General features: G+C 33.1%; 1 protein-coding gene and 1 non-coding gene across 2 annotated transcripts; both read left to right on the top strand.

Moving 5' to 3' along the window:
* Positions 1 to 19,308: 19,308 nt before the first annotated feature.
* On the top strand, positions 19,309 to 19,415 carry LOC120125186. The gene has a single exon (XR_005516342.1). It is a non-coding gene; the product is annotated as a small nucleolar RNA R71 (small nucleolar RNA).
* Positions 19,416 to 22,657: 3,242 nt separating this feature from the next.
* Positions 22,658 to 27,123, top strand: LOC120125178 (probable serine/threonine-protein kinase At1g54610). The gene is made up of 7 exons (XM_039143672.1): positions 22,658 to 23,168; positions 23,254 to 23,538; positions 24,817 to 25,134; positions 25,331 to 25,555; positions 25,817 to 25,914; positions 26,000 to 26,123; positions 26,703 to 27,123. The coding sequence occupies exons 1-7, from the start codon at positions 22,803 to 22,805 to the stop codon at positions 27,045 to 27,047; spliced, it is 1,761 nt and encodes a 586-aa protein (XP_038999603.1). The 5' UTR covers positions 22,658 to 22,802; the 3' UTR covers positions 27,048 to 27,123.
* The last annotated feature ends 41,670 nt before the right edge of the window (positions 27,124 to 68,793 follow it).

Here is a 68,793-nt window from a genome sequence, read left to right as displayed (position 1 = left end):
AAAAATATAATATTTTAATGGACAGGGAACTCGTCATGCCGTTGTGACGAGTTCTAACAGGTATAAATTTGAAGTTTTGAACCGTTGGGGGTTACCGTTGTTGAACGTGTAATTTTTTTTTAAATTCAATGGAACTCGTCACGCTGGTGTGTCGAGTTCCAACGGGTAAAATTTTTTCATCTATTAAAATAGTGTACATCATCTTCAATGTCTTACATAATACACTCATTTCATCTCTTACACAGCACACTCCTTTTATCTTCAATGTATAACACAACACACTCCTTTCATCTAACCAAATACATTTCAAACAATGAGCAACAATTTTTTCACAGTTGTACATTATAATGGCGAAATTCTACAAACTGATGTTGGTGTTGTGTTTAAGTCACATATGCCCATCAATATGATGTTCCCTGTAGATGTATTTCATCGCCAACTAAAGCAAAAAATTGAGAGAAAATTTGGAGCATCTGTTTCATGTTTAAGTTATCGACACCTGATCTCCTCAAATCCAATCACATATGGAAAAGTCCAGCTTGATGATGATGACAATGTCGCTAGTATGGTTGGACTTCATCAATCATCCTATAATAATATGGTGGATATTTACGTAAAAACCACGATTGTAACTGATAGTCCAACATCATCAGTACCAACTTGAGGAACAGAAGAAGCATGAGTCTCTGAACCACATGCAAGTGATGCTGATGATAACCATGTTTGATGGTTCGGTGAAAGCTTTCTGAATTTAGCGAGGATGATGAAGATATTGTTCCGTTGCAAGACGATGACGAAACACCATTAATTGATGATTCTGATGTTTTTGAGGCTACTTTAGAGGGACAAGATTTGGTTGTTGAGGCTGATGTATGAGAGGCAACTCTTTCACAATGTCAATGATTACATAATGCTCTAAATGTTTGGGTAAAAACACACCCTTAACCTGAAATGCGTCACCATGATTTGCCTTGGTATCATCATCTAGTTGCAATGCATGATATTAACTACGATGCTATGCGGAATCCTGAAATATATGATATGTTGCCCACTAGGGTTCTTCAGACGAACGTTCATCTGAGTTGGCCATTGGGTCTCAGTTTAAAACAAAAAAAAGAGGCACAACTAGCAATCAGAGTATTGCATCAAAGTTCATCTTCAATTATATGTCATGGAGTTGGATCAAAAGACTTATTTTGTAAGGTGTATACACCATGATATTGGTTATAAATGGACGATATGAGTATCATACCTACAACGGAAGATGTTGTGGGAAGTCACAAAGTTCAATGCACAACATGCATGTACAATGACCTCCTTGACACAAGACCACAAACATTTAGATTCGAATGTCATATGCTCTTATGTCAAGCTGTTGGTGGAAAAAATCCAAGAGTACTTGTTTATGTGTTAGTGGCATCCATTCTGAATACATCTGATTATATTATGACTTATTACAAGGCATGGATGGCTAAACAGAAAACAATGACCTTGTTGTATGGTGATTGGGATCATTCTTATAATGAACTATCATGTCTGCTGCAAGCAATGAATTTTTTCATCTATAGAACCATTGTTAGGTACTATACTCTTCATATAGTCACACTTCAGGGAGACATTATCCATGGAAAGAGAATTTTTAGTGGCTTTTTTCTGGGCGTTTAAGCCAGCTATTGAAGGGTTTAGATTTTGCAAATAAATGATTTTCACATCGGCGTGACGAGTTCCATGTAATATTTTTTTCAATATTTTTTAAAAAATTGAAAAAATAAAATATTGAAAATGAGGTGTGAGTTATCCTTAAATTTTATAAACCATACTAAATATCAATGACAAATTTTAAACCTTCTAAGGGTGAACGCATATATATTATTGATATGAATTTTTTATACAATTAAATGTCGAGTACAAAAACTTAAATAAACAATTTTATTACTTATATTTACGCAATTCTTGCTGATGTCGAGGAGTGGTAGAATAGTAATGACGTAGTGCTCGTCAATTTCGTCATCGTCGTCCACCTTCGTCATTTTCGCATTCTTCCTATTATGGTGTACTCAATATTACTCCACCACTTTGATTTACATCTTTGTGTGAAAACGATAGAGCATTCAACATATTTGCCATCATTGATGTCATCGACTCAAATTTCACAACGAAATCGCCACAAGATTGACCGTATTGAACAAGATGATCCCATGGACCTCTTTGTTCCGATTTTGAGGAAAATTATTATGAATGTGGCACTTGATCCCACGAACTTCCTACCCACACCGCTCGACTCTCCATCGATAGTTGATTGGAGCATATCCACCATAACTTTCTTGAGATGGATAATAATTGACGAAAGCATAAGATGAAGATGTTGATGAAGATGATGATATTTTTTTGCAAATTTCGCCTTCATTTCCTCCCACTCGGATCGAACCTCTGGCATTGTCAAGTATGGTTTCCCATTTACTTCATAATTTTTGGAGGTAGGGAGAAATTGTGAAATCAAAATCTTCAGGTTGTACCTTGGAACGATTAGGCAAATGTAAATGTCTATTTTTTTCATTTTTGTATGAATATAGCATGCTTCCTCGACCAATCTTCCTTATGCTTCCCACGCGCATCTATTTTATGAAAATCGTCCATGTTATATATGGACATTTCCATCAGTTACTGAAACCCAAATTGTCGCAAAACTCTATCGGAGGCATGGATCTTAACAATTGCAAAGTGGAGCAATGGTGTTAAGGCACACCATGTCTCCGCTCCTTGAAAGAAAAATGGCGGTAGACACCGTTGGATCTCTTATTCACAATAAAACATCCAATTAAACCGTCAAAAGTATTGTGTTAGTATAATTAAACAATTAATATTACAACTTTCAAAGTTAATGCACAAATTATTAATATTTATTGCATGTCTACCGGTAATATCAATTCTCATCCAGATATTTACTTTGGTTGCACCCGACTACTTTGTATCGGTTATTTGGTGTTACCATCTAAAAAAATACATTATTTATTGTCATTTTCAAAATATTTTAAATAAATATTATAAAATATCAAAACTTTAAATATATGAATTTAACTTGCAGCGAGAGGAAACTCTATAGGAGCAGATGTAATAGGCGTAAAAAACGGGAGACGATACCATGCCCATGATTGGAGCAAAACTAAACAACCCGCTAATCCGCTTTTTGTCCTCTAACCATTATGGTTGCCTTGCAAAGTTCACGATAAAAAAGCCAAAATTGCATTATCCCAACTATATTAGCGACATACAGTGAAATCTTCCAATACCAGAAGATATTAGGTGTGCACCAAATTGCTCGATTTATCTGGTAGCAAGATCCCTCCAATCAACGTCATAAGACATGCTTGAGCTGCATATATCACCTCTTGCTCCGTTGATTGTTCGTTTACTCTAAATTCTCTTTCCAACCACGTCATCCATATCTGCATCCTATCAATGACATCGGTTGGAGCCTCTTTTCTCAATAAATTAGAAATAACTACATCTCACGCATAATTGTTGCAAAGCACCAATGGCATATCATTAATCATAACTCCAAGTTGATACGCGACATCATCCAATTTTGTAGTCGCTTCACCACAAATAAAATGAAAAGTATGCGTTTTAGGCCTTAAACGCTCAATTAATATTGATATCAGTGCTGACATCATCTTAAAACCATGAAGAAACATTGTTTCATATAATCTGGATTACTGAAGATATATCAGAATTCGTTGATGTGACTCTTCATTCATTATTCCTTAATGACGAATGCCTCGTTCTTCTCGCTACAATTTGAAAATAAATTGTTTAATACAATTATATAAATAATTATTATTAAAACTATAATTTTTTCAAAACTAAAATTAAATAAAAAAAATTAAATTTACCGTATTAAACTCGGTTGACGAAATATGAACATTATCAAGACGTAACATTTCTTCTCTTGAGGCTATTTCAACACAAAATCTTCAACAAAAAAGTTTTTACTCTCAATAGGATGTTTGATTTCAAGTGAAAAATCAATCCAACCCAAACCTCTAATTATACTACTCTATCCAACGGCTATAAACGTCTAGTTTTTTCAAATTGAAAATAGCCGTTGGATCGTTACACCGACGTGACGAGTTCTATTGAATTTTTTTAAAAAAATTCTCGTTCAATAACGGTCCCCTAACGGTTTAAAAATTCAAATTTATACCCCGTTGGAACTCATCACCGCAGTGTGACGAGTTCCATTTACATTAAAATATTATATTTTTTTACAATGTTTTTTAAAATTTCCAAACCAAAATTTATTTTTTATTAGGACTCGTCATGCGGGCATGGGGAGTCATTTAACATAGATTAAATATATTTGGGTTATGGGACCCACGGCCCACTAAAAAAATATATTCCATGGAACTCGTCACGCTGGCATGACGAATTCCATGTTCACTGTAGCATTCGCCGTAGATCCCAAAATAAAATCAGTATGCCCTATTGGGCTAAATAAAGGGCCCTATTGGATTATATGCCCAATTCTGCCTCATTTTGTTCTACACATTTAAATTATATTATACTTTTATTATAAAATAAAAAATATATTATTTTGTATTTTATTCTTAAAGTATATATATTTGATGTAACAACCCCAACTCATATCCGACCCGAATAAAAGTTCGATGTGTCACGTTGACATTTCAAATCATTTACTTATATAAAATAGAGGAGAAATTCAGAGTTAATTTAAATAAACTGAATAATTTACATATATTAAATCAAAAAGTTTACAAAAACTGATGCATATACAATTTAAACTTTTTGGAACATGCCAAAGCTATTTACTAAAACAAAAGAACCTACTATTAAATTTCTTCTGATATGATCTCTGATGACGTTATGTTGTCTTTGCTGCCTATCCTTGCTTTTCAGACTTTTTGGATCCTACGTGTGAAACACTCATACACTAAGTCACAGACTTAGTGAGGCATGTATGCATTAATGAACTAATGAAACATGCAGTTAGATACTTTCATAACACACTTTTACATACTCTCATATCAGATAGTCACATACTTTCATCTCTTACCTGAATTATCATATCTCATACAACCAGAACACATATGATCATGCATTTAACTAATAAAAACATATCACCTCGTAAAATATTAATTCTTTTTATATCTTTTATTAGCTCATGGTACATTATTGAGCACTAAAAATATGTGAGTGCATTGAGGTTATGCACAAATGCTATCACCACAGCTCGTATAATTTGCATTGAGTGTCATATAAAATTTCTCAAAGGACCGCGTAGAAATGTCCTGAATGACCGCATAGAAATGTCCCGAATGACCGCAAAGAAATATTCCGAATAACCGCATAGAAATGTCTCGAAGGACTACATATATGTTCCAAATGACCAAATATATGTCCCGAATGACCACATATATGTTCCAAAGGACCACATATATGTCTCGAAGGACCGCGTAGAAACCTCGACTCTTGGCTTGCCAACTATACCCCTAGCTCTCATATCACATACTATGGGCTTACCATTTTTAACAGTTCACATCACTTATATCACATGGGTATGAAATCTCATAACTTATTATCATGTAGCTTATGTAACATTCTTGTACAGTCTTATAACTCACTTTCATATAAAGCATATCACATAGGTTCATTTCACATAACATGTAATCACATACTTAGTATCACGTAGCTCATGTTACATTTTCATATAATCACATAGCTAATCTTATTTTCTTTTTAATCACATAAATCAATTATATCAGTTCACATAGTTTATCACATAGACCTGCATTCACCTAAATCATGTATAGAAATGCATTTAACATCTAAACATATACATATACTTATGTACATATAATCATCATATCAATAAAATACTTGTATTCATGTACTCATGCAATATAATATTGAAAATAAACTCATCACAAGTCTTAATTCCATAAAATAACCTATACATAATATCATGTACTCACCTTGGCCTCACTAATAAACACCAATCTATTATCTCTCTCTCGGTAATTCTTACTTTGTCGACTTGTCCAGACTTTGCTTTCGCTTGATATCTACACGAATATACAATCCATATAAATATCAGAATTAGAATTACTCCAAAAGATTATTACTAATGTAAACTAAACAAAGCACTAAATTCTAAATTTCAACTTGAGTAGTATCGGTACTGCAAGTATAGTACCGATACCTATATGTTTATAGTATCGATACCATCCCACGGTATCGATACTTATTCGTTATTTTGGTATCTTATTCTAAAAATAGTACCAATACTTCTAAATTGGTATCGATACCCATGGTACCGATACTACCACTTCGCTATCGATACCCCATAAATAATTTGTCAACTTTTGCCTTATGGTATCAATATTGTTCATGCAGTATCGATACCCTACACATAATTATCACCAATTATTGCTTTGTAGTATCGGTACTACTCATCCAGTACCGATACCACTAACCCAGAATATACTCTTACAACTAGAAAATTACCAACACATCACCTAAATTCCACTTTTAAAACTCCTTTCATGCCATTAAACTCAACTATATTCACTTAAACCATCTTTTCTCACTATAACACATCATCATCTTTAATATCTCACCATAACTCTTGAAACTAAGAATTTTACTAAACTTTCAACATGTTCTAAACTCATTTCTAATACTTTATACTTCTTATTCCAACTCATGACATGTCAAATTTATGTCCAAAATTCACTTACTAACTCTTTCTCACATTTTCACTTAAAAACTTCTTATATTCAATCCTTCATAACTTTCAATTATTTTAGTTTCTACATCCCTTTAAGTTTCCACGATCTATCTTAATGCTCCAACAATCAAAACCATTCATAACTTTCAAGAAATAACCAACTAAGACAAAACTCACCTTAGCTATGTATGAGCTTTGAGAGGAGGAAGAAGAATGAAGAGTAGTCTAGACTTCTCTTATATTTCCCTTCCTCTCTTCCACGTGTTATATAAAACAACAATAAAGGGGATTTTTAATTATTTTCTGATATAATGACCAATATGCCCTTCTAACTTCCTTTCTTTGCTACTCACTCCTACACAACAGTTTTCCAGATAAACCCCTGAATTTTTCAATTTTTCTAAATTAAACACGAAGTTTCAATCTTCCCCTAACATTTTTTGGATGTTACAAATCTTCCCCCTTAAGAAAGTTCGTCCTCGAATTTTCACTTCACAAATAAATGGATAAATTATCTATATATATCACCCTAACGTTCTTAGATTACTTTCACTACTTTAAACTTTTCATAGCTGCCATAAATAAACCCTTCTTCAATCTCCCCATAATTCAATCAATTACCTGACTCTCTATTTCTTCAATTCAATACTTACAGTTGACCTTTAGAAATCCGTATAACATTATTCAACATGTACATAATAGTGGTCTATTAACATTATTACTTCAATCATTATCAATTCAAGATCATATTTCAATTGATTGCTTTCATCATTCTCTAACTGCTTATAATATAAACAAAAACCTTTACTCTTGTAAAATCCTCATTCAAAATTTAATATATATAACCTTGATAGTCGCCATTACTTGCACAAAATCTTGTTCTATACTTCTACTTATTAATATCCATCTAAACTCCTTATATTTTTCAGAATAAATTTCTCATTCCTCAAACAATTTCAACACAACTTATTCACCCGAGAACCATGCCCTAATGGTTTAGTCCCTATCACCTCATTACTTATTGCTTCAAATCAAAATTTTCAATTCTCCCTCTAATTTGCTACTAGTGTATAACTATATTGATCCTAAATCTATCAAAACCACAACTACTTTACCACATTATTGAAAAGTACATGCAATTATTTCTGAATCCTCGAAATCTTTATCAATCCTTAAATTATAAACCCGTGTAGTTAAATGCATCTCATGTTGAGTAGATGATTGAGACTGATTTCTTCCTCTACCTTTACCTCTACTTCTCTGAGATACCATATCAGATCGCTTGATTTGTGCAATCCCATCAGTCATGAATGGACAATCTTGAATAAAATGCCAATTTTACCACATCTAAAATAGTCCCTCGAAGACCTTTCGACATACTCTAGTATGATTCTTCCCATAATGCGAACATTGTCTTGATTGACTTATATTTGATCTTTTAGCAGAATATGCAACTGACTCAGGCATATTATGAGGTTGAGAATCAGAATCTCTACTTCTCTTTGATGGTGCTGAACTCGATGAAGCACCAACTCTCTTAGACATTTGAACTTTCTGCTCTCCAAACCTATCATTCTGAGCTCTCTCTAGAGCTTTAGCACGATTGACCACATCTTGAAACGATGACAGATTCAAAGCTAATAATAACTCTTTTAATCTAGGGTGCAAGCCATCCACAAACCAGTCACATACATCCTTTTCAGTCGAAAAAAGCTCGGCAGCAAAATGACTTAACTTATTAAATTCACATCTATATTCATACACAATGTAGTTCCCTTACTTCAAGTTCATAAATCCTTGTTTCATTTGCCTAATAAACTGGTCACCAATATACTTGTGCTTGAATTCTTCTAAGAATAATGACTATGTCACTTGATCACTTCTCAATCTTATAGTGACATTTGTCCACCATACTCTAGCTTGACCACGCAACAGCGAAAATATTCCATCTAATTTATCCACTTCATTACAGTTGAGTCTATCTAGCATTATCTTAACATCGTTTAACCAAAGGTCTATAGAAATAGGACATTCCTCAGCTTCACCCTTGAACTCGGGTGCTCCTAACCCTTTCAATTACTTAGCTACATTCACTCTAGGAGTTGAGGGAGCAAAAAGTTGAAAACGCATCAAAATAGCGTTCAACGTCCTGAAAAACAACCCTTGATCTTGTACAGGTACTACTGGAGGTGTTCGCTTTTCACCCTGCCTGGCCAGGGCATGTGAATTGCTATTACCTTCAGGTCTATCATTTCTCCCTTCACTTCAGGAGATCTCGCGATCAGACATCTAAGACATAACCATATAACTCTATTAGAAGACAACATACTCATTACTCTATCAGATTAGAAGTTTTCACTTTTTATTGGCATATATATTTCTTAAAACACTTTTGACTTCGTTTTAAGCCTAGAATCGCTAAACCTTAGCTCTGATACGATTAAATATAACAACCCCAACTCATATATGACCCGAATATAAGTCTGATGTGTCAAGTTGACATTTCAAATCATTTACTTATATAAAATAAAGGAGAAATTTAGACTTAATTTAAATAAACTGAATAATTTACATACATTAAATCAAAAAGTTTACAAAAAACTAATTAGAGCATATACAATTTAAACTTTTAGGTACATGCCAATGCTATTTACTACAACAAAAGAATCTGCTGTTAAATTGCTTATGATATGATCTCTGATGACGTTATGATGTCTTTGATGCCTATCCTTTCTTTTTAGACTTCTTGAATCCTATGTGTGAAATACTCACACGCTAAGTCACAGACTTAGTGAGGTATGTATGCATAAATGAACTAATGAAACATGCAGTTAGATACTTTCATAACACACATTTACATACTTTCATATCAGATAGTCACATACTTTCATCTCTTACCTGAATCATCATATCTCATACAACCAAAACACATAAGATCATGCATTTAACAAATAATAACATATCACCTCATAAAATGTTAATTCTTTTTATATCTTTTATTATCCCATGGTACATTACTGAGAACTAAAGATATGTGAGTGCATTGAGGTTGTGCACAAATGTTGTCACCACAGCTCGTATAATTTAGACTGAGTACCATATAAAATATCCCAAAGGACCGCGTAGAAATGTCTTGAAGGACCACATATATGTCCCGAATAACCACATATAAATGTCCCGTAGGACATCATAGAAATATCTCAAATAACCACGTAGATTTGTCCCGTAGGACCACATATTTATTCCAAATGACCAAATATATATCCCAAAAGACCACATATATGTATCAAAGGACCGCGTAGAACCCTCGACTCTTGGCATGCCAACCATACCCCTAGCTCTCATATCACATACTATGGGCTTACCATTTTTAACAGTTCACATCACTTATATCACATAGGTATGAAATCTCATAACTTATTATCAAGTAGCTTATGTAACATTCTTGTAGAGTCTTATAACTCACTGTCATATAAAGCATATCACATAGGTTCATCTCACATAACATGTAATCACATACTTAGTATCACGTAGCTTATGTTACATTTCATATAGTCACATAGCTAATCTTATTTTCCTTTTAATCACATAAATCAATTATATCAGTTCACATAGTTTATCACACAGACCTGCATTCACCTAAATCATGTATAGAAATGTACTTAACATCTAAACATATGCATATACTCATGTACATATAATCATCATATCAATAACATACTTGTATTCATGTACTCATGTAATCTAATATAAAAAATAGACTTATCATAAGCCATAATTCCATAAAGTAACCTACATATAATATCATGTACTCACCTTGGCCTCACTAATCAACACTAATCTCTTATCTCCCTCTCGGTAATTCTTACTTTGTCTACTTGTCCGAACTTTGCTTTCGCTCAATATCTACATGAATATACAATCTATATAAATATCAGTATTCGAATTACTCTAAATGATTCTTACTAATGTAAACTAAAAAAAGCACTAAATTCTAAATTTCAACTTGAGTAGTATCGGTACTACAAGTACAATACCGATACCTCTCTGTTTATAGTATCGGTACCATCCTACGGTATCAATACCTATTCGTGATTTTGGAATCTCATTATTAAAATAGTACCAATACTTCTACATTGGTATCGATACCCATGGTACCGATACTACCACTTCGGTATCGATACCCCATGAAGAATTTGTCAACTTTTTCCTTATGGTATTGATATTGTTCATGCAGTATCGATACCTACACATAATTATCACCGATTATTGCTTTGTAATATCTGTATTGCTCATCCAGTACCGATAGCACTAACCCATAATATACTCCTACAACTTGAAAATTACCAACACTTCATCTAAATTCCACTTCTAAATCTCCTTTCATTCCATTAAACTCAACTATACTCACTTAAACCATCTTTTCTCACTATAACACATCATCATCTTTAATATCTCACCATAGCTCTTGAAACTAAGAATTTTACTAAACTTTCAACATGTTCTAAACTAATTTCTAATACTTTAGACTTCTTATTCCAACTTATGACAAGTCAAATTTATGTCCAAAATTCACTTACTAACTCTTTCTCACATTTTCACTTAAAAACTTCTTATATTCAATCCTTCATAACTTCCAATTCTTTTAGTTTCTACATCCCTTTAAGTTTCTATAATCTATCCTAATGCTCCAACAATCAAAATCATTCATAAATTTCAAGAAATAACCAACTAAGACAAAACTCACCTTAGCTATGGATGAGTGTTGAGATGAGGAAGAAGAATAAAGAGTTGTTTAGACTTCTCTTATATTTCCTTTCCTTTCTTCCACGTGTTAAATAAAATAACCATAAAGGGGATTTTTAATTATTTTCTGATATAATAACCAATATGCCCTTCCAACTTCCTTTATTTGCTACTCACTCCTATACAAAAATTTTCCAGATAAACCCCTAAATTGTTCAAATTTTCTAAATTAAACACGAAGTTTCAAAATCTTACAATTTAGTCACTAACCTGGTTTTTGGGATATTATATTTGAGATATATAAAAACATGGATATTGAAATTTGAGATAAAAAATGGGTAAAATTTAAGTAACTAGTACATGTATGACATCTAAACTCATTTATGAGAATATATTTTAAGAGTAATTTAAAATAAATTAATTTATTTGTAAATTTTTTGTCACCCTCGATAAACTGTATAAGAAATATATTTAATTTCAAATAAGATATTCAAAAGAAATTATTAAATACTCAACTACTCACGCAAAACATTTTTCATCATCATTTATAAATAAAAAAATCACTAATAATAGTGTCTACATACTATATTAATATGTCTAATATTGTTTTGTCAATACATAAAATAGTAAGACTATTCAACTTTTATTGTGACTGATAATCTCAAGTATAGGTCGGTAAGACCTTCAGTATGAGAATGCATTTTTGCTACCGATACCCATTTGGGTATCGATACTACGAGTAGAGTATCGATACTATCTACTTGAGATGGATAGATTTAACCCAGTAAAGGTCGGTAAGGACTAAGGATGACCCGTAATAGTATGACTTAGTCCGGGAGGGACATGAATGACGAAACATATCCAAAATACTCATAGGAGTATATTACATCGGGTGTAACCATATTAAGTATAATACATCAAAGTATCTTCAATCGAGGATGTATTACGGATAGTTGGGATCGAGGATCGTTACATGAGATATTCGATATGTGGTACAAAGAATATGTCAGATTCAGTATTACGAAGAATGTGGAACTTCAAGAACGTCATTGAACCGAGAATGGATAAGTCATTTCACCATATTAAAAGGTATTGGAAGAAGTACGATAAGAACGTTATGAGTGTTATTACTCATAAATGAACCCGAACTGGGTATCAAGCTAGCCAGTTCCACGGCTAATAAATAAACCTTGTCATAACATCCTAGGTGAGAGAATGAGCGGGATAGTTCGGGTGAATGAGGAATGACCTCACCTGACTTCAATAAGTTCAGTATCGAGTAGTTGAGCTACTTCGATCGCCTTAGTGTGGTATCAGTTAACATGGGTTAAGACGTTCTCTCTAGACCAAAGACTTATTTTAATAATGAGATAATAACATTAATTGTATGATAACCATAAGAGCCTTATGAGGTAAGATTCCATAAGACTTATGCCTTTGTTTGTCACTCTGGAAACGGTGAGGACACCTGAGTTACTTTAGCAATAAGTTGTTCGTCATGTATGCATAGAATATATAGATATATCCAATTTAGTGCAAGAAAACTTACTCACCAATTGAACATTGTGATAATACTATGTGACCCAGACATATTCCAAGTACTTTAGAGGAGTAGACTAGCTTGGCATGGTACCGACACTATGTGACCCGAACCTAGCCTAAGATACCAGTAAGGTGATGATGCTTTGTGATCCGTGAGATACTAATGTTGTGTGACCCACATTTTACCTAAGGTACCTTTAGTAAGAAAATATAGGCGTGAGTCTAGTGACACTATGTGACCCTCGAGCTACACCATGATGCTTACTTGTTGTTGTGTGATAGTAACAAGTTATCTTTGTAATATTGGGTACCATCGTTGTGTGTTGTATGGTGATGAATTACAGGATGATACTAAGGTTAGAGACCTGGTATAGGTCTATTCTTGAAGAGGCTCTTAGCGGAAACTAAGGGAAGCATGAGACTCACATTTGAGAGGTAGAATTGGAGAACCCTAAGTAGGTAACACTGATTGGGATTATGCATGTACCTACTACTTAGTACCACGTATCTAGCATGCTTTAGTTTATGAAATTCTTATAATGCTCTAGATTAGCGATTAAGTTGTTGGGCTTTGTAAGCTCAGTCTTCGAATGTTTTTAGTTGGCAGGTCAGCGGCTTGAGCAGTTCGTGGAGCACCGTCACCACAAGACTTCCAGCATCCCTGACAGAGTATTGTACTGTAGCTTTAGTGGGCATGTGTATTCATATAACCTTACTAATGTATTTGAGTTGTAAACTTAAAATGTATTATTTGGTTTTAAATTACGTGTCACGGAGCTCCGGTTTGTAAAATATTTTATAATCGTTATTTATGTTTTATTTATGATACCATTCAGTAAGTTTGAAAGGAAAATGGATAGGTTTTGAAAATCAGGGATTACCTCGGTAACCCAATGTAGCACTTTAGGCCCAATCGGGTTTAGGGTGTTACAGAATCTAATCAAGTATATATAGAATAATTGGTATATTCTTGTAAAAAATATGTCTTCTTCTTTGTTAATCTTATCAGTCATGATTAATTCATTATAAGTGTAATAAAGTATAAATGGATTTTTATTTCATATTACTTTCGATTCAAAATAATTTCGGATAATTTCAGTTCGAGCTAAATTTGATTAAAGTTGTTTTCAGTTTGAGTTGTTTTCGGTTTGGGTCAAATTGGATATGAGTCTATATTGGGTCAGCTAAATTTTGGATTTGGTATGGTTCAGGTCGGATATGGTTCGGGTTTCAGATCAAATTTGATCATCATATTCGAGTTAATATCGAGAATTGAGTTGGGTAAATCGGTTTAGATAATTGGTTTCGGGTAAGTTTACCAGGTCTACCAATCACCCAAACTTAAATTTAGTCAAAAACTAATAATTAGAGTGTTTGCCTCTTTGAAATGGACCACTTTATCCAAAGGTAATGATTACCATTAGATTAAGGTGAAAGACATTTTCTTCTTCTGAAATTTAGTATAAAATACACTTCATTTTATAATTTAAAAAGACTTAAATATATATTTGATATCTAAATTCAACATCATTTTCTACATTGGTATTTTAAAAAAATTACTCTCAAATTGGTATCCAAGCTTTAATTTTATTTATCACCGTGGTATTTTTATTAATGGTGTTAATTTTTTAATGTAATAACATAAGATTGTATCACATTTTAATAGTGTCATATGAGTGTATTTTTAATAAATAAGTTAAGTTACACATTTTATACTGAAATTATCATTTTTCTTATGTGTTAGTACCTAAACTTTTATTTTATTTATTTTTATCAAAATCATAAGTAACATTTACTTTTCATTTCATTTTAATACCTGTCTAGTTTGCTCATCTTATGTCTCTTTTCCTTGGTATGTTTTCAGGTAAAACAAAATTCCCATTTTGTTTCTTTTATAATTTCTTTCAATGCGTATGAATTTCAAATTTTGTTGGTAAGGTTTGGGGACTGATTTTGGTTTGGGAAAAAACTAAATTTTTATTCAAATTAAGATGAAATTCAGAAAACAACAAAAGTTGGACGACATATGGCATGATTTTGTCATTTTCCTTTTTGGATGGGTTTAAAACCCCAAAATCTGGAAGTTTCCATTTTTGAAAACCTGAAATCCTTATCTCTCAAACTTTTCTTTTTATTGAAACTTTTCTCGATAAAACTTTAAACGACATTTTACCGTCGATCTTTTCGACATCTCTTGTATTGCTGGAGTCTATCGGTGTCTATTTTATAGTCGTTGTCACCATTGTGTGGAGGGGTGATCAATAATAAGTTTTAGACGAGTTGATATCGAACTCTCCGCATTTCAACGTTGTGAACCGAGCTTGGTAAATGCCTCAAAACGCTTGAAATATTTTTTTTAGATTTTTTAGTAATTGTTTCAGCCACCAGAACCCCCACACGTGTCATGTCTACGCGCGAGACTTTTCCACCACATGGTGGGCTTCTAGAAGCGGGTCAACCCGACCTACTAACATGACCCAACCTGACCTGTTAATATATTCTAACGAACTAATCCAGTGATCCCATTCGAATCGAATCGAACCAGTTGACCATTAATTGAACTATTGAGCTTTAATCATTGACTTTGACCATTAATCGTCGTTGAATTTTTTTGAAAATGTCCATTTTGACATTTTTTGATATAATGAGTTCGATTTTGTGGTTTATTTTCCAAATTCTGACTTGAAAACCTTGAAATGAGCCCATTAATCCAAAAATACTTAGTATTTTTAGCATTTTTACTTGATCACTTGCGTATTGAATATAATATTGATTTGGGATTATACTTTTATGAAGGTACTCATGTTTTCCCTAATCGAGGTTTTTGATGTTTCCCATTCAATTGATCTTTACAGTCCATGTTCTTTGAGAGCTACTCGTAGGTTTTCATAAATTATTTAAACATAGTTTATTAATTATTATATTAGGATTTTGATACAGTTCTTTGGATTTGTAAATCTAGCACTGTTACTGATTGCGATAGGCAGACTCAGCAGTAGGCTACCGTATCCAACTACTAAGACCAATTCAGATGTGTTCTTGATGGTGTTACATTATTGTTTTGAACTATCTATCTAAAATGTTTTAGAATTTTGATATTATTAAATATTTTGACTACATGACATCTGATATACCGCATATATTGACTTCTGATATCTGATTTATCGTATACTTCTGACATAATTTATGGTTATTGTATTTCTGTATCTGATTTTGGAACATGGAATGTTTTCACATTTTAAAGAATTAAACTAGCATTTTCACTTAAACACATGCATATTTACTATCATTGGACATATTATTGGAGGGAGTATCTCAGGTCTAGTCTATGACTTGTAAGATCTTACAACAGGCTCCTCTGCTTTGTGCACATACCTTACCGTAGGCTCTTCGACTTTGTGCACAGGGTAAGTACTTACCGCAGGTCCTTATGCTATCAGTATAAGGTATTTACTGGGTGTATATGTGGGTGTATAGTTTAGGGGAACCTATACATTCTGGTGTTCGATGAGTAGTGTTCATTTTTTAAATAAATTTTAATCGAAGTATTTATATGAATGTTTTCATACTCCGCAAGGAGCACATTAGGCTTTTTAGTTCACTCATTAATTTTTAACTTTTCAGATAGTACCAAACAGTAAGCTGACAGAGTTGACATTATGAAGATTGACTATTCTCTGTTTTGTACCATTATATATTTATTTATGCTCATTTCTGTCATATTTTGGTGACACGTGTTTTTACTATTATATGTATGTATATGTATTACTATTATTCTATTATGAATCTATTTTTATATAGTTTTTTTTATTTCAGCATATATATCACCGTATGCATTACTGTTGAATATTTTCGTCATTTACCCTTATACATATTTTATTTACTGAAATGGATTTTTTCTATGTTTTGAATATGGAAAAGATTTATGTATACGACATGTGACCGTTAGATTCGGTCCTAACATCTAGGTCGGGTCTAGGGGGTTATAGGGCAGGGCGATACAGGTTATATAGTGTATAATTTCAAGTAGGGGCGGGGTCAGGTTTAAGGTGAAAAATACTGACCTAACCCGATTAGACCTAGTTAATTTATATTATATATACATATATTATATTTTAATATTTTTGGAATTTTTATTTTATATTATTAAAATATATTATTTAATTATTAAAAATATAAATTTTATTATAAAATATATTATTTTGACCATTTAAAATATAATAAATTATTATAAATAAATTATTATAAAATATACTATTTTTTTATTTTAAAATATTAATATATTTGTATCGGGTCAGGTTATTCGGGGATAGAGTTTTACTCTAAAAATCGGGGCGGATTTAGGGCGGGAAAAACCTAAAATTCATCGAGGCGGGGTGGGGTCGAGTATAAGATTTATATTTTTAAGTCGGTGTAGGGTTGCCAAAAAAGAGGCCCGCCCAACCTTGTGCCCATCCCTATCATTGTTCTCATACAAAAATATCAATAACGTTAATAGCATGACACTCAGCATTGTCATCTTCATATGGAACTTTATTCAAAATATTAAAAGTCTATCATTCTCAACATCGATCAAAGCTCGATTTGTAGCAATGAACGGACGATCAAGTATAATTGGGACATCATTGTCTGCTTCACAATCCAATATAATAAAATCAATGGGAAAATGAACTTGTCCACTCGAACTAGCATGTTATCAACTATGTCATTAGGATGTACAATAGAGCGATCGGTAAGTTGAAGTGTCACAGTGGTAGGTCTTGCTTCTCCACTTCCAAATTTCCTAAAAATGGACAAAGGCATAAGATTAATATTGGACAAAGGCATAAGATTAATACTAGCACCTAAATCACATAATGCTCTACCTACAAATTGATCACCAATAATGCAAGGAATACTAAAACTCCTTAGATCTTTGAGTTAAGGTGGCGAACAACTTGTAGCCATAACACTGCATCCTTCAGTAAGTGCAATGGTCTCAAATTCGCCAAGTCTTTTTCGAAAGCAGTTCTTTCATGAACTTAATGTAATTTAGGTTTTGCTCTAAAGCATCAATCAATGGAATTTTGATTGTCAATTGCTTTATCACATCAATAAATGTTTTAAACTATTGGTCCTCATTGTTCTTCTTAAATCGTTGAGGAAATGGTTGTGAAAGTCTTAGATTCTACTGATTTGGAATTTGGTGGTGGCACCACTAGTGGTAGTGTTATGGGCATTATTGCTAGTAATGTCCCAGAATCACTACACTATCTTGCATCCTTTGTTATGACATCTACTATGTGTGTCCTAATATCCACCTCTAACTCTTTTCCTTTAACTTGCTGCATAAACCTCTCCTCATCTTTCTTCTTGTTTTCTTTATTTGGGTTTCCAAGGTGGAGTCCACTATGTGTTGCGATGGTTTTACAATACTCATTGCATTGGGCTTTTCCATATGCTTTAGGAACTTCAATGTCATTAGGCAATGCTCCATGTGTTAAATTGCTCAAAGCATTAGTCAACTTCCCTATTTGATTCTTCAAGGCTCTCAATGATGATGACTGGCTTTGGATCACAACTTCATTTCTTGAAATGTACTCCTTCATCAGAGACTCAAGTGTTGTCGATGTGGAAGCTTGATTAGAAGACCATCTTTGATAATTTTATAGGTTGTGACATTGTTGTAACTATACTACCTTTTAATATGACTAATACTACGGTATTATATGTTACTATATATATTATTGTTGTGTCTAATAGTGTTGTTGCGTGCTCTCAAAGTTTGATTGCAATGCCATATTAGGATTGACTACATTCTGACTTCTCCATGACAAGTTGGGATAATTTCGGATATTTGGATTATAGTTGTTCCCATAAGCATTGACATTGTCATTCTTATTATAATTCCTTACAAAATACACAGATTCGGGTTTTTTGGACATTCTTCAAAATTATGGTTTTCACCACAATAAACAAAAGAATATATAGAAGTAGCTTTTACCTCACACATACCTTAAGGATTTTGTATATTTTTTTATCATTCCAGTCAATGCTATAACTTATGCGGTTATTGTGTTGATAGCATCGTTGGCCACTATCGCAGTATTGCGTCTACCTGACATAATCCTTGTATTGGAATATTGGTTATCATTGTTGGATATTTTCTCCAAGATGTCATAGGCTTTGTTGTATGTCTTATCAAACAATACTCAATTGGTAGAAATATCTACAACTATCCTCGTTTGCATATTAAGTCTATCATAAAAATCTCCATTTATGTCAAATGTTAGAAACCATGCATCGAGTATTTACGCAACAAATCCTTGAAATGCTCCTAAGATTCATAAAAGTTCTAATCCCCTATTTGTTTGAATGATGAAAGGTTATTCCTCAATTTAACATTCATGTTGGGAGGGTTGAAATATAGCAAAAGCTTTTGAGCAAGTTCATTCCACGATGTTACAGCATCAGGTGTAGTGAATACTTGGCTTTGTCACAAAGAGAGTAAGGAAACAATTTCAGTTTCAGGGCTTCCTCTAGCACTCCTTGCTGTATAAAAAATCACACACTTTTATAAATGCTCTTAGTTGTGCTCTAAGATCCTCGATAAATGACCCAATATACTACCCTCATCGATTGTAACATCTAGAACATCATAAGCTTCATATCAAAGTGGGCATCATGGATTGCAGGTCGCACAATACTATGTTCAAATCATCTAAGGTTGGCACAACATGCTCTCGAATTTGGCCTATTGTGGTCATCGATGTTGTAGAATTCATTGGAATCTAAATATTATTGACTTGCATGTGTTGTTTAACACTTCGTGATTCTTGGTACCAATAGCATGCTCCATTGATGATTGTTGCAATCCTTGTTTTCTTTAATCTAATTTAGTATCTTTTTCATAGATTTGTTACCACAATATTTTTCACATTTTTTTTAAAATATTTGTTATAATTAATTCTATATTGTAATCATTTGTTCTATGTAGATTTGACATCCGACACACTTGTTGTGTTCACTAACTAGTTGAATACGTTATGTGCACTTATGTTCATTACTGATACAATATTCGTAGCATCAGAAGACAATGACAAGTATAAAAAAATTCATCATAACTCGTTCTCATTTCTCTGAAATCCTAATCAGTTGTAACAAAACCCGACAAAACTTAATACTCAGCTTTCACCTTTTAATACACTAAACATCTAGAAACAATCTCAATAATATTATTTTTTATACTTGACCATCAATATGACTCACAAAGATCTCGGTACTTCTTAACACTACTGAGATACATAACAAAACAATTATTATTTCCTTGCTAAGAATAACATATTGTAAATCAAAATTATCATACTCACAAAAATATTATGAAAAAATAAAATAAAATTAAAATTAAGATCAAAATTACCATAAATGTTATCATTAATATGCTGAAATTTCTTACTTGAGAAATGATCATACACTTGTATATATCTTTAATTGATACGATAAGGTTGGTGTAACTTGTAATTTCACAATCAAACCACTATCACATGATACACATAATCTAACAAACAATGTTTGTAACTTAACAACAATATTTCTACTTAATATATCTACAACCACATTAGATTTTTCGGGCAGTACTGAATAAAACAATCATAATCTTTTAGCAACTCAAACTATATTCTTTACCATGAGTGAAGCTCATTTTGAGTAAAGAGATGCTTCAAAATCTTGTGATCAGTGTCAGTAATACACCTCTAACCATACAAATACCACCTTATCATCACACATTAATACAAAACCAAGACTTGTGTATGACACACCATTATAGACCACAAAATTATTATCGAATTCAGGCTGAATCAACATCAGAGTTCTCATCAAATCATCCTTGAGATTATATACACTCTTTTACTTTTCCTCGGACCAAACAAAAGTAATATTTTTGCAATAACTTCATCAAATGTGCAGTAATGATTAAAAACCTCTCGATGAGTATGCGATAATAACTAATTAATCTAAGGAAATTAAGAACTTTTTTCACATTTTTTTGGAACCTTCCAATTTAATATAGTCTCTATTTTATTTGGATTGACTCAAATACCTTCAACTAAAATAATAGCCTTAGAAAGATCAATTCATTTAACCAAAACTTGTGTTTATTTTCTACTTAACATACAATTTCTTCTCTCAAAATCTGGATGACAATACGAGGATGCACATGATATTTCTCCAAATTAGAATACAACAAGATTTCATCGATGAATATAACCTCAAATTGGTCCAAATAAAGGTGAAACACCTAATTAATCAAATTCATAAATAAAAGTCAAACTAAAATGCATGACAAGGAACTCATAATGACTATATCTCGTTCTAAATATTTTCTTAAGAATATAAACTCCTTCAACCTTTAATTTATAGTAACCTGACCTCAGAATGATTTTAGAAAATACCTTATCACCTTAGAATTGTAAAAGTGATCATTATCGATCGACTTAATACACTTTTAGGTGTCTAAATTATATCTCAAATTAATTTTTGGTGTCTAAAGAATTTTTCGTTAAAAATATGTGCCTAAGTTTTTTCCGATTACACGTTTAGGTCCTACAGTTAAGTGACACGTGTCACATCTAGATTTAAAAAAATATTTTTAAATAATATATTATTTTTTTAAAATATAAATATAAATGTGACACATGTCATTTAATCATTTTTTAGCGTAGCCACCTAAAAGTGTAAAGGATAAAACATTAGACACAATTTTAACAAAAAATCTTTAAACACCAAAAGTCAATTTGAGATATAGTTTAGGCTAGAAACGGATGCACTAAGACCCCTAGGGGGTCAAATACATCCCTATTATTTAAGAAAAAAATGTGAAATTTAGTTTAATATGTTAAGGGAAAAAGGGGGAAAATTTGCATACCCATAATTTTTAAGAAATGAATATTAAAATTTTCGATCCTTATTCTTAAATTTATAGATCCGCCACCGGTTTAGACACCTAAAATTGTATTAAGCGTATCGGATATAATGATCAAGATTTTCTTTTAATTAAAAAAGTTAAAAGCTGTCATATTTTTTATTTGTAAATATCATTTAAAAATATATGAAAAATTGTTATTATTATTATTGTTGTTGTGAAAAAGAATAATAAAATAATTCAACATGAAAAGGCAAAATCCATTTTACCAACAGATTATATAATTAAAATACTAAAACATAAAATTCATTATAAAATTAATAAAACTCATTATTCAAATAAGAAAAAAATCAACAACTTTTCATACTCTTTTTCTTAATGTAATCATTCACAATTTGAACCCAAAACAAAAAGGGCTTTATTTCTTCACTTTTTGCCTTCAATTTTTTTTTTCTCTGGAGCTTATTTTGACATTTAAAACATGTGACGTCATCCTTTTTGCTTCCCCTGGCAATTCCGTAGTTATTGCTAATGTCAACACCCTATTTCAGAATCCACTATTATTTATCTTGTAAATTAATTTAAAGTCGTAACTCATTTCAAACTAGCCTGTCGCCTCACCATCTCTCAGGTTAAGCTAAGCTTCGCTTACCCTTTGCCGTCTTCAGCCAGTCTTCTCTTTCTTCTCCACTTTCCCCCACCTCTAAAACTCACCTGAAAGTTCAGTCGAGAACAGCTGTTATTTTTCATCATTTCTCGAAACGGTGGCTTTTAACTGTGGGGGGCCTTTTGTTCAGCTGAAAAACAGCTAGTGGGTTTCCTTTTATCGGAGTACATTATCCTCCATGCATTTGTTTTGAGTGAATGGGTTGCGTCCTCGGTAAGCAATCACAGTCGTCTTCGTCGGATATCCGGCATAGTAGAAACACTCAAGCACCACCACGTAATTTACGTCGCCGACGGAGCTCTGACGAGTCATCATTGGTTGTGTCAGTCAACGATTCCGTTGACGGGGTCGTGGCTGTCAAAGAGAAGAGGGGAGAAAGGCAACAGCAGCGCAAAGCTGGACATACCGGTGATTTCCAGGTTATGGTTCCGTCGCCGGATAAACGTCGGATGATACCGGAAACGGACACGAACGGGTGGCCTTCGTGGTTGATGGCCGTCGCCGGTGAAGCCATCAGTGATTTGACTCCGAGACGTGCCAACACCTTCCAGAAGCTGGACAAGGTATCATCAAATTAGTCAAAAATCTTTACCTTTTTTTATGAATGTTTTTCGTTTTAACAATTTGGGTTTTTTTTTGGGTTTAAAGATTGGGCAAGGGACTTATAGCAATGTGTACAAAGCGAGGGATCTACTAACAGGCAAAATAGTGGCATTGAAGAAGGTTAGGTTTGACAATTTGGAGCCAGAGAGTGTAGAGTTCATGGCTAGGGAGATTCTTGTTTTAAGAAAGCTTGACCATCCCAATGTGATCAAGCTTGAAGGTTTAGTTACTTCAAGAATGTCTTGTAGTCTTTACTTGGTTTTTGAATACATGGAGCATGATCTCGCTGGCCTAGCTGCCTGCCAAGAAATCAACTTCACTGAGCCTCAGGTGACGGTTCTTTCTTCAATTTTATTCTTAGTTTCTTCTTTTTACTGCTAATATTGATTTTTGTTGGATGTGTTATTTTGTAGGGTTTGAACTTTTTGTTTTTTGGGCGGTTTGGGTTCACTTCTCTCTCTTTTGTTTTTCTTGCTTTCCTAACTGAGGTTTTGGGAATATATGATTCTTGCACTTCTTTTTGTTTTTGTTGTTGTGGGCATTTGATGTTACTCTTATGTATTTCTTCAGCTAGTTGTGTCCCGTACCTACTGGTTTTTAATCCAAATTTTGAGTCTTTTGAGTTTATTTTGTATCTTTGTTTTTGTACTATTTTTGGGTATGCAAATTCATGGAAATTTCTTGCTTCATATCAATTTCTGGTGTTGAAGTTCATGTTGTCGTATCTTTATTTGGACAAGTTTCTAGATGGAATGAACTATGTCAAGAAAAGAAAATGGGCAACTTTTTATATGAGTTGAAGAAAAGTTAAATCTAGGCTCATTATTTATGTATTTATTTATTTTTGTAGAATTGTTGATTAGCATAGGACTGTAGGTCTATCTATCTTCTGGTTAACTTCCGGGAACAGAACAAGGTGGCTAAGGAATAAAGTTATAAACATATGATTCTACTGGTTTGCTTATATCATCCTCCTTTGGCTGCAAAGATGAAATGATATTTGTTTATCATTTGATTATATGGATGAATATCTAGGTGTTATTTGGGTGCAAACCACCGGTTCCATTGCCCATCTGTTTAACGGTCTAAGTGAAGACTATTCCTGTTGAGCTGGGTATAGTGATCAAATCACACGAGACTGTAATTGTGTCTAATGTTCCCTCATGGGGATTTGCCACCTTTTTGAAGCCAAATTCCTTGGAAATAAATATTTCTATTTATAGAAATTTAGAAGCATATAAGCCTGTGTGGATTGGTTGTTTGCTTTAAGAAGGTTGATTAATGGTGAAGTTAGTTATTTGTTGCATGATGTAGAAAAGTCTGGAGAAATTTCTTTATATTCATGTGACATAGTATATGAAGGTATTCTAAGGGTAATTGGATATTGTTCAGCCTTGGAATGATAATCTCAAATCAAAAGCTTAACTTCAAGATAAAATCTAGCTTAATTAGCATCTTGCAGATGGAAGATGGGAATTCTAGTGCAAGGCCAGTTATGGCTAGTGGCACGATGCACTTATAATTGTTAGTGTTTCTTAAAGAGGTCTTCGTGGCTGAAGATGTGAATTTAGATGATCCGTTTGTTTGAATGCATCTTACCTCTGGCAGGTCAAATGCTATATGAAACAGTTGCTTTCGGGGCTAGAGCATTGCCACAAAAATGGTGTTTTGCATCGTGATATCAAGGGTTCTAATCTTCTTATAGACAATGAAGGCATTTTAAAAATTGCAGATTTTGGACTGGCTACCACTTATGACCCTGGCCAGAAGAAGCCCCTGACTAGTCGTGTAGTCACTCTCTGGTACCGTCCACCCGAACTACTTATTGGAGCAACCTATTACGGAGTTGGTGTTGACTTGTGGAGTGCTGGCTGCATTCTAGCAGAGTTACTTTCAGGGAAGCCTATAATGCCAGGAAGGACAGAGGTATGAATTCTATTCTCCAATATTTTGTCTTGTTGTTTGTTGCATGCTGTTTTTGTTTGGGGGAACCCGGCGTCGACTCAGATGAATGCATTCCATGATTATGATGCCTAAAAATTCTATTGGGTCTCTATTTCATAACCAGTGTTGCTTCTAGTTGGTTTAGTTATGTTGTGTAATATTTCCTATCTGTTAATAGGTTGAACAACTGCGCAAGATATTCAAGTTATGTGGATCCCCTTCTGAGGAATATTGGAAGAAATCCAAATTGGCAAATGCAACACTCTTTAAGCCGCAGCACCCATACAAATGCTGTATAGCAGAAACTTTCAAGGATTTTCCATCTTCTTTATCTTTAATTGAAACTCTTCTTTCAATAGACCCTGAAGAGCGGAGTACTGCCACTGCAGCTCTTAATGGTGAAGTGAGTACTATGCATCTCTCTAGCAAATCAATATTTTGCATTGGTACCTGTAATCTTTATTTATGATATTGGAAGATAACTTTTATGGATTTACTTTGCTACATAGCCGGACTAAGAAATATGCTTCCTGGGGACTTGCATGATGCATATCTTTTGCATGATCATATATCCACTGTGGAATACTTGATTTTTCTATTATCACCATGGGCTTGCTGCATTTATCTCTAAACTGGTTCGTCACATTTGGTATTGGGTTTGCAGTTCTTTAAGACTGAACCGTTCGCTTGTGAGCCATCAACTTTACCAAAATATCCTCCCTGTAAAGAAATTGATGCAAAATTGAGAGATGCAGAAGCAAGGTTGGCTAGCTTTCCTTTTCACCTTTCCGTTTCTTTGCCCAATTTGGATTCATGATGATGGCTGATATACAATTGTGGTGTACAGACAAAGAAGCCTAGCAGCCAAAGTCAATGCGGTTGATGGTACCAGGAGAATTAAAGTTCATAAGCGTCCAACTCGGGCAGTTCCAGCTCCTGAAGCAAATGCAGAGACTCAAGCCAACCTAGATGTGAGTGTGAGACATTGCTCTTTATCCAATCGCATACCAATGTTTTACTGTTTTCTTTTTATTTCGCTTTAAAATTTGGTTGGATCATTTAAGAACTCTAAATCCAACTTGAAACAACCACACCGTCTACTGGAAAATTGCACAATGTTAGGTTCAACTTGATAAAGTTTCCGTGCTGCATATTTATTGCCATATAAATAAGTTAAGCTATGAATATTAGAGGTATGTTCTCATGTGCCAAACATATATGTACGCATCATCATTAGTCACTAGACATATAACTTTGCAAGTCTTAGTTGCCTAGCACTAAACCTATGGTCATCAGTTAATAGCTCTGGTATGCTTCCGTTCTTGATGTACTCATGTTCAATTCTTATTGGAGTAAACATACTGGATATGAACCACCAAAAACACGGGAAAAAAAAAACTTTAATCTGCATCAAACATATATCTGTATTTGACACTCACTAAAGTTCAAGTAACATAATTGATATAGAAGGCTGAATTTTGAAGTACCCTTCTCATATGAGCTTTAGTCATTTCGAATTTGATGAGAAAACTTGTGTGTTCGGTTTCCAGAAATGGAGGGTGATGACACAAACAAATGCCAAGAGCAAGAGTGAGAAATTCCCACCTCCCCATCAAGATGGTGCTGTTGGACATCCGGTTGATGCCTCAAACAAAGGGCCTGTATCTTTCGGTGCAAAAGACACCTCTTTCAGCTCATCAATTTTCAACTCCAAATCATCCGGATCTGCCAAAAGATCCACACATGCTGGCGGTCCTTCTAGAAGGAAAACAAATAGAGACTCCCAGAGTGGTCGGTATCAAAAGTCGATGCTCGGTTTCAAACCATCCTCGATAGGTATATCCATGGATATGCTATTTAAAGGTAAATCCAAGGCTTTTGGGAGCCAGAATTAGATTAGTATTACAAGTTTATAAATGTTGTTTTTGTTCATTTCCCAAGAGGCATTCATTGAGTATGCTTTTTCCTCAAATTTTTGGCCCATCTGTTTGTATTTGATGTTATAAATATGGTGCCCCAGGGTCCAAGGATTTTGGTGTATAAATCTGGCAATGCAGTTCCACTTCTTGTAAAGTACAGTGCCAGTTCTAAAACAAGTTCAAAAAGTTAGCAGATTTAATTCCGATGTCTAGTTTATGTAATCAAGAGGTGATATCTCAATTTTAAAAGGGAAGATGAAAAGATCTTGTTACAGGTTTGAAAATACTTTATACATCTGACAGTAGATCTAAAAGAAACAGGGAAGAAATTTTAGAGCTTTTAGATCTAAAAGGAGGTAGTTTAAGAAAAATGGATCATGAAAATGGAAGCAGCAACAATATTGATCACCAAGATTGCAACATGTGTCATTTTGGAAGTGATAGTCATCATCGCAACAGTGGTAGCAAGAATACAATAAATGAGTGCATTTCCCATTGAATATTTGTGAAGCATTGAGGTCGTTTGGGCCTGATGGATGTAAAGGGAGGGTACTTAAACCAATCGCCGGCCACCATCGTGCATATGAAAATCCACCGGATGGTGTGATACGCAAGTGAGGGAAAGGTAGGGCTTTGTCGAAGCTAGTGAAGAGGAAACATATGAAAATGGATAACTTGATAATTTGCCCCTAAATTATTTTAGGTTTAGGGGTTAAAAAAATTCAACTATTTTACTAAAGCGCCACATCATCAAACTAAAGACATCCAACGTCTTAGTGATCACATCTTAATTAAAATGAAACGAAAGTGATCAAATCTTATATATTTTTGAATTCGGTGTGGAAAAGTTTATAAAACTCAAACGAAATGACAAATTCCGTGATTTACCAAAAAAAAAAAAAAGAAGAATCTTTACCCGGCTTGTTTCAAGCTTACTAGAAAGTGTGATAACTTCTACTTCCTAAAAGCCGAGAAAAGGGGGAAAAGAAGATGCCAATGTCCAAAACTTATAATATTGTTAATTCTATTGGCTTCTTCAAATTTCCTTCTTTGCTAAATCTCGTAATCCAAGAACTTTAAACCCACTTACTCTTTTTTTTCTAGTTGTTAATATATATATATGTCATCATGTGGTGTTTCATTCTTACATGGATAGTTTTTATGATAATTTTATAGGATTCTGAAATTAAGAAAAAGAAGAGTGAACGTTATGCCGATATCGATAGGTGGATTTTTTTTTTTCTGATTTAGTTTTGGTTCTTTTTAACTTTCTTGTAGTTTTCTTCATTCAGGCTGAACTTTTTCTTATTCGGACTGAAACAATCTGGGTCCTTGGTAAATATTTTGAATATATGATTAAATCTTAGATCGAGTTGTTTGTATTGACTATAGTCTATTTGGATAGAGTTTATTTCAGTATTTTGCAATCCTTTCTAAGAAGATTTTTTTTCTTTTGATATATCTTTGATGATGGAGTCGGTGGATTATGGTCAGGCATGTGCTGAGAAGAAAATATGCTCGGGATTATTTGGGTAATCTGGGTTTTAAAGTTTAATCAATATTCAATCATTAGCAAATATTTCTAGTTGTAGTTTCATTTTAAACATGAAATGATTGATATCCCTTCCATTTGTTTCATTTTCTTATTCTTTGTTTACTCTCCTTTATTTCATCTTTTCTTTTACCATTTCAACATATCTTTTCCCAAGACCTAACATTCGGTGCAGAGGAAATAAAGTATGGGAGAAACTTTTTAGAATTCTAAAGCTAGAGTTACCGGCAGAGTCTGAGAGTTCATCCAGTGTTCAATGTTGTGGAGACTTTTAGGACTTTATCGTAGGACCAAGGGGGTCTAAGTCGAGATAAATCAACACTAGTAGGAGAAGGCACCTATGTGGGAGATGTACTCAAGGGCGCAATAGAGCATGATGCAATTGAGCGCGACATCACTTGGCAGCATGAGCCAAAGCGAGCAGCCTGTATGGGAGGCCAAATCCTTATAGGGGATGTGAGCAAATCGATGCGTTAGAGAACAATCAAGTTGATGAGAGGAATGGAGCAAATGACCTCGATGTTACATGGTGACATGAACTAAGACAAGCAATTCAAATGGGAGAACCACAAAGAACCGAGGCATTGAAGAGTATCCAATTTAAGCTAGACCAAGATCATTCGAGTGGAGTGACGGGGACGTTGCTATGTCTGGTGGGGGATAATGTCATGATATGTACATTTGGGTCTGGGAAATTGGCATAAAAGCTCATTAAAGAAGTTTCATGCGGAGTAACGGGCTTGCCAAGACTACCAAACTTGGCCCATCACTTGGAGAATGCTAGAAAGCCTGTTCGAGTTGGCCTGACAAGTATGGAAAATGACATATTATCAAAAAGAATTATGGGAGAATCTTTCCATATCCGTTAATATCTTCTTTATAGGGAAATAATTAGGCTAATTGATGTAATTCGATAAGTATTTATTTGATTTTTTTAGATTAGGGGATTTGGATTCATCTATATCGTTGAAGTAAATAGATCCAAGAAATTGATTTAGAGGGAGCTTAAGTATAAATAAAGAGCCTCCCCTCTCATTTGGATCATCTCATATTTCATTCCTTTTATTCTCATTTGAGAGAGAAATAAACCTCTAAGGCATTTACACTATTTCTCTTTCTCCTTTTATTTTATTCTTAAGTTTTCTTTGTACCAGTTACCTCTCTAGGTGGCTAGACTAGCCCCTGTGGTGTTTACACTTCACACGAGTGTCTAACTTTGGTGGCTTCCATAGTTCCGTTGGTGTTAGAGCTTTTGCATCCATCGAAGCCTTAAAGGGCTTGGTGCCAGGCTTTGTAGAGTTTACAATCTCACAATGCGTGATTTAAGGCTTACTTAGGCGCAAAACCGACCAAGAAGCGTAAAGGATCATCTAAAACTACATGTCTCGTCGAACTGAAACTCTGTGGGCTTAACAAGTGGTATGAGAGCCAATAAAAAAGAAAACCAAGGCAACTGAGGAGCAATAGAAGGTGGTTAAACGTAAAAAATCTCTCATCTTGGTATAAATGACAGTTGAACTAGTGCCCAATATGTCGAGCATGAACCTCAATTCAATGGCCGTAACATTAAACCAAATATCCCTTAGAGAACTGAAACAAGTTGGGGTTAAGTGGTGAGCTAACACCATTCTATCTACCGCAGAAGTATTACATAAGCATGGTCAAGGAGTTTAATATTCCATCAATTCTGCATCTACATTAGTAAAAACAAGCGACTGTGCTTTAATTTGAACCATAAACACCATGAGGATAATTGAAAAGAAAAGATGAAACAAATGAGATTAAATAGAGAATAAGAAAATGAAACAAAGAAGAAGAAAATAAAACAAATGGAAGGGATATAAGCCATTTCATGTGTAAAATGAAACTATAACGGGAAATATTTCTTGATGATTTAATATTGATTCAACAACCAAAACCAGAAATTATCATAACATATATATACATATGTTTGACGAATGAAATGTTAACTTAAAAAACCCAAATTACCCAAACCAACCCTAGCATGTTTTCTCCCCAACACATGCCTCCGACTAGAACTTGAGTAGAAACTTGTCATAGTTTTCCAACCCGTTTAACCCATCTTTGGACATAACCATAAAATTTTAAAGTAACACTTAAAACCAATAAGATTTTAGTATAAACGATAGTTGAACTGGTGCACATGTCGAACATTAACCACATCATCATGGTCATCAAATGTCCCTTAGAGAATTGAAACCAATAGGGGAAAAGTGATTTCGCATGTTGGTCTCTTTAATACAAACCATCAGTGAGCCAACACTATTCTCTCTACTACAGAAGTATTGAATTAGTCACGGTCAAGGAGTATGATATTCCATCAATTTTGTATCCACGTCAGCAAAAATAAGTGATCATGCTTTAACTTGAACCAGAAACTCCATGAGGATAACTGAAGGATGAGAAGATTGATAAAAGATACTGTTTCTTATCCACCTCTCGCTTTTCCTCTATCGGAATACAACTTTAAGTTTTGTGGCTTTCTTTAAATGTTTATATATGTATATCAACGTAACAATAAAACTCAAGATCGGCATGGCTTTGGAAGATATTTTACTGTCTAAACGATCCACAGATGACTCTAAACAAGAACTGATAATGACTGTTGTGGATTTTTCTATAAACTATAATATAGATAAATATATATATATATATATATATATATATATATATATATATATATAAAATTAATTTACTAGTATTAACTAAGAACATACATATAACCAAAAATAAAATATTACCTTATTGCTCTAGAATATCTGATCTATATCCATATCAACAAAAACAAGCGACTACGTTTTGACTTGAACCACAAACACCACGAGGATAACTGAATCATGAGAAACAAGATAGACAATAGAAAATAATATTCTAGTAATCAAGATAATATAATCATTTGGAGTGTATAAACCTTGCTTATACCTTGAAAACTTAGATGATTGATAAAAGAAACTGGTTCTTATCCACCTCTCAGTTCTCCTTCATCATAATACAAAGAAACACAAGATTGACATTGCTTTCGAAGATATTTTATGAACTAATCGATCCACAAATGTCTCTAAACAAGACTACATAATGAATGTGGTGGATTTCTCTATAAACTACAATAAATATAGAAAATAGTTAAAAATAATTTACCAGTATAACTAAGAACATACATATAACCAAAAACAAAATATTACCTTTTTGCTCAAGAATATTTTCCCTAGAGAACCTAACATTTGATGTTGCCGTACAAAAGGTTGAACATGTTGTCTTTAATGTGTGTGGAGATTATCAACAACCTCTTTGATGTTACCCTTAAAATCAGATTCTAAAGCGGATATTTCTCCAACTTGAATGTCGGATATGTTGATCACAATATCATATTGTGGAGATGTGGATGTGGTTGTAGCTGCTTCACTAAAACCTGATACTAACACATGCTCAAAAATATTTTCGATGTTGCCCTAGAGATTAGATTCTAAAGAGTTAGAACCTCATTCAACAATGTTAGATATGTTGATCATGATGTTCAATTATGAAGATGTTGGTGCAGTTATAGCTACTTACCTTTATTGTCTTAGCCTAGAAGAAATTCGAGTTAAGGTGTAGGAAATCAATTGAAACACAAACAACATAAAAAGAACAAGGATGAAGGAAATAGAGAAAATCATTTTTTTATAAAAACTAAATAACAATGAGTTGAGATGGTAAATAAAAGATGAAACAAAGGAGAATAAACAGAGAATAAAAAAATTAAATAGAGAAGAAGAAATAAAGAAAAAGAAAAAGAAATAAATGGAAGAGAGATCAATAACATTACGTGTAAAATGAAACTAAAACTATAAATATTTGTTGATGATTGAACATTGATTCAAAAACTAAAATAGAAATTATTGTGGCATATATATACATATATTTGGCGAATAAAATATAAACTTAAAAACCCATATTATTCCAATTCATTCCTAACATGTTTTCTCCCCAGTACATGCCTCCAACCAGAACTTGAGTACATATTTGACACAGCTTTCCAACCCTTTCAACTCAACTTTGGACATAACTGTAAAATTCTAAAACAACTTTATTTATGTTAGTATTACCAAAATCTTTGTATGACCAATGTAGACACGGGTATACAAAAATATTATTAAATTATTATTAAATTATTATTAATTATTATTATTATTATTTTATTATATTATTATTTTTATTTTTATTTTTATTTACATTTATTTTTTTGTGTAGGCCCAAATGCAGCCCACTACAACATCAACTCAGGCACAGTCGTCCAACCCAACAACCAAGAGCCAACCTAGATGGCCCAAAGCTCAAGCCTAGTTAAAATCAGCTAGCCCAACATATTACATCAACCCGGATAACCCAGATCCCATCCGAAGCCCAAGAGCCCAGACCCGTGTCTAGGATCCGACCCGACCCAGTGTCAATACCCTAGGGTTTCTGAAACCCTAGGGAGAAAGCAACCATCGCAGTTAGGCTTTCCAACTTCCTCACCCGCGCGTGTGACACCGCCGAACTCTCTCCAGCGGAGTCGCCAAGTTGTCATAACTATTTTTTTGATAAAATAATTAAATATCATTTAAAAAAACCATTACGACAACGTGTAAGCGACACAGTATCAATTTTGGGCGATGTGGTGGTGCTTATCATTCCCCATGAGTAACCGACTCCCGAACCTGTTTTAATCGAATCTTTGGTAAACACAGACCAAATTTTGTCTAGAAAACGATTTTTCTTAAAATTGATTTTAAAAGACGTTTTTTGTATTCGACCTACCTAACCCAAAGGTCGATTGTGACTCTTATCCAATTTAATCCAAATAAATTCATAAATCACCAATTTTCCAAATAAAAGTCATAATTGTTTTTAAAAATAATATTTATTTTTTTTTAAAAAAAGGTTATGACAGCTTGGTGACTCTGCTGTGGACCTTTTTTAGAGAGTCAGGCTGTAAGTCACTTACACATTGTCGTTGTGGTGGAAAATATGAGTTTGATTCTTTAGTTAACTTATGATCCATTTATTGAAGTTGTTAATTGCTTCATTTTTAATTGTTATACTAATATTTGAATTTTTGCTTTCAGATCTGTCCAAGTTTTGTCGAATTTTTTTCTTTTTTGTTTTGAGTCAAAGGTAGGTACGTTCCTCCTCACACAACTCACATGCATTTGCATAACATAAGCTCTAGACATGTGCTTCGATCCAAATTTAGTCGGGGTGAATGCTTTACTCTCGTAAGAATTTGTTATTCGTATGAGTTTTAGCAAATAATCCATGGGATACATGTCTTATACCTTCCTAGGGATTTATTACTCGTATGGGTATAAGATAGTGAATCCCCTCGATTTGAACTCGTTCTATTTGAAACCTGTAATGGGTGAGGTTCGAGGGTCTGGCAGCCTAAGGGGGCACCGACATCAAGGACAATTTGAGTCCCTTTAAGGAGGAGCGTTTTTAAACATTTACCTTTTACTTTAAGTTCGTAGAATGCATTTATTCTTTTTAGATAAAAGCATGGGAACTAGATACTATGCGGTTAGGATCAATTTCTTAAAATATTATTTTGGGTAGATAACATGTCCGGGTAGGAATGTTATTTAATTAAAACACGTTCGGGTAGATATCATGATGGGGTAGGTGTTATATTCATCTCTGAATAGCATTTTATATGTATCGATTGTCTTACCTGTACTAACTAATTTATTTTCTTTTGTTTGTGTACACTAAATTATTTCTTTTATTTGTGTCATTTTTCATCTTTCTTTGCATTGCATTGCATCGTCATAACATAATGCAGAAGAATTGATCTGTAAGGGGATATTCGAGAGAAATTTTTCACAAGAAGAGAACAATTTTCAATCAAGCGGTCGTGTATACAAACATGCACCGAATGTTAAAAGAAGTTCAGAGAGTCCAAGAATGAGATTTGCTCAAAGATCGTGCAGCAGTCGAGACTGATATGATGATCCACTGATCCGAGGAGTAATCCAACATTAGATTCTCATCTACGATCATTTCATCGCTAACCATCAAGGAGCGACGCACTGACTTCAGCACCACCGGGGTATTAATGGAGTCAGATTATAGAACACTTGAGGGGCATCATTTTCAAGGACGAAGATCCCAGACGAAACAATGATACACTTGAAACTCAACACCTAAACAAAGGCATATATGTAAAGTGGACGGTCTTGTAATGTGAAAGCTTTTATCTTTGGTGAAAATTGTTCTAAAATATTCATCGTTGGGATCAACATTTTTGCATTTGCATTTGCATCATTTCATTTTGCATAGTATTCATTTAAGGATTTATACATGTGTTAATCTTTCTTTGTGTGGAACTTTGAGGAAATGGTTCTAACTGTGTAACTGCATTCATATATTAATGAGAATGGAAGCCAAATTTGAGAAGCTGAAGAAAGAACTAGAAGAGAGTTTGCCAAAGATGCAACCAGAGTGGGAGATTAAAATGGAGCAGCCACAAAAGGCCACCATAGATCGTATCTTGCAACAACAAAAAGACCTAGTTGACCAAATGGTAGAAAAATTGGCAAGAGAGAGGCAATGAGAAGATTTCCCCTACCAGAGGAACCTCCGAATGTGTTATGGCCCAGGCTAATTCACCGATAGATATTTTTACCGACAAGCTTCCAAGCCACCCATCAAGCTTCTGTAACACCCCCACCCCGTACCTGACCCGGATACGAGTATGAGGTGTAATATTGACTTTTCAAACTTTGACTCTGGACAAAATTCAAAGAAAATTTAAAACTTCCATTAAAATAAAAGTGATTTATCTATATAAATTGACCAAAATAACCAAAATCGATCAGTGCATATTCAACTCAATCACTTAGTACATGACAACTATATTCAAATTAACAAACTCATTTAAATCATCTATTTTCTGATCTGAAATTTTGTAAGGGAGATGCTGACCTGTCTTGCTCTTCTTCGCTTTTCTTCTCGCTTCTGTAACCTACGTGTGAAACAATCACACGCTAAGTCTATGACTTAGTGAGGCAATAAACATATAATGTAACTATAACTTGTAATAATGCCGTAACAATCACTGCTATCATATCCTATCACTCATATCCTTATTCATGTAACAAATACCTAGAACACCTATACAATATATCATTACATGTAAGAATATACACACATATACTCATCACTCATCATTTCCATCATTATCTTATTTTACTATCAATATTATTATCATTTATATCCCTTAACCACATCCTCTTATACCTATCATTTAATCAACATATGACTCATTCATTCATACAATCCAAATATAATCATATATAACATGTAATATAATTCATAGCACAAAAGCATATAAATCACATGTAATATGGTTATTGTTATCTCTTTATTAGCCCATGTAAACATGTGAGAACTATAGGTATATGAGTCTATAGAGGTTGTGCACAAATGCTGTCACCACAACTCGTATAAATGCACCGAAGTGCCTCGTAGAAATGCACCGTAGTGCCACGTAGAATTGCACCGAAATGCCATATAAAATGCCCCTAAGGACCACGTAGAAAATTCCTTAAGAATCATATACATATACAAAGGATCAAGTATGTGTCTCAAAAGACATCACACATGTTCCAAGGAATACATATATGTCCCGAAGGACCACATAGACCCTCGGCTCTTGGCATGCCAACTATACCCCTAGCTCTCATGACACATAACATGGGCATTATTATCTATGTCATTTCATATTCACACATTCATAACACTTATCTCTTATCGCATGTCTGATATCTTATAATCATATAATCACATACTCATGTCATTTCTTGTGAAATCATACATATCATTTAAGACATATCAGACATGTACACACAAATCACTTCCATATAATTCACACGATTTATTATCTCGTAGATCATATCACATTTTCATACAATTTCACAAATCATTGTCATATATAGATATCACATTTGTACTTAATCACATAGATAATGTTATATAGCACCAACATCCCACAGTTACTATTTCGTAGCTTATATATATTGTTCTTTTATCTTTTTATAGACATATAAACACCTAGATCATAATTCCCTAATTTATTGTACATAATCATATCATCATTTATATTCATAACCCCTAGCTCATATTTTGTTCTCTTATGCTTACATAGATCCTATAACATATATTGTAGCATACTAACATATATCACTTATATAAATTCATTTATATACAAATTTCTTATATTATCTTAATTCAAGTTTACATATTTCGTTTCCATATAACCCATATCATATAAATTCACACCTCATAACATATAATATGAACAAATCATATACACATAATACAAACTTAATCATGCTTCTATTCATGCAAACATATAAAATATTGGAAACAGACTTATCACAAGTCTAATTTCCATATAATAATATGCACAATCTAATAATATGCACTCACCTTGGCCTCACTAAGTTCCAATCCACTTTTATGATTTCCTCTCTTTCGATCGAATCTTAACTTGATAATCATTCTGTAACTTGTTCATGTTTGATATCTACATAATCATACATTGATACATATGAGTATCTAATTGATATACTCTAATCTATCATTTCATAGACCAAAAGAAATGTCTATTTCAATTTCCCCTTGAAGTGCATCGATGCATTCTACAGTGTATCGATGTATCCCTTAACATGTGCATCGATGCACTCCTTATGCATCGATGCATTAATTGCATTCGATGTTTCCATTTTTAAGGGGCACATTGATGCACTTCCTGTGTATCGATACACACTGAACAATTTCTGGAAATTTACCCTTGATGCATCGGTACATGATGAATGTGTACCGATGCACACTAGCCTAGAAATCCAATTTATACATGAAAAGCCACTCTTTTCAGCTTAATTACTTCATACATCCTCCCCTTTCTTATTCTTAACTTACATACTCATATTCAAACTCATTTTTATTCATTAATCACCTCTTTAACATCAAAATCCTATTCTCCATATGTAATTCAAGAATCATACTCAATTTCTAACATGTTCCAAATCAAATTTTATTACTTCATATCTCTTAGTTAGATTGATGACAAGTCAAATTTAACTTCCAATTCTAGTTAAGAACTCTATTATAAGATTTCATCCAAGAACCTCAAATCTTTAATCCCTCCTAACTCCATCATACTTTGATTTTAATATAACGTAAGCTTTCCTTAAGCTTAGTTATCATCTAATAATCAAAGCCCAATCTTAAATTTAACAAAAAACTCAATAATCAGAAAACTCACCTTTGGCTCTTGGTTTTTACGCGTGAAGGAGGGAGAAAGATGAAGAGAATTCTGGAAACCACTTTGTTTCCTCTTCCCTTCCACGTGTTAAATATATAATCATATTTAAATATTTTCCTTACAAATGGCCCTTTTGCCCTTCAATTCACCTTATAATTACTAACATCTTTTAGGCAATATTTCAACATAAATCATTGAACTATTTCATTCTTCTACTTTAGTCACCGAATTCTAAAACTTTACAATTTAGTCACTAACCCGGTATTGCGGATGTTACAAATCCCCCTCTTTTTTTAAGAAAATTCGTCCTCAAATTTTCACTGAACATCTTGATAAAAACATATCTTCTAATGTTGTCATGTTGCTTCATTTACTTAATCTTTCTTGTCATCATCAGAAAACTTACTTTTCAATCCTTTAGCTTTTCAATTACATTTTTCTTTTATACATTCATATCATGTCACTTATCATTTAAACAACAACCAGTAACTTCAATCCATTTTCATCAATCAACATCATAAATCCATCTCTAACTACCTTATAATAATAACCAAATTCATTTTCCATCATCATTTAACCAAGAATACGACCTTAAATCTTCTTTAAATATGATTCAGCATACACTTTAAAGAATCTTTTCACACCACGTTGCACACTTTTCTTACTTTTATATCAAAAGTATCATCTACACTTCTATATAACCTTTATTGTGTTTGATCCTTTAACTCAATTCCTTTCATTTCTTTATTCCATTCTTCCTTTATTTGTTCCTTATACACAAATCATATCTTTCCTTTCATATTCACATACTCTTGTCTTATCATCTATACTCATCTCTATGTACCAATCTTCATTGCATCCTCATAGCTTTGATAACCCATTTCTTATACAGAACTTCATTCTTTATCATTTCTTATACTTGTATTTTCCTTTCTTAAAGTTCCATGCAAATACTTATCTCCTTTTCTACATCATAGCTATCTGATCAGAATACACAACTATATTCAGATTCATATCATAATAAATTAACTCAACTTTATCTTTTCCTCCAATCTTATAACTCTATTACCTTTACTCTGATAGCTAATCAATAATATATATTTAATCTAGGGCACAAGACCTAGTCAACCAATCATATACATCATTTCCAAACGAAATTATCTCAAAATTAGTTTACTTAACTTATCAATTTCACTTCTATTCTCATACATCCTGAAATTTCTGTTATTCAAACTCAACATTATAACTTCCTTTGTCTTATAAACTTATCATCGATATATACATTCTCAAACTCTTCTTATCAATCCTCAGCTTTACTCAAATATACAAATCCTTATTTCCTTTATTATATCACCTTACTATGGTCCAAATATACAACTGTATTCAGATCCATTTTATATTTGGTTATCATATCCTGAAAATATCTTATAATCTTATACTTCCAGTACATTCCCATCACTTGTTCTTGTTAGCCAACACTAACTTTTTCCTTCTAGAATGTAAAACAATATCTACATCACTTGATCCATTTAAAAGACTTCTTATTCTTCACTTTGTATAATTTCTAGCAAAACTCTGAAGTCATTCCTCCAATTTGATCTTTTAACTTGGAATACAACAAATTCTAACCAAGTTTGTAGTTGAAAATCAAAATCTCTATCTCTCTTCGATAGTGCGTATCTATGAAATACTAGTTCCCTTAATCATTCTGATTTCTCTCCAGAACCTTAACACAATAACCACTTTTTGAAAAGGGAACCATTTCAACACCTATAGCACTCTTTTTAATCTAGGAACCAGCTCTCCACACATAACTTGTATACATCATTTTCATTTAAATTAGCTTCACCACCTTTCACTCTACTCATCAAACTGTACTCTTGTCCATACACATTATGATTTCTCTCTATATTAGACTCATAAACTCTGGCTTCATATACCTTATACACTTGTCGCTGATGCACTTATCCTTGAACTTTTTTGCAATTCTAACCCAATTATTTGATCTCTTAACGTCCTTATGGTGACACTTGCTCACCATATTCTATCTTATTCGCTTTATAACAAAACTTCACCATATCACTTTTTTGATTCGAAATAGTGAAAACCTTTTATCACTATTCAAATATGATTTCAATTTTTTGAAATCAACCTTTAATCTTATAAGACACTTTCTGAGGTTTCTGCTCTTCATCCTGCCTCGCCAGGACAGGTGAATTGCTATCACCATCAGATTTGTTAGCTATCGATTCACTTTGTCATTTCTTACAATCACATTTCTATTGTATTCTATTAAACTTATTCTATCAGCAAGACATCATATTCCTTACCATTTCAGATCAGAAAATTTTGCTATTTTATGGGCATGTATACATTATAGGACACTCTAGACTCCGGTTTATATCGAGAATCGACTAAACCGTAGATCTGATACCATTAAATGTAACACCCCCACCTCGTACCCGACCCTGATACGAGTCTGAGACATCATATTGACTTTTCAAACTTTGACTCTGGACAAAATTCAAAGAAAATTTAAAACTTTCATTAAAATAAAAGCAATTTATCCACATAAATTGACCAAAATAACCAAAATCGATCAGATCATATTCAACTTAATCACTTAGTACATGCCAACTATATTCAAAGTAACCAAACACATTTAAATCATCTATTTTATGATCTGAAATTTTGTAAGGGAGATGCTGACCTGTCTTGCTCTTCTTCGTTTCTCTTATCGCTTCTGTAACGTACGTGTGAAACAATCACACGCTAAGTCTATGACTTAGTGAGGCAATAAACATATAATGTAACTATAACTTGTAATAATGCCGTAACAATCACTGCTATCATATCTATCACTCATATCCTTATTTATGTAACAAATACCTAGAACACCTATGCAATATATCATTACATGTAAGAACATACACACATATACTCATCACTCATCATTTCCATCATTAGCCTTATTTTACCATCAATATTATTATCATTTATATCCCTTAACCACATCCTCTTATACCTATCATTTTAATCAACATATGACTCATTCATTCATACAATCCAAATATAATCATATATAACATGTAATATAATTCATAACACAAAAACATATAAATCACATGTAATGTGGTTATTGTTATCTCTTTATTAGCCCATGTACACATGTGAGAACTATATATATATATGAGTCTATAGAGGTTGTGCACAAATGCTGTCACCACATCTCGTATAAATGTACCTAAGTGCCACGTAGAAATGCACCGTAGTGCCACGTAGAATTACACAGAAATGCCATATAAAATGTTCCTAAGGACCACGTAGAAAATTCCTTAAAAATCATATACATATACAAAGGATCAAGTATGTATCTCAAAAGACATCACACATGTTCCAAGGAATACATATATGTCCCGAAGAACTGTGTAGACCCTCGACTCTTGGCATGCCAACTATACCCCCTAGCTCTCATGACACATAACATGGGCATTTTTATCTATGCCATTTCATATTCACACATTCATAACACTTATCTCTTATCGCATTTCTGATCTCTTATAATCATATAATCACATAGCTCATGTCATTTCTTGTGAAATCATACATATCATGTAAGACATATCAGACATGTACACACAAATCACTTCCATATAATTAACATGATTTATTATCTCATAGATCATATCACATTTTCATACAATTTCACAAATCGTTGTCATATATAGATATCACATTTGTACTTAATCACATAGATAATGTTATATAGCACTAACATCCCACAATTCCTATTTCATAGCTTATATATATTGTTATTATATATTTTTTATAGACATATAAACACCTAGATCATAATTCCCTAATTTATTGTACATAATCATATTATCATTTATATTCATAACCCCTAACTCATATTTTATTCTCTTATGCTTACATAGATCCTATAACATATATTGTAGCATACTAACATATATCACTTATATAAATTCATTTATATACAAATTTCTTATATTCTCTTAATTCAATTTTACATATATCGTTTCCATATAACCCATATCATATAAATTCACACCTCATAACATATAATATGAACAAAATATATACACATAATACAAACTTAATCATGCTTCTATTCATGCAAACATATAAAATATTGGAAACAGACTTATCACAAGTCTAATTTATATATAATAATATGCATAATCTAATAATATGCACTCACCTTGGCCTCACTAAGTTCCAATCCACTTTTATGATTTCCTCTCTTTCGATCGAATCTTAACTTGATAATCATTCTGTAACTTGTTCATGTTCGATATCTACATAATCATACATTGATACATATCAGTATCTAATTGATATACTGTAATCTATCATTTCATAGACCAAAAGAAATGTCTATTTCAATTTCCCCTTGTAGTGCATCGATGCATTCTACAGTGTATCGATGTATCCCTTAACATGTGCATCGATACACTCCTTATGCATCGATGCATTAATTGCATTCGATGTTTCCATTTTTAAGGGGCACATCGATGCACTTCCTGTGTATCGATACACACTGAACAATTTCTGGAAATTTACTCTTGATGCATCGGTACATGATGAATGTGTACCGATGCAAACTAGCCTAGAAATCCAATTTATACCCGAAAATCCACTATTTTTAGCTTAATTGCTTCATACATCATCCCCTTTCTTATTCTTAACTTACATACTCATATTCAAACTCATTTTTATTCATTAATCACCTCTTTAACATCAAAATCCTATTCTCCATATGTAATTCAAGAATCATACTCAATTTCTAACATGTTCCAAATATAATTTTATTACTTAATATCTCTTAATTAGATTGATGACAAGTCAAATTTAACTTCCAATTCTAGTTAAGAACTTTATTCCAAGATTTCATCCAAGAACCTCAAATCTTTAATCCCTCCTAACTCCATCATACTTTGATTTTAAGATAACATAAGTTTTCCTTAATCTTAGTTATCATCTAATTATCAAAACCCAATCTTAAATTTAACAAAAAACTCAATAATAAGAAAAATCACCTTTGGCTCTTGGTTTTTACGTGTGAAGGGGGAAGAAAGATGAAGAGAATTCTGGAAACCACTTTTTCCTCTTCCTTTCCACGTGTTAAATATATAATCATATTTAAATATTTGCCTTGCAAATGACCCTTTTTCCCTTCAATTCACCTTATAATTACTAACATCATTTAGGCAATATTTTAACATAAATCACTGAACTATTTCATTCTTCTACTTTAGTCACCAAATTCTAAAACTTTACAATTTAGTCACTAACCCGGTATTGCGGATGTTACATCTACTCTGCCATTAAAAATCAAGCAACTGTGATAAATCATCAGGATAATTCTACTGATCACAACATGCCAAATTCTGATGAAATGAGATGATCCAAGAATGAGATCCCAGAGAATTTGAAAAAATAGTGCAGAGAGACATTCATGGAAATGAGAGGAAAAAGCTCTCACAATGAAATGTATGTAACAGAACTAGTCTTAGTTCCTGAATTGGTGCTTCTACCCAAATTCAAGATGTCCGAGTTTGAAAAGTACAATGAAACCAGTTGTCCTAACGCCCATTTCACGATGTTTATTCGAATGATGATTAGATATGCGAACAATGATTAGATGTTGATCCATTTCTTCCAAGCCAATTTGACTCGACCTGCTTCAAGGTGGTATAATCAACTGAGTCGTACTCAAGTCTGTTCCTGAAAGGATTTGGCTAGTGCCTTTCTGGCCCAATACAAACACATGATTGATATGGTCCCTGATCGAACAACGCTGTAGAATATAGAGATGAAGAGTGGTGAGAGCTTTCGACAATACACACAATGATGGAGGGATGTTTCATCTCAAGTGCATCCATCAATGACTGAAAGAGAGTTCATCACTCTATTCATTGAAACATTTAAGTCTCCATATATCGATTACATGATAGGAGATGCCACCAGAGTTTCTCTGACATCGTCATGTGTGGAGAAATGATCAAAAGAGAAGTCAAGAATGGCCAGGTAAGTGGCACTAGTAGTACTGACATTGAGAAAAGAGCTGAGATTAACATCGTGGGATCTTATCTAGCTAGTCTTGAGACCAAGCCTCATAATATCTTCCGTGAAAAGACTCGCATAAATCCAATCCTAATGACATATGAGGAATTGCTCCCAACGCTAGTTGAGAAGAATCTTGTGACTCCAGTTTAATCCAAATTAAGAGAAACCCCATATCTCGAAGGCCATGATATTAATGCCATATGCAGCTATCACATTGGGAGCTCAGGGCACACCACTGAGAACTGTGGGGCATTGAAGTGTAAGGTCCAAGATCTGATCAATTCAGGGGCATTGACATTTAATGTGTAATGGGGCATTCTAATCAGGAGTCAACTGGAGTATCCATCAGGAGCTTTGTTGCATTCTCATGCATGTCATCTTGTTTGAATTTGTTTTTCTTTTGTACTTTTCATGTTTAAATGTTTGTAAACCACTTGACTTTTGAACATTTTAAATAAAATGCTTTCTTCTTAGGAAATGAACAAATTTTAATCTTGAATTTTTTAAATATCATTCTAATTAAAAGCTTTTTAATAATTGGGGTTGTATATATTTGACATATGACATGACAACTACGACCATTTTTTTTGAAAAACAATTAAATATTATTTTTAAAAAGGATTATGACTTTTTTTTGGAAAAATTGGTGATTTATGAATTGATTTGCATTAAATTGGATAGAAGTCGCCATCTACCTTTGGGTTAGGTAGGTTGAATACCTAAAAACTTATTTTAAAAATAATTTTAAGAAAAAAACATTTTTTTAGACAAAATTTGGTCTGTTTTTACTAAAGATTCGATTAAAACGAGTTCGGGAGTCGGTTACATGTGGGGAAGGATAACCACCCCCACAATACCCAAAATTGATATTGTGTCACTTACACGTTGTTGTAATGGTTTTTTTAAAATAATATTTAATTGTTTTATCAAAAAAATGGTTATGACAGCTTGGTGACTTCGCTGGGGTGAGTTCGGCGGTATCACACACGAGCTGGAGAAGGAGCGATGAAGTCTACGCGCGACTGAGGAAGTTGGAAAGCCTAACGGCGGAAGCGACTTTCTCCCTAGGGTTTCAGAAACCCTAGGGTATTGACACTGGGCCGGGTTGGATCCTAGACACGAGTCTTGGCTCTTGGGCTTCAGATGGGATCTGGGTTATCCGGGTTGATGTAATATGTTAGGCCAACTAATTGTAATTGGGCTGGGGATCCCTTTTGGGCTTCGGGTCATCTGGGTTGGCTCTTCGTTATTGGGTTGGACGATTGGGCCCGAGTTAATATTGTATTGGGCTGTATTTGGGCATACACAAAAAAATAAATGTAAAATGTAAATAAAAATAATATTAATAATAATAATTTAATAATATTTTTGTAGATCCGGATAAAAACGGGTGTCTACAACCAATATTCGTCATTCATCTTTCCCATTTATTTATTTAAAGAGAAAATTATAGTGCTATTGTAAGTCATTTTTTGGCTTATGCTCACCCTTATTTATTTATTTATTTATTTATTTTTATTTCACAATTTTGTGAACATCATTTTGAATGAATAAGTTACTTTCTTTTCCTTTTTAAATTTTATTAATATGATAAATATAAATATTAAAAAAAGTCATCATTTTTTCTTTTAATAGCAAGGCTTTCATGCATTTAATGTTTGTTATATTTTGACCTAAATTATAATTAGTAATTAAATTAATTTTTTTTAATTCTAATGGTCCACTTTCTAATTACGTTCATTTAATAGAGTAAATATCTATTTTAGGCAAGAATTCTTATTTCAAATATTTGGCTATATAAATAAAGATAGTGTGTTAGCCTTTAAAGATGTGGGAGAGAATTATTTTTGGAGAGATGTAATCATTTTTGGAATCTCTATAACTTTTGGGGCTTATGTTGTAGAAATAGTTTTGTAGGGATGTTTGAAGAGTGTTTTGTGGTATACCAAGTTTTGGGATATATGTGATATGATATATTTGTACTCTTCGAGTTCTCTACATTTGTAATGGATTGTTGTTCATCACGCCCGTGGATGTAAGCATGGTTAAACTACGTTAAATCTTCTTTCTTGGCTATATATTATTTTATATTGATATTACTTTTGTTATTTTTTTTACTCCCAAATTCTTAACAAATTGGTATCAGAGCGTCCAAATTGTTTGATTTGAGTACGATAATGACATCTTCAAAGTATAAGAAGTCACTATTGGATCGTAACACCAAATTCAAATTGTGGAAGGCAGAAGTACGCAAATTTTAAGAACTATCTTATTCTGATGAAAGGACAGAGGAAACTGCCAAGTTTTATATTTACAGGGTTATAATCATAGAAAATGAATTATTATTTTTCCTTTCATAGTAAAGGAGGATTTTGTGTTGAACAAAAAAATCAGGGGCATAATGATTTTGGGAGCAAAATAATATACTATTCCGCGACATAACAAATTTGAGGAAAAAAGAGTTCACTCTGTGGGTATAAAAAATTCGAGATGAAAATTTACTTTTGTGAGTATAACAGAAAAGATATAATTGTCATTGATGATCAGGATGTTGTTGTGCATGATATTATTTGTAATGAACAAGTTATGAACGAAGTTAGTACTTATGATTTCCTTACCGATGTGAAGACTAAATCTAAGTTTTGATAAGCTTTAGATTCAACTGACAATTGTTGTTGAAAAATATTCCTGTAAGGGAATTCGTGAAAAAAGTGGATAATATGTTCTCATGGTAGAGAACTTATTCGTTTAAGTGAATAATTGCTTTTGTTGAGTTTGAGTGCCTCATCGAATTGGGTGTTTTATCTCAAATCCTTCACACTTTTAGAATTCGTGTTAAGTTAATTTTTTTTTAAAGTTTGGCTCGAACTTAAAGTGACATAATTTAATTGAGAAAGTAATAACTCTAGTTTGATTAAAGATAGAGAATTTTATTAAAGTAGAAAAATTTATTAAAATAGATGTTTATTTTATTTAGCTTCATTTGTAATAAAATATATATCTCTATAAATAGATATTAAGGGTTAGTTAGGGCTAGAGATCAGGTTGTCCACGAGAACTCTTATTGCATTATTATTCTCTTGACATTAGTAAATTTTCTTATTTTCTGTCCGTGATTTTTCTCAGTTTTCTATATAAAATTAGTGTCTAATTTATTGGTCGATCATTATGCATGTCATCATCTTATAACAAATTGGTATCAAATAGTCCGAGTTATTTGACTCTTTCATAAGAATTTTTGCCTAAAATAAAATTTACTTTATTAGATCTTTTTTCTTGTGCATGTTTTATTTTATTTTAATATTATTTTGGTTATTTTGGTGCCCCAAATTCCTAACAAATGATATCAGAGCTTAAATCATATTAATTATTGAATCTTGTTTCTTAGACGAAAAATTAACTTTATTTCTATAATGTTTTTCTATCCTTTATTTCTTTATTTATGAGTCAAATCAGTGGCCTCAATTAATATAAAATGGGGACATGATTACGTTATTTTTTTATTTTTTTATATCTGTTTAGTGTTGATTAAGTCTAATTAATTCTTATTGTTTTTTGAATTATACATATTTGAGGATTTCTATTCTTATTAGTAACAAATATAAACAAATATCTAAATCATATATTATAACGTAGGAGTTAAACTTTAATTGGTTTTATTTAATTAGTTAACTAAAAAAATTAGAATAAGTAAAATATAATTACAAAAACTCGTCACCTAAGGTAGAGTGCTTGAAGTTGTGAATAAAATCATTTTATAAAAGAATGATTATATTATTAGCAGATCTCTATTTTTTTATAATTATCTTAGTATAAATTAATTTTTTTTATCTATTATCAAAAATATAAATTAAATAATAACTTATAAACATAATACTTTTATATAAATTGTGTATTTTATTATAAAATATTTTTAAATTTATCATAAATTTAATTTTACATTGTTTAAAAGTTTTAATTTTAATTTAAAATTATGAATTAGTTACACTTACTAGAAAAATAAAGGAAACTTGTTAAGCCAAATTAATTCTAACAATATTTTTAACATACTTAACATTATAACTAGTCGTAATACTAAAATAGCCCTCAATGTTTATTAAAATAATCATTTTGACCCTACTTCTTTTTTGGATCATTTTGACCTTAAACATTTCATTTCAAGATAAGAAGATCACTGAACGGAAGGAAATCATTAGTTAACAAACGATTAATTTTTCCAAAATAGGGCTTTATCATAAAATGTAATGTTGGGGGAATGTTCCCAAGAAAACTATGGACCCAAACGATAATCCTAGTAAATGTTGGGGGATAAATATCAGATCAATTAGTTTTTGGATTGAGTTAATATTAGATCAATAGGTTTTCGAGCCAAATAAATATTAGATCGATATCGATTAGTTTCGATTAAGGTCAACATTTAGATTTTTAGATCATTTAGGTTGACTTGGGTATGAACCCAATTAATAATTTATAGAATTATTGACGTACTCATATAGAAATATGTCATTTTGTTTGTCAATCTTATCATTTAGGTTCAAGTTCATCTCTCAAACATTTAATGTTTACAATTCAACCGTCATTTAAAGATGACAATTTAACCACATTTCGACCTTATAAGGCATATTAAATTCTATGAATTGACTTTTATTGTGTGACCTATTTGGTAAAGAAATAAAATTATAAATTTTATTTTTAATTAAAAATTTCAATGAGATGTTTAGTTAAAATTAATTGTAATCTATCATCTAAGTGTTGCGAAATAAAATTTTAAATTATAAGTTTGATTTGAGACCTTTATTTGTGTTAAATATCAGCTTCTTTTATATATTTATAACATTTATTACCATACCATGATTTGGATAATAAATAATATTTGGTTAAAAAATTTAAAACAAAGCATGTTAAGTAATTTTCATACTATAAATTCAATTGGTCCAACCCTATAAGAAATATGGAACTGTCAATACCATGGACCAAGCTTCAATAAGAAAGACATATAAATAGCTACTACAATTATTTAATGTATGCAATTATTTATCGAATATAATTGTCAAATCTTAACAAGAAACTTGCTATTTATCAAAAGTATAATTTAAAACTAAAATTCATACCAATCATAAGTGTTCAAATACAACACACTTGACATAGCGATCGATACTGATGATTCATGAAATGTTGAATAAATTCATTGGTATATAAAAATGTATTTATTTAGCTGCTAAACTAAATTCCGAAAAAATAAATAAATTAGATTAAACAATGGACAAAATTTCAATTTAAGTTTTCAAAAATATTCTTTTATTTTCATCTCCAATTTTATGGTAAATTATAGGGATAATGAATTAAGGAGTTGTCAAATTAATTTATCTTATTTTGTTAATTGAAAATATAACCATAGCTTGATAATCAATCCTCTTTAACTCAATTTCTTTTAATAGAAATTGTGTTTATTAAAAATGTAGTCAATAAATAATATTTAAAGTTAAATAAAGTCAAATTGATAGGAGTTTTTTTTTAATATTATTCTCTCTTCAATTCAAACATTTCCATCAACTCTTCATAATAAGAAGTTAAAAAAAGAAAAAGATACTCAATTGGGAAACTTGTTGAAAGTTCCACTTTTTAAAGTAGCCCACCTCCGATGTCATCTTTTTTATGAAGAGATCTCAAATTATATCTTTATATAATCCATAATTCATTTGTTAATAATAATTTTACCCATAATATTATTTAAATGCTTGAAAACGTCCATTCAATCATATAAGCATTGCATTGGTTGTAGGCCACTTTTCTACAACTGAAAGAAGAACAAAAACAAAGAAAGTTAATCTATATTGGGAAGAAAATATTGACATTATGAAAATAAAAGAAATTTTAGCAACATGAACCTTATGTATGTGTTTCTAGTCTTTTTGTCTTATCTCTCATATTCCATTGTATTGTTTCAAATATTAAAAGTTACAAATAGTATCTCAATATTGAAAGCATTACTGTGGTATCATGTATTTGTACTATTCATGTTTTCTACGTTTGTAGTGGATTGTTGTTCATCACGCCCGTGGATGTAGGCAAGGTCAAACCACATTAAATCTTGTTTCTTGCGCATGTCATATTTTATATTGATATCGCTTTGGTTATTTTCGCTCCCAAATTCTTAACAAATTGGTATTAGAGCATCCGGATTGTATGACTTGATCACGATAATGACAACTTCACAGTATGTGAAGTCACTATTGGATTGCAACACCAGATTTAAATTGTGGAAGGTAGAGGTACGTATTTTTGCAAGAGCTATCTTATTCTAACGAAAGGGAAAATGAAGAATGCTAAGTTTTATATTCTACAAGGTTATTAATCATAGAAAATGAATTATTATTTTTCCTTTCATAGTAAAGGAGGATTTTGTGTTGAACAAAAAAATAGTGGCATAATGGATTTGAGAAGAAAAAGAGAGTTCAATTATGTTGGCATAACAATTTCGAGAAGAAAATTTAGTTCGACGAGTATAATGTAAAAGATAGAATTGCCATTGATGATAGGGATAGAATTTTGCATGATATTACTTGTAATAAACAAGTTATAAGTGAAGTTAGCACTTATGATTTACTTATCGATGTGAAGACTAAATCCAAGTTTCAGCAAGCTTTGAATTCAATTGGTAGTTATTCCATTGTATGGCTTCAAAAATTAAAAGTTTAAAAAAATATCTCAATATTGAAAGCATTACAGCGATAACATGCATTTGTATTGTTCATCTTCTTTACGTTTGTAGTGGATTGTTGTTTATCTTGCCCGTGGATGGAAACAAGGTCGAAGCAAAGTATATCTTGTTTTGTGTGCATGTCTTGTTTTATATTGATATCGTTTTAGTTATTTTTTCGCTCTTAAATTCTTAACAAAGTAGTATCAGAGCGTTTGTATTGTTTATCATGATAATGACATGTTTAAAGTATGAAAAATCACCATTGGATCACAACACCAAATTTAAATTTTGGAAGGTAGAGGTACAAAAATTTGCAAGAGCTATCTTATTCTGATGAAAGAGCATAGGAAGAATGCCAAGTTTTATATTCTACAGGATTATTAATCATAGAAAATGAATTATTTTTTATGGTAAAGGAGGATTTTGTGTTGAACAAAAAAATAGTGGGCATAACGATTTTGGGAGTAGAAAAGTATTCTATTCTGTGGCATAGCGGATTTGAGAAGGAAAAAGAGAGTTCAATTATGTGCACATAACATATTAGAGAAGAAAATTTAGTTCATTGAGTTTAAATGAAAAGATAGAATTGCCATTGATGATCGGGATGATGTTTTGCATGATCTTTTTTTGTAAATGAGCGAAGTTAGCACTTATGATTTCCTTATCGATGTGAAGACTAAATCCAAGTTTCGACAGGCTTTCGATTCAATTGCCAGTTATTGTTGAAGAATATCCCTCTAAGGGGTTTCGTGAGAGAATTGAAGAATCTGTCCTCAAGGTGTTGATCTTGTTCGTTAAAGTGAAGAATTGCTTTTGTTGAGTTTGAGTGCCTCATTGAATTTGAGTGTTTAATCTCAAATCCTTCGCACTTTCAGAATTCATGTCAAGTTAGAGATTTTTTAAAGTTTGGCTCGAATTCAAGCTGACACAATTTAATTTAGAAAGTAATAAATCTAATTAGATTAAAAGTAGAGAATTTTATTAAAGTAGAAAACTTTATTAAAATATATTTTTATAAAGTAGATTTTTATTTTATTTAGCTTCATTTGTAATCAAATATCTATCCCTATAAATAGATACTAAGGGTTAGTTAGGGCTAGACATTGGTTGTCTATGAGGACTTTTATTGTATTTTTTTCTCTTGACATTAGTAAATTTTCTCCTCTTTTGTCCGTGGTTTTTCCCGAAAGGGGTTTCTACGTAAAATCTTGGTGTCTATTTTATTGGGAGATAATCATACATGTCGTCTTCTTATAACAAATTGGTATTAGAGTGTCCGAGTTGTTTGATTATTTCAAAAGAATTCTTGCCTAAAATAAAAATTTACTTTATTAAATTGTGTTTCTTGTGCATTTTTTTAAATTTTGTAATAATATCATTTTGGTTATTTTTCTGTCCCTAAATCCCTAACAAGTGGTACCAAAGCTTAAACCATTTTAATTCTTGAATCTTGTTTCTTAGACGAAACATTGTAACCCCCAAGACCCGGCCCGAACGTTAGGACCAGGCCTAGGTGACCACATATCACATTCAGAAATTTCTTTTCATATTTAAAAAAATATGTATACATATATTTGAAACCTATATAAAACATATACATATCAAAATACCACAGAAAACCGTATAAAACATTTACGGAACAAAATATCATTAATACAGATATATCAAAATGGTAGCAAAACACATGTCACCAAATACAACTGAAAGGCATATAGAGATATACAATCATACAAAAGTAAAAGTAGTCGATCTCCCCTGATGCCAAGTCTTCTAGTTTACTGTCTGTTGTTATCTGAAAAGGTTAAAATTTACAGAATGAGCTAAAAAACCCAGTGTGCTCCATACAGTGTATATAAAAAACATACATATAAAATATTCCAGCAAAATCGGTTTATCAAACATGATTTAAAAAACATGAACACTACCCTCATGCAATCACATCAGAATGTGTAGATTCCCCAGAACCATGCACCCACCTATACATCAATAAGGACTTACCTTGAGCACAAAGCTGAGGAGCCTACGGAAATACTTCCTCCAACAATACCCCCAATGACAGTAATAAACATGTATGTATTCGAGTAAAAATGATGATTGATCCATTAAAACATGAAAATGTTTCATGCTTGGAAATCATATATAGAAATATAAAATCAGAAATATATGGTAAATCATATGTCGGATAAGCAATATTCAAAAATCAGGTATAAAAATATCGTAACCAGAAATCATATCAGAAGTATGCGGTAAATCAGATATCAAATAAACAATATTCAAAATATTGGGTATTGTCTCATAAAAATATTTAGTATCCTCAGAAATGTAAAACAATTTAGATATATAGTTTAAAACAGTAAGGTAACAAGGTCAGGAAACACACCTATAATAGTCTAAGTAATCGGATAGGAAAGTCTACTATTGAGTCTGACGATCACGATCAGCGGTAACACTAGATCCTAGGTAACACTAGATCCTACGAATTGGAAAAATCCGTATCAGAATCCTAATATGAATAATCTTAACCTTTTTTTTAAAATAATTTACAGAAACCTACGGGTAATTCTCGTAGAATGCGGATCGGGCGGATTTGAAGAAGGAAAAACACCAGACCTTACTGACTCTCGATCAGGTGAAACATGAGTACCTTCATAAAAATATCTTATTCGATCAATTCCATAACCACATTTCAAATAAATAAGCAAAAATGCTAAATATACTAAGCATTTTTGGGTTAACGAGCTCGATTCGGGGCTTTCAGGTCAGAATTTGGCAAAATGGACTTCAAAATCAGACTTTCGACATCAAAAAACATAAAATATGACTTTTCAAAAATTTTGACTTTTTGGTCAAAGTCACAGGTCAACGTTGGATCGAGTCAAATTGGGTCGGGTTAGCGGGTCGGGTCGGACACGAGTAGAGTCAGCCCATTTCAAAGATGTCCACCACACGGTGGACTTTCACCACTCGCTGGGGCGGCGCGTGGGGGCGTGTGCGGTGGCCTGGGGCGTCCAAAAAATTCTATAAAAATTTTTACTACTATTTTAAGGGATTTTGAGACACTTACCAAGCTGAGTTCACAACTTTGAACGGTGGAGAGCTCGATTCCGAAACGTCGGAAACTTGATATTCCTTACCCCTTCACACGCCGGCGATAATAGAGTTAAGAAGGACACCGGTGGACTCAGGACGATGCAAGGAACACGATGGTACGGGAGGTGTTGTAAACGGAGCAACGATCAATAATAGATCGACTATAAAATATTTCCTCTATAAATGGAAATATTCTGGAGAGAGAGAGAGTGAGAAATAATTTAGTTTTCCCTAGATTTGGGGTTATATAAACTCATGAAAAGAAAAATGGCAAAATCATGCCATAGGTCCTCCATCTGTAATTACTTTGTATTTGAATATGATATTAATCCAAAATTTCACTTATGTCCCGAATTTAAAATATTAATCCCTATTTTGGGGTGTCACAACTCTCTCCCTAAAAAAATTTTTGTCCTCGAAATTTACCTGATGAAAATAGATGCGGAAATTGAGCCTCCATTGACTCCAATGTCTCCCAAGTAGCTTATGAGGGGCCATGGTTACTCCATTGAACTTTGACCATTAGATTACGCCTATTCCGAAGAACTCGCTCATCCCTTTCTAAAATCTGAACAGACTCCTCCTCATATGATAAATCAGGTCTCAACTCTACCTCCTCAAACTGAATGATGTGACCTGGATCTAGACGGTATCGCCTTAACATAGATACATGAAAAACATCATGAATACGACTGAGCTGGGGAGCAACTCAAGCTGATAAGCAATATGTCCCACTTTCTTCAGAATACGATACGACCCAATAAATTTCGGACTCAGCTTAACCTTACGTCCAAATCTCAATACTTTCTTCCATGGAGATACCTTGAGAAAAACCTGATCCCTAACCTTAAACTTGATATCCTTCCGTCACTAATATACGTATGATTTCTGCCTATCAAATGCCTTTCTTAGATGATTACAGATCAATCAGACAGTATCCTCAGTCTCTTGAACTAAGTATGGGCTTAAAGTTTTTCTATCATATAATTATGTCCAAGATATAGGAGTATGACATCTACGTCCATACAGAGTCTCATACGGTGCCATTTGAATACTTGCATAATAATTATTATTGTAAGTAAACTCGGCTAATGACAAGAAATCTTCTCAACTACCACGGAAGTCAATCACACAACCCCGTATCATATCCTCCAACACCTGAATAACTCGCTCAGACCGACCATCAGTATGTGGATGGAAAGTTGTACTGAAATTTAAATGAGTACCCAGAGCCCCGTGCAAAGCCTTCCAGAACCTAAAAGTGAACCTCGGACCTCGGTCAGGTATGATAGACAACGGAACACCATGAAGTTTAACGATCTCATAAATGTACAATCTAGCCAGTTTTTCCAAAGAATAATTAACCTAAACAGGGATAAAGTGAGCTGACTTGGTGAGTCGATCAACAATCACCCAAACAAAATCCTTTTTGGAAGGAGTCAGAGGAAGACCAGTAACCAAATCCATCATAATGTGCTCCCATTTCCACTTAGGAATCTTAATTGACTGTAACAATCCATACAGATGTTGGTGCTCTACCTTAACCTACTGACAAGTCAGACACCTCACCACAAAATCTTAAATATTCTTCTTCATACCAGTCCAAAAGTAGCGCTCTTTGAGATTCCTGTACATTTTGTCCCCGCCATGATGTATAGTGTAAGGACTACTATAAGCCTCCTGAAGAATAGCTCATCTCAACTCATTATCTTTAGGGATGTAGTAATGAATGTGAAAGCACAAAATACCATCCTGATCCAAAGTATACTCTGAACTCGATCCCTGCTCAACTTGTTCAATAATGGGAAACAATGAACTATCAATGAGTTGTTTGGCCTTAATCTCCTCGACTAAAGTGGGTTTAACTTGCAACTCTGCTAATAGACTATTGTCATCAAATAAACTCAAACTTGCAAACAAGGTTTTCATATCAGATATCGCCTTACGGCTCAAGGCATCGGCCACCACATTAGCCTTCCTTGGATGATAGTCTATCTCACAATCATAGTCCTTTAGAAGCTCCAACCAGCGATGCTGTCTCAAATTCAATTCTTTCTAAGTAAACAGATACTCCAGACTCTTATGATCGGTATAGATATAACACTTTTCTTTGTAGAGATAATGTCTTCAGATCTTCAAAGGAAAAAACATAGTAGCTTACTCCAGATCGTGATTGGGATATTTACGCTCATACGACTTTGACTGACGTGACGCATATGCGACAACCTTCCCATTTTGCATCAAAACACATCCTAAACCAGAGTGAGAAGCATCATTGTAAACAGAAAAATCTTTCCCAGACTTAGGCTGAATTAGTATTGGGGCTTGAGTTAGAACGGTCTTCAGTTTCTCAAAGCTAGCTTGTTGGTTCTCAGACCAAACAAATGAAATATCTTTCCTCAATAGTTTAGTTAGAGGAGCTGCAATAATGGAGAACCCCTCAATGAAACGATGGTAGTAACCAGCTAAGCCCAAGAAACTACGGATCTTAGAGACGTTCTTGGGTTGTTTCCAGTTCAGAATAGCCTCTACTTTACTCAGATCTACCCAGATACCCTCATTAGAAATGATATATCCAAGAAAATTCACTTCGCTGAGCCAGAACTCACACTTGCTCAACTTGGCGTATAACTTATTTTCCCTTAGAGTATGCAGAACAATCCTTAAATGCTTATCATATTCTGCTTCAGTTCGAGAATACATCAGTATGTCATCGATAAACACAACTACAAACTGGTCTAGATAAGGTCAAAACACCTGATTCATCAGATCCATAAAAGAAACAGGGGCATTATTTAACCCGAATGACATCACTAAAAACTCGTAATGCCCATACCGAGTATGGAAAACAATCTTTGGGACATCAGAATCTTTCACTTTAAGTTGGTAATAACCAGACCTCAAGTCTATCTTCAAAAAGATAAAAGCCTCTCGAAATTGATCAAACAAATCATCGATCTTGAGCAGAGGATATTTTTTTTAACCGTGAGCTTATTCAGTTTCCTATAATCAATACAGAGTCTCAATGTTCCATTTTTCTTCTTGACAAAGAGAAATGAGGCTCCCCACGGTGATACACTGGGTCAAATAAATCCTCTATCCAACAATTCCTGGAGTTGGACTTTCAGTTCCTTAAGCTCTTTTGGGGCTATAAGATAAGGAGCCATTCAAACCGGGGTAGAGCCAGAATAGACTTCAATCTCAAACTCAACTTCTCTATCCGACAGTAATCCAGTCAACTGTTTAGGAAAAAAATTGAGAAATTCCTTGACAATCCGGATGCCTTCAATATCAGATTGGGAACTCCTAGTGTCCAATATATAAGCAAGAAACGCCTCAGAACCCTTCTTGATCATCTTCTCATCTACCAAATCGTACACAACATTTGTCAGGAATCCACGACGTTCTCTGATCATTACAATCTTTCAGTTATCTGGGGTCTTCAGAATAGCTCTATTGGTCTCACAATCGAGATTGACTCAATGTTTGTTCAACTAATCCATGCCAAGAATCAAACTCTTCCAAAGGTAACTCCATTAGGTCGCCATAAAGATCTCCCCATGGATCTCTATAGGACACCCTATAAAAATACGATCTAACTCTATGGACTTGCCTAAGGGACTTTGAATTGTCACCAAATTCTCAGTATTCTCAACAGGAATATTCAGACCCTCGGAAATGGATTGTGATACATAGGATTTGGTATAACCATTATCAAACAATGCAACGTACGAAACTGAGTGAATAGTAATAGTACCTTCAATCACATCAGGCCCATCGCGATCCTGTTGAAGTCTAGCAATGTAAACCAACGCAGGCTATCTGGCCTCAGATTTGACTAGACCCCTACTCTGAGATGTTCGGCCTTTACTAGCCCATCCCAATGCTCTCTCCTGAGTACACCCCCCTGCAAGAGTTTGAACTCTACTATGAGTACGAGCGGGAGTACGAGCTGGTGTCTGAACTGTAGGAGCTGACCCTGTACAATCCCTGACAAAATGGTCACCATAACCATATTTAAAACTGGTACCCAATTTCCTCATGCATTCCCCAAGATGAGGTTTCCCACAATGATCACATATCTGGAAAGGCTGCGACCCAGAAAAACCACCATGTTTTGAAGGTAAAACATCTGAAGAACTTGATGCTACAGGCCTGACACTCACACCACTTCTCTGAAAAGACTTACCCCTGTCTCTCTTGCTTAGGTGTGCTGAAGAATCAATAGAACTAGAAGGCCTTTTGAATCGGTCTCAATCTTGATCTCTCTTGCGCTCCATACCCACTTGCTCGATCTTCTCGGCGGTCTTGGCTATCTCAACCAAGGCATCAAAGTTCTTTTCTCGGTGGATAGCAACTCGACTTCTGATCTCATACCTATTCCCATTCTCGAACCTCAAGCACCGATCCGACTCAGTGTCAATAAGTCAGTAGCATAACAACTTAGTCTGATAAACTCAATCTCATAATCTATAACAGACATATCACCATGCTCTAAATTATGAAACTTCTGGCGTCAGTCCTACAAATATCTCTCTCTGATAAATGTGCCTTGAAAAGATCCCACGATAATTGATTCCCCATAATACTACCAGAAATCGATTGCCACAATTTGAAACTCTTTTTTTAGCATAGCTAGGGCTCCCTTTAACTTCTGCTCGGGCCTTAGATCCATCTCATCCATAATTCTCTCTGTATCCTTCAACCAATACTCAGCGTCAGTCGGAGGTCCACCAGTAATACCTTCAAATGGAACTACTCCAGCAGCTACCAAAAACTTCGAAATCTCGACCGCAGTCATATTACTAAGGATACTAGCAGCCCTCCAAAACATGTGAAAAGATAACTCTATTAATGGCATCTTCATCCATGTCAGTATCATCGTCTTTAGTGACGAGAGTGTCTCTCACAGGAGTAACCAGATCATCATAAGAAATAGACGAATCTACATGCGGAATATGAGGATCATGCGGTGACATCGGATCATCTATCGTAACAGAAAGTCGAGTGACTCGCCCTCGACCATAGCCACAGCCTGACTTACGACCTCTAGCAACACTCATCAGATGAATCTATAAGGCACTATAAAAAGAATTTGAACATAAGTCAGACTAGCATCAGAGATCTCGAATATAAAAAAACTCATAAAATAAGGTGACACGTTTTTGAAAATATCAAAATTTCATAAAAATCCTGAGTTTAGGACTCATCCACAGTCCGAGTGTTTAAAACCGAAGGCTCTGATACCACTAAGTGTAACCCCCAAGACCTGGCATGAACGTTAGGCCCAGATCTAGGCGGTCACATATCATATTCAGAAATTTATTTTCATATTTAAAAATATATGTATACATATATCTGAAACATGTATGAAACATATGTATATCAAAATACCACAGAAACCCGTATAAACATTTACGGAACAAAATATTGGTAATACGAATATATCAAAATGGTAGAAAAACACATGTCAACAAATACAACTGAAAGACATATGAAGATATATAGTCGTACAAAAGTAAAAGTAGTCGATCTCCCCTAATGCCAAGTTTGCTAGTTTATGGTCTACTGTTATCTGAAAAGGTTAAAATTTACAGAATGAGCTAAAAGTCCCAGTGTGCTCCATACAATGTATATAAAAAAACATACAAATAAAATATTTCAGTAAAATCAGTTTATCAAACATGTTTTAAAAAACATGAACACTACCCACATCCGATCACATCCGATCACATCAGAATGTGTAGATTCCCTAGAACCATACACCCACCTGCACATCATTAAGGACTTACCCTGAGCACAAATCCAAGGAGCTTGCGAAAATACTTCCTTCAACAATACCCCCAATGACAGTAATAAACATGTATGTATTTGAGTGAAAATGATGATTGATCCATTAAAACATGAAAATGTTTCATGCTTGGAAATCATATACAAAAATCAGAAATATACGATAAATCATATGTCAGATAAGCAATATTCAGAAATCAGGTATAAAAATACCTTAACCATAAATCATATTAGAAGTATGCGGTAAATCAGATATCAAATAAACAATATTCAGAATAATGGTATTGTCTCATAAAAATATTTAGTATCCTCAAAAATGTAAAACAGTTCAGATAGATAGTTTAAAACAGTAAGGTAACACCGTCAGGAAACACACCTGTAACAGTCTGAGTAATCGGATAGGGAAACCTACTACTGAGTCTGTCGATCACGATCAGTGATACCACTAGATCCTACGAATTAGAAAAATCCATATCAGAATCCTAATATGAATAATCTTAACCTTTATTTAAATAATTTACAGAAACCTACGGGTAATTCTCGTAGAACGCAGATCGGGCGGATTTGATGAACGGAAAATACCAGACCTAACTAACCCTCGGTCAGGTCAAACACGAGTACCTTCATAAAAATATCTTATTGGATTATTTCCATAACTACATTTCAAATAAATAAACAAAAATGCTAAATATGCTAAGCATTTTTTTGGTTAATGAGCTCGATTCGGGGCTTTCGGGTCAAAATTTGGCAAAACGAACTTCGGAATTGGACTCAGGACGTTGAAAACATAAAATTTGACTTTTTTTTAAAAATTTTAACATTTTGTTTAAAGTCAACGGTAAACGGTCGGTCAACAGTCAATGGTTAATGTTGGACCGGGTCGAATCGGGATAAGACGGGTCGGGCAGGCGGGTCAGATTAGCGGGTCGGGTCAGACACGGGTAGGGTCAGCCCATTTCAAAGTTGTCCATCACGCGGTGGACTTTCCCCACGCGCAGGGGCAGCGCGTGGGGGCACGTGTGGCGACCTAGGGAGTCCGAAAAATTCTACAAAAATTGCTACAACAATTTAATGGGATTTTAAGACACTTACCAAGCTCGGTTCACAACTTTTAACGGTGGAGAGCTCGATTTTGAAACATCAGAAACTTGGATATTCCTCACCCCTTCACACGCCGGCGACAACAGAGATAAGAAGGACACCGGTGGACTCGGGACGATGCAAGGAACACGATGGTGCTGGAGGTGTTGTAAACGAAGCAACGATCGCTGATCAAAGATTTCCTCTATAAATGGAAATATTCTGGAGAGATAGAGAGAAAAATAATCCAGTTTTCCCTAGATTTGGGGTTATATAAACCCGTGAAAGGAAAAATGACAAGATCATGCCATAGGTCCTCCATCTTTAAGTACTTTGTATTTGAATCCGACATTAATCCAAAATTTCACTTATGTCCCGAATTTATAAAAATTTATTCCTTGAAAAATTTTATGCCCAAAATGGGGTGTCATAAACACTGAATTTCTTTCTCTAATGTTTTTCTCTTCTTTATTTCTTTATCATTTTGACTAGTTCTTTTCAGATTTTTTGTGATTGAGTTTTTGTTAATATCATCTCTACAAAATGTCATTTTCAATACTTTTAGTATTTAAAAATATCAATAGATTTATGAGCCACATCAATTGCCTCATTTAAGATTAAATGGGGACATGATAATCCTAGGAAATGTTGGGGGATCAATATCGGGTCAACCAATTTTTTGATTGAGTTATATTAGATCAATAGGTTTTGAGTCAAATAAATATTAAATCGATTAGTTTTTATTTAGGTCAACCTTTAGATTTTTGGATCAATTCGAGTTGAAATGGATATGAGTCCAATTAATAATTTATAGAGTTATGATATATTCATATAGAAATGTGTCTTTTTGTTTGTTAATCTTATCATTTAGGTTCAAGTTCAACTCTCAATCATTTAATATTCCCAATTCAAACGTCATTTAAAGATGACAATTTGACCAATTTTTGACCTTATAAGGCAAACTAAATTTTATGACTTGACTTTTATATTGATTCGACTCGAAAAATTTGTTGTGTGACATATCTGGTAAAGAAATAAAATTTTAAATTATAAGTTTGATTTGAGAACTATTTTTGTGTCAAATATCATATTCTTATATATTTAGTTAAAATATATTATAATATATCGTCTAAGTGAAGCATAACAAAATTTTAAATTATAAGTTTGAATTGATACCTATTTTTGTTTTAAATATCAGATTCTTTTATATATATATATATATATATATATATGAGTTCCTCTACTTCTATGAATTGTTCTAGAATACTCTTTTCTTGAATATCATTCAAAAAGGTTTCGGATTGCCTAGCATTCCACCAATTAGTAATCCAAGATTTCAGACTTTTATTAAATGAGAGAGAGATCCACCAGGGCAAAAATACTATAGATGCAAGATATAGAAGGGGAGTGAATGCTTTCTTTTTTGCCATTTTTTCATCTGTGAATTGTTAATGAACTCACCTCATTCGTTGACTTTATGTGATCTAATCTCTCTATCAAGCATGCCTTTCATTATATTATAAGGTAGGGGCCCATGAATCTAGTTTCTGTTTTTTTTATTCAGTGCTTAGTCCTTTAATCTAAAAAGAATACAGAAATAGAAAAAAAAATCCACTTTGAATTCGAATGTTCGAATGAAATATCTATATTATTGTTATATTGATATTGTTATTGTTTCCAGATATCTCAATTGATCAAATTCGAAGCAATTGCCCTCTTTTGATAACTGCCCGAAAGAACCGACTCAAATAATAAAGATTGTTCTATTCAGATTATATATATATATATTTCTATAAGATGTTTAGTTAAAATTAATTATAATCTATCGTTTAAGTGATGCGAAATAAAATTTTAAATTATAAGTTTAATTTGAGAGCTATTTTTGTGTTATATATATAATTTTATTTCGCATCACTTAGATGATAGATTATAATTAATTTTAACTAAACATGTAATTGATATATAACCAAATATATATATAACTACTTTAAATTGATCATTGTTTATGGATTTTAACATTTATTATCATACCATGATTTGGATAATAAATAATGTTTGGTTCAAAAAATTTAAAACAAAGCAAGTTAAATAATTTTCATACTATACCAACCCTATAAGAAATATGGAACTGTCAATACCATGGACCAAGCTTCCGCAAGAAAGACATATATATAGCTATTACAATTATTTAATGTATGCAATTATTTATCGAATATAATTCTCAAATCTTAAAAAGAAACTTGTGATTTATCAAAAGTAGAATTTAAAACTGAAATTAATACAAATCATAAGTGTTCCAATACAACATGTAATACCCCAAATATCAGGTTAGAGACTATATTGAAAAGATTTGAAATTTGAAGATTTATTTGAATAAATGGTAATAGATGAGGAAATGATTTGGAATAGTGTTTTGAACTAAATTGTATCAATAGATGAGTTAAGAGGCCAAATTGGTCTTTTAAGATGGAAAAAATGAATTTAAAATATATATTAGGGATTTAAGAAAAAGGGGAAAGTGAAAACACTTAGTTTACTCTTCTTCTTTTTCTTCCCTTGGTTTTCTCTCCTCCATAGCTCCAAAGGTAAACTTCAATTAATCAGTTTTTCCTTTTGATTTTGGGTTGTTATTGCAACCTTAAGTGATATGTAAGCTTAAGGAAAAGTTATATGAGATTAAAACTATGAAATAGAGAAAATATTATAGATTTAAGAAAATGGGGTTTTAAATGATATGTTGATATATGAGTGTGAAGATACTATTTTTTTTCTCCATTTTCTATTATTATTTATATTATTATTTTATTTTTATTAAAATTATTATTACAAACGGGCCAAGTCCGGCCCAACCCAGTAACCCAAATACAGTGGCCCAGACCTAAAGGCCCAAATGTGTAACCCTAAACCTATTTAGGGTTTGTATCTAAGCCCCAGCCGCCATCAGCTATCCACCGTTGGATCTGGCATGATCCAACGGTCCAAGGACATCTAGATGCAAACCCTAGGGTATGATACCCTAGGGCCACGTCCCAGCCGCCGCTTTTGTTGTCTCCACCGCCACGTTCAACGTCGCTCAGCCGGTGCCACGAAGCCTCCAGAAGAATTGAAGAGAACCGTCCACGTTGAGGGCTACGTTGAGTCACCACCTACGGTTTGGTGACTCACCGAACTCCACCCTTAGGACCGGTCCGAGACAAGCGCCGGTGATGGCTATAAAGCCATCACCCAACCTGCAAAGAGAAAAAGGGAAACCAACAGAAAGAAAAAAAAAACAACAAACAAGAAAAAAAATGAGCAAACCAACAACCACAAATACCAAAATAAGCAAAGAGAAGAGCGAGAGAAACTTACCGAGGAAGACAACGCCTTGATCGGAGTCACCACCGGCCTCCAAACGTCACCAAAAACCTTCGAAAACTGAAGGTATTTTCCTAGATTTGCTCCGATCGGGAGCTATTTAAAAGAAAGGAACACCGGAACCGTCATTAGGACGGTCCGATCTACGTTGTGGTATAAAAATAAATTTTTCTGGCCACCGAATGCGGTGGCCGGCAGTGGGAATTACGGCGGCAGACGGCTGCCGTCCGGTAGCCGGCTTCCCTCTGATGAGGGAAGCTAGAGAGAGATGAGAGAGAGTTTTAACTCTCTCTGTTTAGAGAGAAGAGAGAAATTGAAAAATGAGAGCTGGCCCTTCGGGCCAGCCGATTATGGGACTTAAATAGCCCTTCCCAAACGACGTCGTTTTGGGGAGGGCTATTTGTGTAATTTTTAAATGTTAAACCCTGTCCGTAGTCCCTCTATTTTATATGTTTTATATTTTAGTCACTGAATCAAGTTTATGTTCCTTTTAATTTGGTCTATACATTTTATATATTTATTTATATTTTAGCCTTTAACTGTAATTATAAATATTTTAGATAAAATACGTATTTAGTCCATTAGTTTTAATAATTAATATTTTAATCCCGAAGTATATATTTTTAAGTTATTTTAATTTGATATTCAAATTTTATATAATTTTATTTTAGTCACCAAATTAATAAATAAGGAAAATAGCATGTTTAATCCATGTATTTTTAAATAATTAATTACAAATTAGGTATTTAATTTTATTAGATTATAATTTAGTCACTAATTTTAAATATTTTCATTTATTATAAAGTTTTACTGCTTTTAAATATATAGTTCTAATTTTATTTTTATTATTGATTATATATGTTTTAATTTTACTTGTTTATATTTTTATAATTATATAGTCATATAAATATATATATAATAAATAATAATTTATATTTTTTACATAAATTATTTTTATCATATTTTAATATTTATTTATTTTTCAATATCGAAGAAAAGGGCAGTCTTAATACAACTGGATGTCCTATTCTGGTATTTTAAAATTAAATATTATAAAAAAAATTATAATTTAATTTTATTTAAATTATTATATTGTTAATATTTATTAATATCGAAGAAAAGGCTGTCTTAAGGTACCTAGAAGTCCTTTTCTGATATTTCTAGATAAATATTTTATTTATAAATATATATAAATTAATATTTTTTTTTCTCATAATCATAATTTTGAAATAATAGGATTATAAATTAAATATATTTTGAATTTTTAAATTTCTAATAATAGAGACAATTTCTAATTAAAAAGTACCCAATTTGGGCGTTGTAGGGGTGCTAATCCTTCTATAAACGTAACCGACCACGAATCCCTTTTTATTATTAAAAAGAATGAATTTTTGGTTAAAACGCAGATCAGTTTATCTTTTAATCGATGTTTTCTTAAAAACTCTTTTAAAAGATGATTTTTAGGTATTCGACCTACCTAATCCAAAAGCCTATGGCGACTCCCAAAATATTTTTTAAAAAAAATCAAAATCATTAATTTATTCACATCACTTTTCCCGCCAAGTAAAAATTCGTGCCCGGACGAAAACCGGTTACGACAGCTTGGCGACTCCGCTGGGGACTTGGTCAAACTTTAAAATCAATTATAAATTGTCTCTATTAATTAAAAATTAAAAATTCATATATTTAATTTTTAATTCTTTCTTTTCAAAATTTTTATATATACTTATTATTTTCATAATATTTATATGTATATTATTTTATTAATGTTTCATTTTATTTTTCAAGTATTTTATTTCATTATTTATTGTCTGTCAGAGGTTTGAACATTTCTCCTCACACCACACTTGCATTGCATAACATAAAGCTCTATAATTGAGTTTGTCCCTTTTTTGTGGGAGTGAAAGCGACGTCTCTGTGAGAATTTATTCTCTGTGTCAGACCTAGCAAGTAACTTTCGGGGTTCATATGCTCTATGTCTTCGTGAGAATTTATTCTCCGTGTCAGGCATAGAGAAATGTGTCCCCTCGAATTGAACTCGATCCGTTTAAGTCTGTAATGGACTAGGATTGAGGGTTTGATAGCCCAAGGGGGCATCAACAAGGACAGTTCGAGTACCCTTACTCCTAGAACTGAAACCCTGCATATAATAAACCCTAGAAACTCTTCCGATCTGAAGCCATGCCAAAATTTTGTCCAAAATAGGTGTACACACAGGAGAAATGAATTATAACTTTCTTTTTAATTTATTTATTTTCTTACTGATTAAATTGCATGTGAATTTAAATTATTTAAATTATGAAAAAAGCATGTTTAAATAAAGATATTTAGGTAGACATTATTATTAAATTATTTCTCCTTTATTATGTAAACTAATTCATTTATTTTATTTCTTCTGTTTGCATAGCATCATACAGGATAAAAGGTATTGATCCTCGTGTTAATTGTCTCATTGGAAAACCTTCATCCATGGATAAAAAGTGTTCAAATCAAATAGTCCTAAATTCAGAAGTAAGACAGTGGGCCGAGGACTTACAAAAACAAGGAGGAGACAGTCTGCAGGATGACTATGTATCTGACTTGGCCAGTTATGCTCCAGTTTCGCTAAAAAGAAATGATATGCAAGATTTGCGAAGCATTTGGGAAAGTTGGGACTCAAACAAAAAGTTGCAGTTTTATCAGACTTACGGAGACATCCCATATTTGCTCTATGTTGAAGTTGATGATGACTTACTACGAGCCCTAATTCAATTCTGGAATCCAAGGTACAATTGTTTCACTCTCAATAAAGAGGACTTGGTCCCTACTATTGAAGAGTACACAACTTTGCTACATATAGAAGGGGCTTTGGAGAATCGAATTTATTCAAAGTCAATTAAAACTCAACCTTTTCGAGTTAAATTAGCAAAGATCGCTGGAGTACGAGAAGAATGGGTGGCATCCCTTACAAAACAAAAGGGCGAAAGCGAAGGCATTGCTTGGACCAACATTAAAGAACTTATTCAGAGTCATCCAGACACTAAAGTATGATTCGATCTCTTTGCTCTGGGTATGTATGGTATGGTCATCTTCCCAAAAGTATTGGGATATATTGAAGCTGCAGTAGTAGATTTATTTGAGCAGTTACCAAAAAAGATTAATCCTGCTTCTGCAATTCTAGTAGAGACTTTCAGATCGTTAAATGCTTGTAGAAAGCTAAGAGGTGGACGATTCTCAGGGTGTACTCAATTGTTATATGTTTGGATCCGTAGCCATTTCTGGAGGACAGAAAAGGTTTCATACCGGCGCTTTAATACGGATTACTCACCATTAAAAGAATTTCTGGAGCAAGAATGGCCGAAAGAAATTAAGAAAGATATGTGGATTAATGCCTTTCGAAATCTGCAAAGCAATGACATTGTTTGGCGAGCCCCGTGGAAAATCCAAAGAGAATTCTTTTACAAATGTGGTGATTACAACTGGATAATGATGCTCAGATTGTGGGGAGGAATTGGATATGCGCCACTTCTGGTTATAAGACAGTATGAAGGTCGTCAATTTGTACCTGTCACTGCTGGATTACATTCATCTGAGTTCGCATTCCACAACAAAAATTATAAAAGAAATATCATGGAAGCCTTTACAGCTTGGAAAACAATTTTTTGTATCCGAGCTAAAGCAACAAAAGAAATGCTAACTCCTGATTATGAGAAATGGAGATCTGTCAGGAAAAATGAAAATATTCCTCTACCAGACCAAACTGAGGATATCTCTATGGAAGATTGCATTAAGGTGGTTCCATCAGAGATTGAAATCCTGAGAGCTGAGTTTGAAGCAGAAAGAGAAGATTGGTCAAGAGAATTAGAGCAAATGAGATGAGACAAAGCTATGTTGGGTGTTGACATTGACTTTCATTCATCACAATGTGCAATGCTGAGAGAAAACAAAGAAAAAGTTAATGGTGAATTCAGAGCATTAAAGAAAAATTACCAGGAGTTATATAAATCCTGAAAAGCATCAGGACCGAGCCGATCAACAGTACAGATGACCAGAGAATTGAACATCGAGAAAAGTCGAGTTGAAGATCTGAAAGGAAAGAATAGCAGTCTACTCAAAAACCTTGAGAAATGAAAGAAAAAAATGGAAGATTTTGAGGTTGACGGAAGAGAGCGAATTATAAAACACAAAGCTGAACACTGCGAGATCATGAATGAAATGCAAAGAGAAAGGGATCGAGCCAAAGATTTAGAAGAGATGAAGAGTGATATTCTTGATAAATTTGAGGGTGAGAAAAATATCATGTTCAAGGGATTTGAATCTGAAATGAACCATCTGATTGCCGAACTTGAAGTCAGAGGCCAAAGGATTGAAGAGTTCAATATTGAAAAAGAAAAATGGGAGCTGGAAAGAAAGATATTCAACACCAAACTTAAGGTAGAGCAAGAAGTGGCTAGCAATTGGATGCAAAGATGCAGAAACAAAAATGTTCAAATCCAGAAGCTTAATCAAAGGACGCAAGAAGCACGAACAAAACTTGAAGAAGATCTGGATCAGTCTAGAAACAAAAACTCAGAGTTCAATGTTTACATCTTGCAACTTGAAGAGTCATTATTTCAAGAAAAGGTTCGTCTAGGACCTAGTGATCTCAAAGAAAGTAATGAGGAAAGTGCTTCACTGCGAAGACACATTAGAGATCTTGAAAAAACTTTGCACAATTGTCAAGTCAGAATCACTGAGTTAGAGCAAACTCTCGAAGGAACTAATGAACAATGGC

The sequence above is a fragment of the Hibiscus syriacus genome, unplaced genomic scaffold, assembly GCF_006381635.1.
Source record: "Hibiscus syriacus cultivar Baekdansim isolate YM2019G1 unplaced genomic scaffold, ASM638163v2 tig00110429_pilon, whole genome shotgun sequence".
Classification (NCBI taxonomy): Eukaryota; Viridiplantae; Streptophyta; class Magnoliopsida; order Malvales; family Malvaceae; genus Hibiscus; species Hibiscus syriacus.
This window is presented reverse-complemented; position numbering and strand designations above follow the sequence as displayed.

Excerpts from the sequence above, each read along its gene's own strand:
- LOC120125178 (XM_039143672.1), top strand. The coding sequence starts at position 22,803 with ATGGGTTGCGTCCTCGGTAAGCAATCACAGTCGTCTTCGTCGGATATC. Across the intron at positions 25,135-25,330 it reads TAATGCCAGGAAGGACAGAG|GTTGAACAACTGCGCAAGAT; the intron begins GTATGAATTCTA and ends ATCTGTTAATAG. Across the intron at positions 25,556-25,816 it reads CTGCAGCTCTTAATGGTGAA|TTCTTTAAGACTGAACCGTT; the intron begins GTGAGTACTATG and ends TTGGGTTTGCAG.